A 55,758-nucleotide genomic window follows, 5' to 3' on the forward strand; every position below is an offset into this window, starting at 1 on the left:
GACCTGTGGCCGCTCGGAAGGCTCCAGGGCAGCTCACCTTGTTGGAGAGGAGAGAAGGCCATATCTTCATTCTGCAGCACTGGACCCCCGCCCACCTGTCCACCTGCCCCACCTGGAGCCCAGCCCAGCTGCAGGCCTGGGTCATCCATGTCCCCGGGCACAGCCCGGGCGACAGGGCCTGCGAGGCCAGAGCTGGCTCCTGAGCAGGCCCGCCTCGGGCTGTGGGGCCTGGCCAGGCCTGGCTCCTCTTCTGCTCCTCGCCTGCCGTCACTCAAGGCCCCAGCCTCGGCCCTCCTGCGGCCCTTCTGCGTTTCTACACCTTTCTACTCCGACCTGATTTCTATGAGGTTTTTTTAATGAGCAATCCTTGGCTGCTTCCGTTTCTTAACTCTTTCAGTACCAAGCGCAGCCCCTCCACATGAAAACACCCAGCACTGTGATGGAGTCCAGCCTGGTTCTGGGTCCCGGGGCCCTGCCCTCTGCCCACGTGGCAGGGCTCCCTGCCTCACCTGACCCCGTGAATTCCACTGAATTTCTACTCTGGGACGGGTGGGGCACACACTTAGGTTTTTTTAACGCCAATTCCTTTTCGATGCCGAATCTAAGAGTCACAACTAGCTTTGTTAGCTTAAGGGCAGGCAGCCACGATGCCACCTCCCACCTGGTAAGGACCGTGCCATCCTGCATGCCAGGTCCGAGCCTTGACCCTCCTTCCCCAGCATTACCCAGAGCTCAGCCGTGGCTCTCGGCTCAGGGCAGCCCCTCTGCTGCTCCATCTGCTCCAAGATTGGGGATGGGGAAAGGGTGCGGGGGGGGGGACCCCTGCCGGGCCCACAGGCTCCATCTCTAAGAGGCTGCTGCCAACCTGGATACGGCCTCAGGCCCCCACGCCGGGACAGGGAGGCACACCGGTCGATGTTGACATTTTCCCGTGTGTAGATATGTACAGCCAAAGGGTTGTGTAAATGTTCTGCAAAAGTGGGTCTATACAGAGTGAAAGCTATTTATTTTGTTCAGAGAAAAAAGTCTGGAGGGATGGGACCTTCAGGGTTTATTCATATTTAAGATGTAGCTTCTTGTTGTTGTTTCAGGCGTTATGTATAAAGCAACGATTATTTTATGGACCAACTTTTAACGTAACTGTTGCAGTGAAAGTGCAATATCTGCCCCCTCGCCCCCCGGCGGGTATCGCTTGGCCTGACAATCACAGCCCGGCCGGTGGCCCTGTGGCCAGTGCCTCCTCCTCCCTCAGTCCCCCTCACCCCGCCTGCCGCCTCGGTGACCAGCCATCGGGGGGGAGCCCCTGCAGTCTCGGCCTGGCCTGCAATAAAGGCCGGGAGGCCTCCTGGCCTGAGGAGGTCTTGTGGGCAGAGGGCTCGGCCCCTCCCTACAGGCCACTTCCCCAGACTCTGTGCTCCCCTGCCCGCCCGCCTGCCCAGCGCCAGCCATGCCAAGGACAACAGCAATAGACCCCTGGGCCTCTCCCGGGGGCCCTTAGCCATAGGTGGTGAGACGGGCAGCCCACCCTCCCGTGACGTCTCTTCTATATCCAGGTCTGCTTTCTGCCCCCCTAAGATTCCTTTTGGCACATTCTCCTCTTGAGGAAGCACCAATTTTACAGAAACTAAGAGAGGGAGGGCAGAGTCCTTTAAAAATACCAAAAATGTTTACAGCGTTGGGTGCTGAGCCGCAGGGCTCAGGCCTGACCAGTCGTAACCAAAGGGTGAGGCAGGCCTTGCCGGCTGCCACCCCACCCAGGCCTCTTAGAGTAGAGCCTTAGTCCCGCTCCCGCCCGCCCCGGCCTCAGCCCCCCACCCCACCTGTCCTCTGGTTTCTAAAGAGGGGTTCAGCTGAGACCCGCCCTTCCCAGCTCGTCTGAGCTGCCTGCCCCGTCACGTTGCAGTCTCCACGTCTCGGCCCCCTCCCCTTCTGTCTGTCTGTCTGTCTGGGCCCCCCCGTAGCAGTGTCCTGACTCCCCCCACCCCTGCTGTCCCTGCACCGTTGGGCCTGAGTGTGCTCTGTATACAGTGTCACTGTCTGATACACCGATTAAAGAAGCAGGAAGGCTTCCTTCTGGGTCTCGTTACTGCACTGGCAACCGGGTGGGGCGGGGCCTGTGCAAGGTGGGCGCCGACCCGCCCAGCGGACAAGGGCAGCCGCTCACAGTGACACCGACGCTCACAGCGGCCTTCCCCTGGGCAGGGCCCTTTTAGCCCCTTCCAAGGCGGGAGCCTGGTTCATGCGCACAGCGATGCAGCGAGGTGGGTGCCGTCGGCCTCCGCTGTACAGAGCGCTCGGCGGGCTGGGCCGGGATTCCCACCGGGGCCACTCGAACCTCTAACTGCTGTCACCCCCAGAGTCAGTGGCAAGAGCATCTCCCTTGGAGCCCGAGGGGATCAGTTTAAGAGCCAAGTCCCTGGGTTTGAGACTCATCTGGGGGTGAGGATGGGGTCCAGGCAACCGATGTGAAGGTAAGCGCAGAAGGGTGCTCAGGACCACCAGGGCACACCCCAGCTTCCTCCAAAGCTCCTGGAACGCTCCCCCCCCCCCCCCCCCCGACAGAGTCAACTCGTACTCCTCCCTCCTGGGCACAAAAAGCAACAGAACAGAAGTCTCCAACCAGGGGCCGTTTAATATCCGGGAAGACACACTCTCTGGAGCTCGGTGAGCTCTTCGGGCCAGTGACCCAGCCCTCCGCCTGCGCTATCTGACAGGAGCCTGGGCCGCAGGCCACTGAGCGGGAGGGAGGGCAAACAGCACCCGCCGGACCTCCCCGCCCGCCACGAGGCCTGCCTGCAGCCGCGCCTCCGACACTTCCGCAGGCCTAGGGCAGCAGCCCGGCCCGCATCTGGAAAGCCAGGCCATCTCCTCGGGTGGCTTGCTGGGGGTGAGAGCACACGGGAGGGGGGGTCAGAAACAGAGCTGCGGGGGGCTGCGGGCAGAGGGGCAACACCAACCTTGTTGATCTCCCTGTGCCGCTCTTTGGTGACGATTTCCTCAAGGACCTCGCCATCGCCCTTAATGAGCCTGGGGGAGGAAGGGGAGGCTGAGCCTCGGATGCCTGAGCAACAGAATCAGAGCCACCTGGCAGAGGGGTACCCGGCTCCGGCCCCCATCATCTAGAGCAGGCGGAGGCCCGGGTGCTTGCGCCCCCAGACACAGCTCGGGAGCTGGGTGTCCGCCATCAGACCAGCCAGCAGTGGCTCTGAAGATTCTCGGGGCCTTTTAGTCCCTACTGTTGCTCACTCCGCCCTCCTTGGCCTTGTCAGAGCAGCGGAGAAGCATCTCCCCGGGCGTGCCTGGGCCGAGCGCTGCCCACCTGGTGCGCCCGGTCTCCGGGTCCACCACCTTGCGGATGACGCTCTGTCGGGCATCCCACTCCTGCTTGGTCATGGGCTTCATGGCCTGGATGCGGGACTTCTGCTCGTCCGTCAGCACTGGAGGGCGAGATGGCAGCGGGGTGGCAGGTGGGCCTGGGGGAGGGCACCCGCCCCGTCCTGCACCCTCAGCAGCAGTACCTGGGCCCTCCTCTTCCTCCCCCGCTGATCTGTGCCACTGGTCCAGAGAAGGTCCTGGCAGAGCCTCCGTCTGCAGCAGCTTTGCCTTCTCCTTGCCTTTCTTCTTCAGCTTCTTCTTCCTCTTCTTTTTCTTCTTTCTCTTCTTGTCCTTGTGCTTCCCCCGCTTCTTCCGGCCATCGCTGGAGGAAGAGGAGGAGGAAGGGGAGGAGGACGAGGAGCTGGAAGAACTGGAAGAAGAGGAGGAGGAGCTGGACCGTGGTCTCCTCCGGGCCTTGTGCTTGCTTCTCTCTGTGATGCAGGGAGAAGGTGAGGCTGGAAGGCCAGGAGGGGAAGAAGTAGACCTTCGTTCCCTTGCTCTGGCTTGCGGCAGGCTCGGGCCCACGACAGAGGGATGCGGCCCTGCCGGCAGGGTTTCCAGAGCAGGACTCGACTCTCCAGTCTCCGCGAAGCCACTGCCCGGGAACCCCATCCGCCCAGCTGCGTAAAGTGCACGGTTAAGGGCTCCCTCGGGTCCGCACTCAAGGAGCCAGCCCAGCCCCCGGCGCCTGCGGATCTGCCACCCCGGACCTCCAGGTCCCACCCGCCGCCCCTCTGACTGCTGCTCCCTGCGGCGTCCCCTCGCCGCCCCGGAGGCCGGCCCCGCCCGCGGCTGCGCCCACGAGGTTCCCGCGGCCCTGCCCACGCCCCCGGCCCTCACCCTCCGCCCCACAGGGGGTGGCGCTGGCCTTGCGGCTGCGGGCTCGGGACGCCGAGCGGCTCCTCACGGGGTCCTTACTGCGCTTCTTCCTCCTCCGTCCCGACCCTCGCCCGCGGGACCGGCTGCGGCTCCTCGAGCGCTTGCGAGCGCCGACGTGCGCCATGGCGCCGCGGCCTGGGCACCGGAGACGCGGAGTCACCGGGAGGCACGCTGCCGGCCCGCAGACCGGCTCCTCGGGGGCCCGGGACCCATCGCCCCCCCGCGGCGGAGGATGAGGGGGTCGGGGGCAGCCGGGCGCCCCTCGCCACCCCCACCCCGGGGCCCCGCTCTCCGCCGACTCCCGGGGGCTCCGCAGCGGCCCCTTTAAGGCCCCGCCCCGCCCCGCCCCGCCGCTCCACGCCTGCGCGCGCCACCTGGCGTCCCCGGCCCGGCCGCGACGCGCGGCCCACAGGTGCGCGGGGCGCCCTTCCCGGCGCGCCTGCCCGCCGCGGCCTCGTCGCCTGAGGCCGGCCCCCGAGCGGCTCCGAGCTCCGCCACTGCCCAGCGGGCCGCCCCGCCCGCCCCGCGCGCCCCGCGCCTTCCCGCGAGGAAGCGGCGCGAGGGGACTTCCGGTCCGGGCGGTGCTCGGGGCGGCCGTCCGGCTGGGAGCGGGGCGCCGCCGCCTTTAGTTCCGACCTCCGGCGCCAGAGAAACGGAGTCCGCCGCGCCCATCTCCCGCGGAGGCGAGCGGGGGCGCCAGGTGCGGCCTCCAGACCCGGGCGAGGCCGCAGCCCCGGCCCCGAGAGGTGCTCGCGCGCCCGGCCCTCCCGTCTCCGGGGGACGCTGCCTCCCCCCGGGCCGCCCGGCAGGCGCGCCCGCAGCCCCCAGGCCCCGGGGTGGGCACCCGGTCGCGCGTCCCTCTCGCTCCTGGCTGCCTCCCCACCGCGCGGGGCGCTCCGGGCCGCGACGCCCGCGCTTCCCCGCCGTGAACGCGGCAGCACCGCCGCGGACGCCCGCGCGGGCCGCCGAGGTCCTGGCCACGAGCGCGCGGGGCCCGGCCGGGGCGTGGGCCGCGGGCCGGTCCGCGTTGGCGGCCGAGACTGCCCCGGCCAGGCCGCCAGGAGGGATGGGGCTGGGGCCTCCAGACCCTCTTCCCAGGGAGGCCGGAGCTCAGGGTTTCAGTGCGGGAATCCCTGCTTTGCAGACGCGCAGCCCAGACCAAGCACAGCTGCTGCCCTCACAGACTTCTCGGCCACGACAACGCGGCAAACAGAGCCCCTGGGGAGCACGTCTCTCACAGTGACTCCCCTGACTCGCCCAACAGGTCTGGGAGTGCGGGAGACTGAGGCAAGACGCTCAAGGGGCCACCCAGTCTCTGCTCTTGACCCCTGGACGGCGCTCCTGGTGGCCCATCAGGTCCCTTTCCACAGGTGCGCCCTCCCCGCGGCGGGGCCCAGGGCGGCAGCTCCCGCGCACGCTGCTGGGAAGCTTCCCTTGGAACCAGGGCCCTGGTGTCTGGGAAGTTGATACCGACCCCCCCACACACTCACACACACACACACACACACACACACACACACACACACAGCTGGGGGTGGGGGCGGGGACAAGCACCTCTCCTGCCCCTCCCCTGAGGGTGTTCCCTCCCTGAACCACTCACGGAATCCTCCTCTCAGGCTCCACTTCAACCTGCGGAATCTAAGCCCGCCCGTCTGCTGAAAGAATGACCCAGAGCCCGTGTGTCCTTTTGAGCCAACAAGTGCCAAGGGCTGCAGGTAGTTTTATTTCTGCCCCGCGAGACCCAAGGGGGCAGAGTCCTCGCCCACGGCGCCACCCCCGCTGGCCCCCACCAGACTCAAGTCAGCGCACACACATCCACCGTGGCGGGCTCCTCCCTGGTGAAGCCGTCGCCGGAACCCTCGTCGTCGTCCACCAGCTCAGGCTTCCGGCAGCACATGGGGCAGAGGTGGTTGCGCACGGCAGAGGCCCGGAGCCAGACCACGAGGTTCCAGCGCTCACCGGTACCCAGGGGCCGGGCCCCGTGCAGCTGGCCGCCTCGGTGCAGGACACCCTGGCCCACCACATGCTCCACCTCCAGGGGCTTGGCCAGGGCTGAAGGCGCCTGCAGAGAGCAGGGCTGAAGCTGGGCTCTCACGGCTGCCCCAGGCCCTGCCACAGGGTCCCACACACTCACCTGGAAGTAGCCCCCGAAGTAGAGGGCGCCCCCCGTGAAGGCCTTGCCCAGGGCCACATTGAGGGTGAGCTCGGCGTTATCGTAGTGACAGCCCAGCTCACGGTCCTGGTCTGGCGCGTATTTGACCACGAAGGCACGGTGGCTGTCCAGCCGGCCCCCGCCACCGTCCGGGTAGAGCAGGGCCATCAGTGGCTGCAGGAAGCGCTCCCGCAGCGGCGTCACCAGCGGCTCATCCAGGCCCAGCTCATGCAGCAGCACCTGGGAGGGGAACCCTGGGTCACGGGAACCGGTGGGGCCTCACTCTGGGTGCTTTGCCAGTGTGAAACTTAGCGTCACGATAATGCTGCCAGGATCTCATTTTACAGGCGGGACCGAGACACGGAGGGAGCACAGCTTATCTGCAGCCCTGCAGGTACATATCCGCCGCCCGCCACACCCGGGCCTCACCCACCCCATAGTTGTTCATGGTGTTAGGTCGCCCCTTGGGCATGTCCGACTGCTCGAAGTGCTCCAGCTCCTCCAGCAGGGCCTGGCAGAAGGACGCCGTGAACACAGGCAGCCGGTAGATGCGCTTCTCTGCTGCAGAGGGGGGGAAGGTGTGAGGCCAGGGGCCTTGAAGAGGGGCCGGGTCCAGCAGCGGGGGTTCAGTCTCCTCATGAGCGGTGTGAGCCTGCAAGTCTTTTTCCCTCTCCCCAGCCTCAGTTTCTTCATCTGTGCTCACTGCTCGGGTGTTTGTGACAATTGTCACAGAGTGTATAGAGCAAGGCAACCTATTCTCGTCCACCCTGCCCATCCCTGGAGCCTCTGGTTCAAACTGCGGTGCCCAGGTCTGCTCTCTACACTCAGATATTATCCCAAGGACCCCAGGCCAAGGGGCCAAGCTGGGACTCTGTTAATAGCCACTGAAAGCTGCACCCCAACCTGAGAGCTGCTTACAGCCTATTTCCCACGGGCATGGCTGAGAGGGGCTACTTTTTCCTGCCAGGCCCTGGTAGAGGGAGACCAGCTGGGAATGGATATGTGGGCATTTCTTGGCAGATGCACCCATCATGTGCCCCCACACACTGGTCAAGTCACAGCCCAGCCCAGCCCTACCCAGACAGCCTCAATTGCTGGCGAATGGGTGGCAATGATAAGGCCCCACTGAGGCTGGGAGGGGTGTTCATTCTACATGCCCCTACCACCTCCACTCAGCACAGGCTCCAGGAGACTAGCAAACACCTTTGGGTCCCCTGCGCCCCAGACCTGTATACACATGGCCTTAGCTCTTCCTTACAGCATCTTTGCACACAGGCATCATTATTGTCTCATTTCAGATGAGGAAACCAAGGCAAAGGTTAAGGAACTGGCAATAGCTGCCTGGCCTGGGACTTCCCGGGGGTTGTAGCCCATTGGAGACCCCAGCAGAAGACCAAGGGCTGCAGGAGTATGGCCCCCAGCTCCAGGGCTTCACAGCATCAAGAAATATCACCATTGCCCACTTCTCCAGGTCTAGGCATGGGGACTGCTTCCCCCATTGCAGACCCCTGTGTGGGGGGGTGGTCCTTCCCCATCCCGTGCCAAACCCTGAACCCAGCCCACACCTGTCTCTGCATCAAGGCCGGTGGGCTCAGGCCTAACTGAAGGCCCCGAGTAACTATCTGCGGTAAGTGTGTACACGGGGCCCATTCCTGGCAGGGTGGTCCTCCCGGCCCTTCTAGCTCCTGCTGGTTTGGTTTGGGGAGGCAGACATGGTGGGTAGAGACCCCAGTCTCCCGAGTCCTGCCAGCTCATGGGACAAAGACCTCACCTGACACAGTCTCCAGCCGTTGAAGAAGGCCCTGGAGGTTTGCACCTGGTGATGTGCTATACTCAGTCGCAGCCAGAAACTCGGGGGCCAAGGCCCCATCCTGGGGGCAGAACACACCATTTGTGGAGCAGGCAGCCCCAGGCCCGAATGCCCCTTCTACCTCCAGCCACCCGCCTCTGCCCCACACACGCTTGCTGGTACCTGCAGCGAGTGGTAGATGTCAGGCCTCGCCGGGCGGTAGGAGCTGGCGATGAGGGCTTTCCTGGCAGCTGATTCCTGCCCCAGCCGCTGCCGCCGCTGAACCTCCTGTTGCAGCTGGGGTGGCACAGGGCCTGGTTACCAGGATGGGGCCTCCCACTCCCAAGTCATGGTACAGATGAGGAAACAGACTCAGGAAGTCAGAGCAGGGCCCAGGCTGGAAGCAGATCTCCCTACACTCCTGATGCCACCAGGGCTCACTGCAGGTGCCAGGTTGGGAGCTGAAGAGGGCTCCTTCTTGAAGGGGGCCCAGTCCCCTCTGGGTTGCACCAACGTGAGCCTGGCTTGGATCAGCGCCCATCTGTGCCCATGGGGGCTGGAGGGAAATAGAGCACTGGCCAAGTGCTGTGCTCCAGAGGCTGTAGAAGTCTCCCCTGGGATGCTCCCACTGCTAACCCCTGGGTGAGAGAGGTGGGAGGGGGCTGCAGCAGCCCTGGCAGTCCCGGGTGGGCTCTCCACCTCCTGACCTGCTGTGAAACCCCAGAGCAGATGACAACCCTCCTTGAGCCCAAGTTGTTCATCTCAATATGGGGTGATGGCTGCACCTATCCGTCTCCCAGAGCAGTTCAGAGGACAAGCTCAGCAACTCGGCATTTTCCTCTTGGTCTGGGGCCAGACCCCTGGGCGCTGTGCATATGGGGGACGGGTGGGCAGATCAAGGAGCCCTTCAGGTGCCTGAGACTGCCATAGGCCTGAAGGGCTGGGAGACGCGCTCAAATGCCTGATCCAGATCTAAAGAGGCAGGGCCAGGCAGGATGTGGTGGGGGCGCGGGCGGGCGAAGTTACCTCTTCCAACAGCTGCTGGAAGTCCAGGGGGCTGACACAGCCTCTGCTGCGCAGCACCTGAGGGCAGAAAGGCCAGTGAGCACGGCTGTGTGACCCTGAGCAAGTCGCTTAAAGTCTGCGGGCCTCGGCTTCGCCCCTTCTGGTGGGGGCGAGAGCCCCGACCTCAGCATGGTGCGCGGATGAGCTGCGGGGGACGCGCGCCGGGCGCCCACGTGCGGTCAGTAACCACGCGGTCAAAACCAGACCCCCCAAGCGCTTTATTTCTCGCTACGGAGACGCGACCCCGTTTACGGGGCGAAAACAGGGGCGCCGGGAAGCGGCCAGCGGCAGGGGCCACTCACCGCGCCGTAGTCGCGGCGCAGCTGCTGCTCGCCCCGGAAGCGCACGTGCAGGCCGTAGCGCGCCGAGTACAGGTTCTCGGAGCAGAAGCAGGCGCAGCGGCAGAAGCGCCGCGGGGCCCCCGCCGTCGCCATGGTGAAGGGGCGCGCGCGGCCGCCGGAGTCCGCAGCGCACTTCCGGGTACGCCCCCAGCCGGGCGGGGGGGGGGGCAAGGGGCCGCTCTAAGTTCCCAGGCGCGGAAAAGAACGAAGACTCCCCGCCGCGGGAGGCGGGCTGCGCCTCGGCTGAGAGCGGGCGGCCCCCTTCCCCAGGCGGGGTCTCGTCGCCCCACTTTGCAGCTGGCGAGCCGCGTCGCGCCTCCGCAGGACGAGGGGCGGCAAGGACTCGGGACCCCAAGGCCGCTGACTCAAGCGCCGGCTCCCTGCGCGGCCCGCGCTTCCGACGAGCCTGCGACCCCGCGGGCGCCCAGGGGCCCGGTCGGCTCCTCGCCCTCCGAGCACCACGAACCGTCCGGTCCGTGCGTCTGGGCTTGAGTTCAGCATTTACCCCCAGCCCCTGCCTCCGGGGCTACGCCGGGGCCTGGGGACTCGCCGCGGGGCGTTCCAGGGGGCGTCTCCCGGAAGGGGCCCCGGTGACGTACTTCCGGCGACGCCGCGCCCCGCCCCCAGGGCCGCGTGTGGGCGGGGCCGGGGCGCGGTCTGTCGGCGGCCACGCCCCGCGCGGCCGGTTCAGGTGCTGAAGCGCCGCGGCAAGAGCGGCGTCCCCCGGCTCCCACCTGGGGTGCACCTGTCAGAGCACGCGGTGTCCGGGGCGCGGTCCTCGTCCGCCGTGCACCCCGCGTCCAGGTCTGCACAGCGGGGGAGGAAGCCGCGGTGGCAGCCCTGTTGCGGAGGGGAAGTAGGGCGCCCAGCGGGGCGAGGGGGCCTGGGCCCTGGAGCGCGCCCGGCCCTGCCCGAGAGCCGCCTCCTGGGCTGCGCGGGCGCGCGGGTGGGCAGGGGCGGACGCGGGCTCCGAGGCGCCAGCTCTTGCCCGGGCTGAGCCGCGGCTTCCAGGACCTGCTCTGCGGTTTGCCACCCCCCTGACCCCCGTCACGCCGCGGACAGCTACTCTGAGCTGGGTACAGAGGGGAAACTGAGGCTCAGAGAGCTCGGTGACCTGCGCCGGGTCACTCAGCAGTAAGGGACAGTGTGCCGCCTGCCCTCCCACGTCCCTGCGCCTCTCCTTGGGGTTCTTGAGGACCCGGTTGAGGAGGGCTTTTGAGTTTCTGTTTGTGCTTGTTGGCACTTTCTTGGCGACCACGGCCCTCTTCCTCACCGGCTTCACACTGTACACCCGCACACGCGGGTTCACACTCACGGCATGCATGGTCACTCTGACACAGTGGCATGACTCACTGGTGCAGACCGTGGACTCAGCACACCCCTACATACTCACGTCCTAACACACTCAATCACACGTGCTCACACACTCTCACCACACAGCACTCAGCCACACACCCGATATCCCATGCTCACACTCATGCACACCTCACGTGTGCTCACCCACACCCACTCACCCGTGTCACACATGCCCACACAGGCTGCAAGGCCCTGCCTTCCTGTCTTCTCCATGGGCAGAGGTGGGCCCACCTGCTGCTCCTAAGGATGCCCCAGGGCGCCCGGAGACAGATGGTAGTCCTGTGACACAGTGCTGAGCCTCCTCCCTAGCATCTCCATCCATGCAGTCGGAGGGCCCAGACTCTGGCCAACAAAGTCTCTCTGCCCCTTGCCAGCACCTTGGGAGAGGCCCCCTGCTCTCTGGGAAAAACCTACACCAGCAGTCTCATGGCTTTTCACACTGGTTGGACGGGCAAGACTCTCCTGAGTGGGCTAATGGGTTTGTCTTAGTGTATATGTCTGTGTCTGAGTGCACATCTGAATGTCTGTGTGAGCATGTGAGTACATGCCTGAACACGTCTGAGCATGTAAGTACGCATTTCTGTTTAAGTGTGTGTGTCCATAAGATTTGCATGTGAGCCTGAGTTCTGAGTGATAGATGAGGTCCCTGCCTTCTGAAGTTTGTCAAGGGGGGTGGGTGGGAGTAAGCAAGGAAATAAATATACAATCAAGTTATTTTCATTCAATTGCAGGTGTGAGGAAGACAAACTGGGTGATGGGATGGTGAGTGCCTGGAGATGGCCTCTTTAAATGGGGTGGCCAGGGAAGGCCTCCTTTAGAGTGACATTTCAACTAAGCTCTAAACACTGTAGCCAGACATGGCAGGAGAAGGATCTAGACAGGGAACTGGATGTGCCAAGGCCCTGTGGTGGCTGAACTTAATGAGCACCAGGAACACACAGCAATCAAGGTGAGTCCCAGGGAAGGCCAGGGTGGTGAAGGGGGCCAAATCATTCAAATCATAGGAGGCCACAGTTAACATTTTAATTTTACTCTACATGCAGTAAGGAAGATGTTTAATCCTCACAAGAAACCCTAGAGGTAGGAACAAACCCCATTTTACAGTTGTGGAAAATGAGGATCATAGAGGTCAAATGACATACCCAGGGTAACACAACTCATATGAAGTGGAGTCTGGACTAGCACCACATGTGACATGCAATAGGTCCCCACCAGCTTGCTGTGTGCTCCTCAGGCATGAAGCCTGAGAATGACAGCAGGGGACCAGCTTCCCCCCAAGCACCCCAGGTCTCTCACCAGCAAGAGACAATATGATTTTGTTCTCCTTCATTATAGTGTTGCGATTTGAGCTCTTTATGTTTATGTGCCTTCCCACATAAACCTTAGAATCAATTTGTTCATATTCATAAGATAACTCACTGGGATTTTGATTGGGATCACATTGAGTTGGGAAAAATTGACATCCTGAAAATATCAAGTCTCCCATGATAGGGGCATGGAATTTCTATTTATTTTGTTTTTTGATTTCTTTCATCAGAGGTTTGTAGTTTGCCCCATATAGATCTTCCACATATTTTGTTACATTTATACCTACATATTTCAGGTTTAGGAGTGCTATTGTAAATGCTATTGTGTTTTATTTTTTAAAAAATGTTTATTTGGGGCCTCCCTGGTGGCGCAGTGGTTGAGCGCTGGGTTGCGAAGCTGCCCTGGGTTGCGAAGCTGCCCGCAGCCTCTGCAGCGCCGGTTAGCTCCCCGGTTACCTCAGGGTCCCACCTGGCGCAGACCTCTCCTGCCGCCCGCTGCTCCCCCCAGCAGTGTACTTAGTCAGTCTGCCTGCTCTGCTCTCCGCTCTGACTCTGGTGAATTCTCTCACCCTCCCGCGCTTCTGACTGTACCCAGTACTTGTATAAATAAATTAATTAAAAAAAAAGAATAAGGAGGAAAAAATAGCTAAATTAAAAAAAATATTTTTTATTTATTCATGCACACAAAGACGGGGGTATGCCATTGGTGTTGGGGGGTGGTGGTGGTGAGAGGATTCACCAGAGACAGAATAGGGAGCAGAACAGGCGGATTTACTGAAATACACTGTTGAGGGGAGCAGTGGGTGAGACAGGCGAGGTCTGCTGCACTATGTGGTTCAGCTCCCTGGCTGGGGATAGAGTTTATGCTGCAGTGGCTGGCGATGGCTTAATAGACTTTAACCCCTGTGCCACCAGGGAGGCCCCTGTGTCTTTTACTTTAAATTCCATGCATTCATTGCTGGTCTGTTTCTTCTTCTTGCTGTATTTACTGCTCTGTCTCCATTTCATTCCAAGCCTGGATCCCTATTGTGTGGCTGCTTGTCTTTGGGGGCTACTTGTCTTCCATCCATGTCTGGGGAAAGTAGTCTATATCCCAGAACTGCCAGAAAAAGTTCTGAGCACTCTCAGATCAATAACTGTAGTTGAAGAGACGGACCTGATGCTTCCTTTCTTTAAAAACAAAAAAACCAGCTGTATGGAGATATATTGAGATCCATCCATTAAAAGTAAAATTTGACAGTCTTGAATACATCCACAGAGTTAGGTATCAGTCATCAGTTAATTTTCAGAACATTTTCATCATCCAAAAAGAAATTGTACCATTAAGAGTCATCCGCACAATGGTTCAGGCTTAACTGAGCCAGGGTCTATGACTTAGCTGGGTGTGGGGACACCCCACTTGACTCATGTGGCTGCTACGCTCTGGGGGGATGAGCGGAAAGGATGCTGGGAAGGCAGCCCCAGGATGTGCCCCTCTACACTTGACGGTCCCCTGACATATGTCTCATGTCACCACTTGCCTCCCTGTCTATCCAAGCAACACGAGGTACCATGCAGAAGAGGCACAGTAGCCAGGATTTGGGTGGCCCATCCTTGTAGGAGAGGACAGCTATGCAGAGGCATAGAGGTCAAGAGAGAGAAGCTGGAGAACTTGTGAACTTAACTGAAGTCAAGGTGCATGTGGAGATAAGGCACGTGGTAAGCTCACATTTGCAAAGTGTGTGTGTGTGTGTGTGTGTGTGTGTCTGCCCCACTATTAGGTGCATAAAGATTCAGCGTCATCCCGTCTTTCCTAAAAAGAATCCATGCACTGAAAGTTTACCATATGCTCTCTTTTATTTATTTATTTGTTTATTTTATAGAGGCATGTTTTATTTATTTGTTTGTTTGTTTGTTTTGTTTATACATGCATTGGGTACAGTCAGAAGCACGGGAGGGTGAGAGAATTCACCAGAGCGGGGAGCAGAGCAGGCAGAAGGACCGAAGTGGATGAGGGGAGCAGCGGGCGGCAGGAGAGGTCTGCGCGCCATGTGGGACCCTCCTCCGGTGGCCGGGGAGCAGCAGGGGATCGAACCGGCGCCGCAGAGGCCACGGGCAGCTTCGCAGAGGCCACGGGCAGCTTCGCAACCCAGCGCTCAAACGCTGCACCACCAGGGAGGCCCAAGTTTACCATATGCTCTCACCTTCACAGCACCAGGATGTAACAGGTAGATACCTGTTCTTATTACTCCCAATTCTCTGATGAGGAAATAGGCTCAGAGAGGCAAAGTCACCTTCCCAAGGTTGCCCAGCTTGGTTTTGGACCCAGCTGAGGATACCCACCCAAGGCAACTGGAAATACAGGCACATGTTTGCTTCTGCGTTTGCACGGGTAGTAGGTGTACTTCAGCTTTATTCTGCCCCTGATGCTTACTCAACACACTTAGGAGGTCACTCTACACCTTTATATAACATTCATGTCTGCAGAATAGATTCTTTTTTCCCTGCTACAGGATATTCTGTTGAATGATGCTCTGTAGTTATTCGGCCAGTTCCCTATGGAAAGGTATTTAGGTTATTTCCAGACTTTTTGCTACTATATTAGCTGTCTGCAAACTGGTATCTTTGCTCCCTCTACAAATCTATCCATAGAAGAAATTCCTACTGGGCCATCAGACAAAAGTGTGCTATAAATTCTCAACGTTTTCAAGTTCCCCTGGAAGCAGGCTGCTCTCCCACTCAAGAAGCAGAAGCTGTTTTGGATTCGGAGCAGGCAGGCTCTGATGGCTAGAGGGAGACCTCGCCCCACCCCGTGCCTCTCGGGGCCTGGAGCCAGCTCTCCCAGATTGGCCCGGGCTCAGCCGTCCTGGATCCCTTCTGCTCTTCAGATGGCCACGAGCCAGCCCGACCCGGGCCTTTCCTCTTGTGCTTCCCATTGCCCGGGTGCGAGGCCCGAGACATCACCAGGGCTTCCTCCTCGGCTCTCCCTGCAGAGCAGCCCCCCACCCCACTCTGATTTCACGCGGCATTAGTTCCTTCTCAGCCATTAACACTCCCAGAAACTCTCTTTTCTTGTCCTTACTCCTTGATCTCTGGTCTCCCCCGCTGCACAAAAGCCAGTTTTGGGTCTTCTCCCGCACACAGCAGGCAGCGCCCCCACTCACCCCTCGGTCCACCCGGCGGCTGCCCGCCCCCGCCCCTGCTCCGTTTACCTCCATGCGGTGCCGTCCCCCCCAGCAGCCCCCCTGGATTGTGGATTTACTTGTTGGGTGTCTGGCCGCCTCCTCACTAGCAGGCGGCTCCTGCGGGCACGTGCAGCTCCCCGCGGCCGCCCCCGCGAGGCCGCCCCGGGGCCGGCAGCCCGGGAGGAAGGGGGGGGAGCGCGCCCCGGGGCCGGCAGGTGGCCCTGCCGGGGAGAGAGGGGCGCTCGGGGAAGGTGAGGTCATTTCCGTGCCCTCGGGAGGGAGCTGGGGTACGCAGGCCCCGGGGGTGCACGGGGCGGGGCTCGCCGGGTGGGCGGGGCTGCGGCGCGGGCCCCGCCCCGGCCCCGCCCCGCCCCGCCCCGCCCCCGTCAGCTGGCCCCGGAGCCCGCCGCGCCGGCTCCGACCTTGCAGCGGCGCAGCCGGGGCGGGAGGCGGGAGGGGCGGCGGGAGGGCTGGAGCGAGCGCGGCGCCGGGCGCGGTCTCCAATGAGCAGCGCGGAACCTGCGCCCCAGACGACCCGAGCCCGCTGCGCCCCCTCCCCGCGGCTCACCTGGTGCCAGGTAAGGTAACAGGTAAAAACGCGGCGCTCGGAACCTTCCACCCGGCTTCTTCCCAGGCCGGGTGCCAAGCTGGGCACAGGCTGGGGCCGCCAGGGGATGAGTAGGCATCTCAGTGGGGGGTGGGAGCCTTCCCGTCTCCGCCCCTGCACCCCAGCGCCCCCAGACGCAGGTCCCAGCCCCCCTTCTCTGCCGCATCCTCTCCACACCGACTGAGCCAGTGTTGCATTTTTTTTTAACACCTCAGGTGCCGCCACCTCCTGGGAAATGGTGGGGGTGCCTTTGGGGGGATCCTGGGAAGGCTGTCTCCCCCGCAGTATCATAGAGGCGCGTCTTCTGAGGGCGCCCCACCCCATAGCGGGCCTTCCCACGGGTCTGGAGCGCCCTGGCTGTGGCAGAAGCCTGGGAGCCGGGCTGGGCCTGCCGACCTTGGCAGAGCAGTCCCCTCTGTCTCCCTGGCTGGCCAGTGGGCAGTTCCGACCCAAACATCCACCCTGGCGGCTAGGCCTGTGGGCTCCCACTGGCCCCTCCTTATTCCTGGGCCTCTGATAAAATAGGGTGCTCCCACCCCAGACCTGATGTAAAGAGTGCTGTAGCTGGTCTGACAGGATTTCTTGCCCCCTGGAGACACTCTGGTACCAGGTGACAAGACCTGACCTGTCCGGAGCCGGGGCAGCTCCCCAGTTTGCCTTGCCTAGAGCCACGAGTTACCTGAAACAACTTTCACAAGTTCCGGAGAGATGGCTGGTCCCAGCGTGGGACATGGTGGGTTCAGCCACGGGGGAAGACAGGGCGGACCCATGTGGACCTGGCCTGGTCTGGCCCTTCACCCGGGGACACCCCCACAGAACTGGCCGGGGTCAACCGTGTTTGCTAAGCAGTGAGCGAGCCTTCCCACCACGCGGCCGGGACTGCTCTGGTGCGAGTTCCCCAAGTTAGGGGTGATCTGAGCTGCCACCTGTGCTTCAGGACCTCTGTCTTGCGTTCCCTAAGCCGCCCCAGAGCAAAGTGTCGAGTTTGGGTGTCAGTCCTGCCTTGTGTCCTGTGTTGTCACTCCCCAGCCTGTTTCCCACCTGTCACAGGGGCATGGTCACCGCCTGGCGCTCCCACCCCCGTGGGAGGGGCCACTCAGCACCTTGTCTAGCACTCAGTGCCGCCCTGTCAGCGTGGCTGCGGTGACCGTAGTAACCGTGATGGATTCTGTCCTGGCTGTTCCAGACCCCCCTTTCGTGCAGCAACGGCTGCCTCTACCTCTGCTTCTAGGAAGGAAAGCCTTTCACAGCCCCCCTGAGCCCCAGGGACGAGAGGTCACTTGCTAATCCTGGGCTTATCCTTAGTCTTTGGGGTCAAGGCCAGTGCCCCTGTCTTCCTGGGCTGTGTCAGGCCCTGGGCAGTGCCTGCTCTGGCCTCTGGCCACCACCTTGTCCTTGTCCCTTGGGCCACACGCGTCACCCACGTGCCCACGATTTGCCCTCCAGCTCCACCTGGCTGAGCCTGGCCGCATCCTCTAGATCTGGCTTGTGGAGACCGAGACGTGCTCTCTGGTCCCCATCCTCCCCTGCTCGCTGTCTTGGCTGGTGGTCTTGTTCCCTCTCCACCCTGCTGCTCAGTCACTTGAAATAAAACGGAGTAGCCTGTCCCCAGCGAGGACTGTAACCCGACCCGAGGTGGACTCTGCTCCATCAGAGCCTCAAGTAAAAGGACTCAGCGCTTGGGAGCTGGGACTTAGGTGCTGTCACTGCCCCAGCTTACTGGGCGACCCTAGGCGGGGCACTCTCCCATCTATAAAATGTGGTTCAGATGGTTTGCACAGCTGGGGTGCGAGACTGTTTACTCCGGTGAAGCTGGGGATCCCAGGTGGGTAGCTGGCAAATGAGGTTGACGTTACCCGAAGCAAAGCAGAGGGGTGTCAGGAAGGAACTCCACCAGTGAATGGGAGTGGGGGCAGGGAGAACCAGCCAAGCCCCTAGCTGTAGTCCAGTCTCCTGTCCCATTCTGAACCCCAGTTCCTTTCTGGAGGCCAAGGGAGCCGTGTGCCGCCCCACAGAGGTGAGAAAAGCCAAGGAGGCTGGCAGGGCCTGGGCAGCAGAAAGTGGCTTGGCCAGGAGGCCAGCGTGGGTCAGGCCAAGAGCATCCCTCCCTGGGCTGCTCTGCCTCTCGCTCACCCACTTGCTGGCTCCCTGCAGCCTCTGCATTGCAGCAGCAGGAGGCTGCATGGCAGCCCTACCTGCTGGGCCAGAGCAAGGGCCTGGGCAGGGGGTGTGTGACTGCCTGTGCCCACCCTCCCTCCTCTGCCCTTAAACCTATGAGCCCTGCTTCCCTTTAGGGGCCAGCTGTTATGGGGGTGACTGTCTCTCTGGGGCTGACTTGAGGCAGGGCTAGAGTGGAGGCGACCCCAGGCTTGGGGATCATGGAGTCCCTGGGTCCTCTCTGCATCTCAGCTCCCTCCCTCCCTCCCTCTTCAGCCCCATTCAGCGTCTTGCCTGCCCCTGGAGAAGCTGTTTTAAAGGCTTAGGGCTTTGCAGCCAAGAGCACAGACTTTGGACCTCAGTGGCCTGGATTCACATCCCAGCTCTGTGACTGCCTGTGTGACCTGGGGCAGGTCACTTAACCTTTTTGTGCTTCTTCAGTTTCTCAACTGTAAAATGGGGACAATGATAGACCGACCTCGCGGGAGTCTTGTGAGGATGGACTCGTGTTGCCACCTGGAGCGGCACCCGCAGCTTCTTCCGCCAGCTGCTGCTACTCCCCCCTCCCGGTTGGCGTGATAGTGTTGTCGTCATCTCTGCTGCTTGGCTGAGCCCTCTCTGACATAAACTTTGTTTTGCTTAAGCGAACCTTCCCGTGGGCACTGCCCAACTCCCTGTTGGCACTTGCTATACTGGCAAGGACTTTAGCTTAACAGTGTGGAGCCCAGATTCTGGAACCAGACCGTCCTGGATTCAGGTCCCAGCCCTGCTTCTCAGCAGCTGTGTGATTTTGGGCAAGTTATTAGCTCCTCTGGGCCTCAGTTTTCCATCCGCTAAATGGGGGTGACACTAAGCCAGCATATGGTGTGTATAAAGGGCAGGGCTTTTAGGAAGGACTGTGCTAAATAACTATTTATTGGGCGCTTGCTGTGTGCCAGGTATGAAGTGAAGAGGTTGGAAGTCAGGTGCTAGGATCCAAGTCCGGCTTGGGCCTTTGTGAATGGAGTGATACGGCGGTGCTTTTTGCCTCTCTGTGCCTCATTTTCCTGAACTGTAAGTGGGACTGGAAACATCAGTCTCATGGGGTCCCGTGGGGCTCCTATCACTTCAGAACGTAGGTCATTTACCCAGAATTATGGGGGAGAATTTTGGGTCGCTTAGGTTGGCTCCCCCTTGCCAGCCCTGACTCTGTCAAGCCTCCTGGTGCCGCACACATCTTCCCTCCACTAGGGGGCGCCAGAGGTTTGCCCATTTTGTAGTCAGGAGGGTGAAGCCACCAGAGTCGGCCGCACCTGATGTGGGTCCAGGGGTCAGGCTGCCAGGCACACCCCAGCCCGGACCCAGCTGCTCCCTGCTCCCAGCCTCAGCCACCTTCTCCACTGGCCCACGGAGAGAAGAACCCAGCTCTCCCTCACTGTGTGTTTCTGCTTCTGCCCACATAGGTGCTTTGCCCTGTCACCGCAGCGCTTTCTCCCAGAGGGGTGGCAGGTTTGCCCCAGCCCAGCAGTTCCCCCCTATCAGCAGGGTACCCGGAGTTAGACTCAGTTCTTACACTGCTTACCCGAGATAGCATCGACCCCACAGATGAGGGCTTAGGCCAGGAGACGGCCCCCCATTTCAGACTCTAGCTGCAAGTTGTGGGTCTTCAGGTTACCCACAACTTCTGTCCAACTTGGCAGCTTCCCACCACACCCTGCTCACATTCCGGTAATTTGCTAGCAGGACTCACAGAACTCCCGGCCACACATACGGACATGACAGTTTATTTCAGGATGTGTGTGGCAAAGGATCCAGGTGAAGAGACACACAGGTATGGTCTGGGAGGGGGAGCGGCACCCTCATGGTGTGGGTGTGCTCCCCAGCCCAGACAATCTCCAAACCCTGTACTATTGGGATTTTCTGGAGGCTTCTTCGTGTGGGTGTGATTGATCATTAACTCCATCTCTGCCAGAGTCACCTCATTAGAACAAAGACACTCCTGTTACCCAGAAACTGCATGGGTACTACGAGCCCTGTGTTGGAACCAGAGTCAGAGACCAAATATTAGAAAATAAAAGACACACCAGTGCTCTCATCATGTAGGAAAGTGAAAGGTTCTAGGCGTTCTGTCAGGACCGGGCGCAGAGGCCTATGTGTATGTAATTTATTGTAAATCCCCATATCACAGTGCTTTGCACAGAATAGACATCAAGCTCCAGAAAATCAGAAGGGTCTTGGGCTGGGGGTGAGCGCCAACCTGGACTGGAGGAGGAGATTCTGAAGAGTTCTAAGAAGATGTGAAAGTCCTTGAGTTGCTGTAGGGCCTGCAGCCACCCCCACACCCTTCAAATCCTCCCTTGGTCTGAGAGGGTAAAGGTTTATTTGGGAAGACCAAAAGCCTGATTTGAGGTGGGAGGTGACTAAATATTTATTAATCTCTCACTGTTTTTAGTGATAACGATTAGCAACAATAATTACATGCCCAGAACTGACGTGCGGGCGTGGAGCCTCACGCTAACACTTTCCAAAGGAGGAGGCTGGTCCAGAGGAATTAGTAGTGGCCATGGGGTGGTAAAGACAGAGACCCCGATGGCCCTCTCCACTCACCTCAGCCTCATCTGCAGCATCCTCCAGACCCCCACTCCCTCACCTCTGGCCTGGTGGGGCCTCCTGGCCTCCCTCCTGCCTCAGGGTTCTGGCATTTCCCCAGAGAGCCACATGGAGGAGTCTTCCACCCCTTTCAAGTCTTGCTCAAGTATTAACCTTCCCAGTGAGGTGTTTCCTGGTACCCCTGTTTGAAATCGCCTCCTCTCCCACATCCCTCCCCCATCCATGTTACACCGTTTACTGACTAGGAGGCTCTCCATAGTCTTTAATCAGTGGAAGCCTCACAACACCCCGTGCAATCCGCGCTCTCGTTACTGCCATTTTACAGATGAGGAAACAGGTCTGGAGAGGGCAAGTGACTCACTCAGGGTCACACAGCCGGCAAGGAGCAAACCTGAACCCCTCACCCTGATGCTTACTGTTGCCCCTGCAGGTCTGGCCTCGCCCGGCAGACAATGGCCTTGCCCCCGTGAGCTAGAGCCTGCCCCTCGGCACCTGCCCACCTCCAGCCTGCAGGATGCGGCTGTGGAAGGCCGTGGTGGTGACGCTGGCCTTCATGAGTGTGGACATCGGTGTGACCACAGCCATCTACGTCCTTAGCCACCGGGACCGCAGCCTGCTGGAGGACATCCGCCACTTCAACGTCTTTGACTCGGTGCTGGACCTCTGGGCCGCCTGCCTGTACCGCAGCTGCCTGCTGCTGGGCGCCACCATCGGCGTGGCCAAGAACAGTGCCCTGGGGCCCCGGCGGCTGCGGGCCTCGTGGACAGTCATTGCCCTCGTGTGCCTCTTCGTGGGCATCTACGCCATGGTCAAGCTGCTGCTCTTCTCCGAGGTGCGCAAGCCAGTCCGGGACCCGTGGTTCTGGGCCCTCTTCGTGTGGACCTACATCTCGCTCACCGCCTCCTTCCTGCTCTGGTGGCTGCTGTCCACCGTGCGGCCGGGCGCCAAGGCCCTTGAGCGGGGCGCAGGTGCCGAGGCTGAGGCTTTCCCTGCCGAGGGCCAGCACCCACCCGAGCAGGCCTCGGGGGCCACACTGCAGAAGCTGCTGTCCTACACCAAGCCCGACGGGGCCTTCCTCGTGGCTGCCTCCTTCTTCCTCATCGTGGCGGCTCTGGGTGAGTGAGGACCTCGGGGTCCAGCGGGACCCAGGAAGGGGTATATCCACCTCTTTCCTCCTGTGTTTTTAACATTTTACTCACATGGCCCAAACCTCAAGTGACTACAAATGCATAAATATTGGGAGTTACACTCCTAATTCTGCCCCTGACTTTCCTCATCCCTCAGGGTTAACTTCAGGAAAGTGTTCTAGAAACTTCCAAGTGGGCCCAGAATCACCTTTACTGACTTTTTTGTGTATTCTTCCAGTGTTTCCTTACCCAGCTAGAGCAGATAAGAACACATTGCTCCCCTTATCTCTAATGTTCTATCTTGTGCCTCACTTTTTTCACTTAACAATTAATCTGCAGTTTTCCTAACCAACACATCGTGTTATTTGGCTGCATAGTATTCCACCACAGACTGTCTAGTCTGTGTCCTGCTGGACTCATGGGCCCTTCTGATTCTTTTTCTTTTACAACAAGTAACCTCAGTCACATACAATTCCTGCAAATGTGGGTCAATTCCTGGGGGTGGGATCACTAGGTCAAAGCATTCTTTATCATGAAACAGAATAGACTACACACCCCCAGTGTATGTGGTCTGGTTAGGTCACGTATCGTTCATGGAGTTTTTACATTTGCTATGTGTGCCTGTGCACGCTTGTCCTGGTTTATGATACAGAATGTACGTGTGGCTGATCCCAGCAGTGTGAAAGCACCAGTCCACAAGTCAGCAGCTTGAAAGCATAAATCCCAGCCTGGGCGCCTCAGCTGACTGTGTGACTGTGAGCTGGTTCCTGAACCTTTCTGAGTCTCCCTTCCCTCTTCTTTGAAAGGGAAGCATTAGTGTTGTGATTTCGTGGTGCTGAATAGAAGCAGAAGCACAGGCACAGAACTTGATTCATCACGTAAGGCTGCAGGAATATTGGCTAGTGTGAGATGTTACATCTTGAAGTCATGGGGACAGAGTCCGGGAGTGGCCACCAAGCCAGAGAATTCTCCACGAGGACAGGCAGACCCCAAGCCGCCCTGATTTTGGGGGCCCTTTCCTCCTCCTGCCCACCCTCCGCCCCCTCGGTCCAGCCCCTCTCTGAGTCTCAGTCTCCTCAGCTGTACATGGGCATAATGACCTTTCCCTTCACACTGGGCTCCGGAGGGTCGGTGGGTTCATCTGAGGAAGACACCTCAGGCAGCTCCTGGTGCTCAGAAAGGAGCTCCTGGTAAATATTGATGGCTGTGTGGATTGCTGTTTCTCCTACTTCTGCGTAAGGCCCAGATGTCCCCTCCTTAGAGAAGCCATCTCAGGTTCTACTGATCTGACCCTCAACTTGTGCCCTCAATGCTAGCCTTGATGACATTAAATCTTTAGGTCAACTCTCCTGCCTCCCCTGCCAGACTGAGCCTTTTGGAGACAGGAGCTGGGTCAGACTCATCTTGATACAGAGGTGGGCTGGCTGGCTGGCTGGCTGGGTGGGTAGGTGGATGGGTGGGTGGGTAAATGAATGAATGGATGGATGGATGGGTTCATGAACGAATGGATGAATGGATGAATGGAGAGATGGATGAATGAACAAGCAATCTTATTGCCTGTGTGAGCAGATATCACCCCACCACCCTGTGTCCCCCTCTTGCTTGTCCTGCTGTCGCTGGTATGTGCACAGGAAATGTGGCTGCCTATAATCCAGCTGAGCAGCTTGTTCCAGCCTGCAGGATTGTGTCAGGTTCAAGCTTCAGACCCCCGACTTCACTGAGAATTCAGTGACTTTACTGAACCTGAGCCGGCTCTCCATCTTGAAATGGGGACTCCATTGGGCCACCAAGAAAATTAAATGAGATAAAGCAGTGTCTGGCACCAGTAAACACCATAAAAATTAGGTTCTGTGATTATTGATAATAGTTTTCCATCAATAAGCATTCAGTAGGACTCAGCTTTTTCTGAATCCTCATAGTCTGAAAGAAAATGGCCATTGGGGAGAAAGATTAGTTTCAGTGTTCAATATCTTCTATTAAATGGGATTTTTAAACCTGGATTTCATAGTAGCCCAACTATATGAATTTGGGAAAGTGCTTAATGTCTCTGAACCTCAAGTTTCCTCATCTGTAAAATGTGAACAATAGTAATGCCACACTTAGAGAATTGTTGGGGGGCATTCGAGACCCAAAAGAGATGAGGGAACAGATATCCAGGATAATAGCACTCTAGGTAGAAGAAACAGCCTGTGCAAAGGCCCTGAGGCAGGAAGATGCCGGGTTGGTAAAGAAATTGCCAAGAGGCCAGTGAGACTGGAGTGGATGAGTGGGGGGTGGGGGAAGTAGAAAAGCAGGCAGGTCAGATGAGGCCACGCAGGCTGCCATCAGCTACTGTACAGACTTTAACTCTGGGTGGGATGGGAGCCAGGGACTGTTCTGAGCTGGAGGGTGCCCAGGTCTGACTTTAGCTTCCTGGGCCCTGCAGTCTGCCACTGGGAGAAGGGGGCCAGCGAGGAGGGCCAGGAGTTGACTGCTCAGATCATCCAGGCAAGATTGGCGACCTGGACCTGGGTGGGGGCAGAAGCAAAAGTGGTCAGATTCTGGAAATGCTGGCGTCTCAGGACTGGCTGGCTGTTGGTGTCCCACGTGGTTCTTGTGCAGCTTCAATGGGGTTTGCAAATGTGGAGACGGTGCTGGCATGCCAGGCTCGGCACACCTCTGCTACTGTGTGCTGCCATCAAATGCTGGTGTTGCTCACCAAGGCCCTTATCATCCTTGTGGGTAAACTGAGGTACAACTTCAGCTAGGGTGGGGGTCCTAAGCCTTAGCTGCAGATCCAAGGTAGTGGAAGCTGGGGACCAAGTCCCCTGCACTGACCCCCGGTGCTCCTGGTGCCTAGGCCAGCAGAGGGCGCCAGAACCCTACCCGGCTGAACCACCCGTGAAGGGCTGACCTGGCTGGTTTCAGTTACTGACTTACTGAGCGCCCACTATATGCTGAACACTGAGCCAGGTGGTGGAAAGAGCTACAGTGAAAACCAGGGACATGGCCTGGTCTGCCAAATTCCATTTCATGTTCATTTCCATAAAATGAGAGTCGGCATCCCAGATTATTGGACAAGACGGGGCAGGGTTTGAGTCCTGGCCCTCCCTCTCACCTGCTGTGTCACCTCAGACAAATTACGCAGCCTCTCTGAGTCTCCCCTACCATCTCTGTGAAATGGGGGTGACATCCCCTCTCCCCGCCCCTACCTGGGATTGTAGTAGAGAGACTGTAGTGAAGAGAGGGAAATAATCTGGCAAACTGTAAAGTGCCCCACCAAGAGGGGCGGGGCAACTCCCAGCACTGTTTGGAAACAGAATATCAGTATCTTCTAAGGTTCAAGAATTTGGACTCTGAACCTTCCATCAAGGAGAACTACATGAACTTTGGAGTTTGTCTGTCAGCCACTGGTTGGCTGTGTGTCCTGGGCAAATGTCACCTTGTTACGGTGCAGGGAGAGGAGCACCCCAGAGCCCCCAAACCTGCCTGCTCTAAATAGGTTCTGCCATCTACCACGTCAACACAAAACACATGAGACTTTAATGCAAAGGAACTTTAATACAATTAGTAAACAAAACAGGAAAGATAAAGAATATAGTTTCTAAATCAAGCACCCAAAGTTACCTATCCCCTTGGGTAGAAAGTCCACCCAAGCAGGATTGGCCCAGAACAAGGCCCCAAAGCTGCCATAAGTCTAAATCACCCTCCAGTGGGGACCCACTGAAAAGGATCAGAAACAACCAGACAAGTCTGGGAGGGAAAGAGCAAAATCAAAATGAAGGTAAAAGCTGCACGGTAAAGCTAACTTCTCCACGGTGTCTCGCCCATGTCGGTGTCACCCAGCCAGGACCAAAAGCAGTTTCTTCACGTGTCTCTCTGCTCCGCGCATCTCCTCCAGGTCTTCTGGCTCCATCTTGCTTCCTCCCTTCCTCAGTCTCCTCTCCAGCTTCTTCTCCCCCAGCTCAGCTCCACCCTTCCTTGGGTGGGACAGGGAACCTGGAACTTCCCCTTTTTCTGGGGGCCACCTGTTATAATCTGTCTTCTCAGTCTCATGTCCCTCATCTGTAAGATGGGATAATAGCAGGGCCACCCCAGGAGTCTGCAGGCAAAGGGCCGTGTCCTCGGCTCTGTGCCCCGTGTCAGCAGCCATTATCAACAGGAATGAAGGTTGTACAGGAAGGCCCAAGGCTTCCTGTGCCCTGACCTCTGGGAAGAGGAGGGCATTGAACATTACAGGCACCCCCACACTGCCTCCTGCCTCAGGAGAAGCTGGAGTTTGACAAGTGAGAGAACCCTGTCAGTGGGGGAGCAAAGTGGGTACAGTGTGGGCTTCCGGAGGCTGGGGAGGAAGGGAACACGCCCCTCAGCTGCAGACCCTGACCCAGCCGTCTCCTGGCAGGGGAGACCTTCCTGCCATACTACACCGGCCGGGCCATCGACGGCATCGTCATCCAGAAGAGCATGGAGCAGTTCAGCACGGCCGTCATCGTCATGTGTCTGCTGGCCATCGGCAGGTAGCCAGCCCTGCCCCCTGCCCCGCCCCAGCCCCGCCCAGGCCTGCAGCTGGGAGGTCGGAGGTCAGGGGCCCGCTCCCAAGAGGAAAATTCTAAGAAAGGCCCCTGGTGGACCTGTCCCTGCTGCCACGGCGAATGGCGCGCAGGCAGACAGGCTTAGAACCCGTGTCCATCTGGCGGGGCCTGTCCTGAAGCCACACCCTCGAGTCCCTGAAAGTGGCTCAGTCCTCCTGGTTCCCCTTTCTCCCTCCCTGGCTGTTTGCCAAGTGGGAGACAAGAACCAGGCTTGTCTGCTTTTCTACATGGGATAAAGTGCAGCAAGTGGGGTCCCTCACCCCCACTAACACAGCCCCTCTTTGCCCTCACCCCGGGGTCTCCAGCTAGGGAACGAGGGAGACCTAACAGCTCCCCGGGGGGCTGCAGGCCAGGGGCGTGGCGGGCTAAGGTGCTGGCTGTGGAAGGACGTCGTGCCACGTATAACATCTCTTATCTGCAATCAGCTCGTTTGCCGCAGGTATTCGGGGCGGCATTTTTACCCTCATATTTGCCAGACTGAACATTCGCCTTCGAAACCGCCTCTTCCGCTCACTGGTGTCTCAGGAGACGAGCTTCTTTGACGAGAATCGCACAGGTTGGTCCCCCTGGGCCGGGGTGTCTGGGGCCGGGCCAGTGGGCGGGCCGCCTGCGGAGAGGATCAGCACGGGCTGCTTTTGTCATCTCAGCCCGCTGCTTTTCCAGTGTCCAGCTCAGGGTGGAAACGCCCCTGAAGCTTGCTTGGGCTTTGGGCTCTGCCCAAGCCTGGGGAGCTGGCCTGCTCACTGAGGTTTCGGTGGGAGCTGTGGCCACGATCGGAGCCTGGCCAGGCCACCCGAGGTCCCGAGGCAGCCGAGGCCTGGCCTCCCACTGTTCTCTGGGCACTACAAGGGTCAGGATGGCCCAAGACTGTGGCCTGGGACCCGAGCCTCTGAGGGCGTGAACGGGGTGGGGTGCAGGGCAGAGCAGAGAAGGCAGCCACATGGGGCCAAGGTCCCAGGCTCCAGGCAGACCGGCCTGGCTCCAGCCCTGGGGTGGCTCACTTGATCCCCCTGAGCCTCAGTTTTCCCCTCTGCAGTTGGTAAGAGGGCGAAGCCCTTTTCTTTACCACCCCCACTCCCCAGCCCAGACCTTTCTCTGTGAGGGAAGGGACTTAGTCGCCGTGTCCGTGACGGGGCGTAGATGTGGCTTTGGTGCTGGCTCTGTCATGGACAAGCCATGTGGTGCTGAGCTGGGGTGCGTGAAGCTCGGCGAGGTGCGGGTGATCCGGGGGTGGGAGTCGGGGGCTCAGAGCAGGCCTCTTCTTCCTGCCCAGAAGGTGGGGTCGGAAGCCCCACAATGTCCCCCATGCCCCACCCCCCGCAGCACCCCGTTGCCGCAGCGGGAGCTGAGCTGCCTATGTTCCAGGGGACCTCATCTCCCGCCTCACCTCGGACACCACCATGGTCAGCGACCTGGTGTCCCAGAACATCAACATCTTCCTGCGGAACACCGTCAAGGTCACAGGCGTGGTGGTCTTCATGTTCAGCCTCTCGTGGCAGCTCTCCCTGGTCACCTTCATGGGCTTCCCCATCATCATGATGGTGTCCGACATCTACGGCAAGTACTACAAGGTAGGCCCGGCCCTGCGGGGCTCTGGAGCGCTGGCCGCCCTGAGGGGCCCCTTCGAGGGGCGCAGGGTCACTGGGCGCTAGGATGGAGCGTCCTGAGGCTGGGTTTGCAGTCATTCACCGCTGTGGTGAGCATCTGCTGTGTGCCAGCCCCCGACTCGGTAAACCTGACAAGGCCTCTGCCTCAGGGGCTGACACTCTAGAGGGTGAGAAAGCAAGAGGAGCAAGAACACATCTCACAGTCGAAGACGGTGGGCGCCAGGGAGAAAGGGCAGATGGGGCGTGTCGGGGCTCATTGCAGCTTTAAATTGCAAAATTTTAAGGAAGTTCCTGAGGAGGCGGTGCTTGACTGGAGATCTGAAGGTGGACGCCTCAGAGAAGCATGTTCCAAGTACAGGGCACCGTCAGTGCGAAGGCCCTGAGGCGGGAGCCCCACAGAGGCCAGGAGGCTGGAGTGAGGAGTGAGGGCGGGGGCAGGTCTGGTGTGCCAAGATGGGGCGGGCAGTGGGGGGCGGGGGCCTTGGCAAAGACTGTTTTCCGTGTGCAGTTCTTGCTCCCTGCAGTGTGCCCATGTACCGCTCAGGCTCTGAGAGTGAGGCGCTAGGCTGTGGCCACCCTTGGCCCTGCCTCTGTGTGGGAGGCCAGCCGGTGGGCGAGGCCCTTGGCTCCCTTCCTGCTTTGCGTGCTTTTGGGGACCCCAGCCCTAAGACACCAAGTTTGGCTGGAGCGATCCCCAGGGATCCCAGCCTAGGGGGGCCGGGGGTACTTGTGATGGCCTCAGGTGTCCTGGCCCCAAACCCGCCCCACATGAGCCCAGTGCCCACCACCCAGGGGGTCCCCTCCCAGGCAATTCTGGCCCTCAGACCTCCCTGTTTTCCTCACGGGTAGAAAAATAAACACGGAAGTTGCAGTCAAACTTTTCCCTTCAGCCGTGCCCCGCCCTGCTCTTCCTGCCTTCCTGCCAGCCCTTGGGCCAGGGCCAGGGAAGCCCTAGAGCTGCCTCCCACAGCGGCCCCACCTCTGGACACACCTTGGGGCCTGCCCGAGCTCAGGAAGAGGCACTGAAGGAGGCTCTGTGCAGGTTTTCTAACCGGTGCCCAAGTGTGTTGACTAGAGCCTCTGGTTCACCCACAAGCTACACACCCTGCCCACAGCCAGACATGAGTCAGGCGCGGCAGGCCCTCCCCGGAGGCTGGGGCGCACCGCCTGCCTCCAGCGGCCTGGGCATGACTCGCAGGTCATGGGACATCCCGGGCTGGCCTCCGGGACAGCCTTCCTGGCTGGCTTGAGAATCTGAGTGTGGTGACTATTGCACAGCCTGGCCAGTGCTGCTGGAGACTGATTCCAGAACTCTGCCGGGCAGCAGCCTGTTGCTCATAGATTGGAGACCACTTCTCGCCACGTATCCAGTTATATGCATGATGTGGGCAGATTTCTTAGCCTCTGCCACCATCCAAACTTGGCTGGGAGTTCTGGAACCTCTGTGCAGACCGTCATGCTCTCACATCGTTTCATGTGTGTTAACGATGAAGTGGGGCCCTCCAACAGCTGGTGGCTCGTACGGTGAACACCTGAACAACGGTCCGGACGTCCCTCCCCCGTGTCCATGGGGTCCTTTTCTGGGCGGACTGCCACAGGCCATGGGCGCGGATAACCCTCAGGTGCCAGAGCTCACTTAATGATCAGCCGAGGGAGCTGACCCCAGGTCCCTGCCAGCGCCTGTTCTCTGAGTGTCACATCAAGCTAGGATGGGCATGGAGAGCTCGGCTTTGTCCTAGTGTCCCCGGAACTCTCCAGATAGAGCCAGAGCCAACCAAAGGTAGAGGGACCCAAAGACCAGGGGACTCCGGTAGCTGGTGAGACTAGCTGTTCTGGGGTCTCCTCTCTGTCTCCCCTCCTGCCCATAGAGGCTCTCCAAAGAGGTGCAGAACGCCCTGGCCAGGGCCAGCAACACGGCCGAGGAGACCATCAGCGCCATGAAGACTGTCCGGAGCTTCGCCAACGAGGAGGAGGAGGCGGAGGTGTACTCGCGGAAGCTGCAGCAAGTGTACAAGCTGAACAGAAAGGAGGCGGCGGCCTACACCTACTACGTCTGGGGCAGTGGGGTACGCACCCCAGCCCGAGCGGGTCTCACGGGGGGGTGGAGGGCCAGGCACTTGACCAGGACGTGAGCCCCTGTGTTGGTGTCAGGCTGACGTGCTTTCTGCTGTCCGCGGAGTCTTTCTGGGAGAGGGCAGTCTCCCCGGGGAGGCCTCCAGGACACTGTGCCTTCCCCGGGGCGGGCGGGGGTAGGAGAGGAGTCCCCCCAGGCCGGAGTGACCCAGCCCAGGCCGCTGTCTGCAGGTCCTGAGCCCCAGCCACACGCACCCCGCTAGAGTGTCTGCTCTCTTCCGGGGTGAGTCTCAGCCCTTCCCTGGAGAGCGGGGAGCCCTTGGGTCCCATCACCTCTGCACCGGGGATAGCTGGGGTCAGCATGAGGAGGACTTGGCGGTTAGGAGCAAGAGGGAGCTGATGTGGGGATGTGTTGTCTGGGTCTCCCAGGGCAGGCCACCCCTCAAAAGTACACAGCCAGGAAGGAGACGATCCGGAAATCGGGCTAAGCTCGCTGAGCCTCTTGGCAGTCTGCCCCCAGCTCTCAGAGGCGCGGTGGTCTGCATTCCCTGTGCCTGACCCGGGTCCATCAGGAGGCTTGGTCGTCAGGACTGGCAAAGAGGGGCGCTGAATGGCTCGGCTTCCAGTCTGGTCCTGGGTGTTGCCCCACGCCCCGGAGCGGGGAGGGAAGCAGGAGTGCCCTGGACACAGCCCTCCATCATGGGACCTGGTCCGGCTCGGGAACACAGACCTCATTGTCCTCGAGGCCCGGCTCGCTGTGTGACCTCAGCCAGGGCATGCAACCTCTCTGAGCCATGCTTGTCCCAGTGAGGAGGATAAGGAGCTCCCGTCGGCCTTGTCCCAGCTGAGGTGCTTGGGCCTCGCGTGTGCATGCCAGGGCCTTACAAAGAGAGCCTTGTTCTGGTGCCAGCCCCTGGCCCGCTGCAGCGGGGGCCTGGGTAGGGAAAGGCGCCAAGGCCGGGAGGGGTGTGTGAGCGACAACGGCCACCCACCAGGGGACGACATCCCCACACCAGCTGGAGTGCCCGTCATGGCTGGATGTGCGTAGCCCACAGCTCCCCCTCCCCCTGCAGCCTGGGGGGTTGGGAATGGTGCCCGGCGGCCCCAACCCTCCTTTCCTTCTGCCCCCAGCTCACACTGCTGGTGGTCCAGGTCAGCATCCTCTACTATGGGGGCCACCTCGTCATCTCAGGGCAGATGACCAGCGGCAACCTCATCTCCTTCATCATCTATGAGTTTGTCCTGGGAGACTGCATGGAGGTGAGGGGCTGGCTTGGGGGCGGGTGCTGGGGGATGGGGGTGGGGAAGAAGCTGATGTGGGTACAGGGGGTCTGGGGTGTGGTATTGATGATTTCAGAAAACGCTCCCAAGAGTGTAGGGAGGGCTCAGTGCTGTTCAGGGGAATCAACTGGGGCTCAGAGAGGTGAAGCCCCTCGCCCGCCCAGCTAGTGGGGCGCCAGAGCCTGACTAGACTCTCGCTTCTGTGGAGCACTCGGGTGAGAAAGCTCGGGTGGGGGGAGGGGTCACCCGTCCTGAGCTCAGCGCCCTCCCCTGGGACCCGGCCTCTGGGGACACCCTCACGCAGAGCCGAGCCGTGTGTCCCGGGATGCGTGAGGTCTGCCCGTGGCCCAGGGTCCTCTGGAGAAGGGGCGCCTGTAGCCCACAGTCGTCTGCACGCGAGCTGCCAGGGGGCCCCTCCAGACTGAGGCAGGTCTGTGCGCCTGGCCTCGGAGAGCCGTGACACCATGGCCCTGGGCAGCGGCGCTGCCGCGGCCCCTTCCTGCGCGCTCTCGCATCAAAATCATTTAATCACACGCGTGCCCGGGTTTGTGACCGCACCGCGAAGGGGCTGGAAAGGTACAGCAGGTAACTGTGGCTCCCTCCGGGGAGGGGCAGGAAGGACAACTTCTCCCCGACCCTGGTGACCTGACGCTAGTCACGGTGTCTGGATGTGACCACACAGCACGGGCTGGCACGGGCTTCCCGAGCGCCGGGCGCTCCTCACAAGCCACGGCCGAAGTGCTGCTCTTCCCCTGCTGACCACCCAGGATGGTCCCCTTCGCTTAAGTCCTGGCTCTGCCACTCCCCAGCAGTGTGACCCAGGGGACGCTAAACGCCCTGTGCCTCTGCTTCTTCCCCGCCAGAGGAGCTCGTGAAGGAAGCGGCCTCGTAACGCGCCGCGTGAGATGGGAGATGGGGGTCACCACTGCACTCAGGCTGCGTGTGCTTCGCCGGGGGGGATGTAGTCATGCAGGGCATAAGTTAAGGCCCATTTTTAAAGTTGAAGTTTTGAGTTCTGTGGCAGCTGAAAGAGGAAGGTTCCATTTTTATTCTGCCACGCTCTGGCTGGTTCTGTGAGAACCTCTGGAGGTGCTGACGGTGCTGGGATCAGCTGGGATGGCTGGAGGTCATCTGAGAAACGGCGTGGGTGGTGGTTATTGCTCTCCTCATTTTTCATGATTGTCGTTATCTGCTGAGCCAGCAGGTGGACCCACCCCCTAAACCCCCAGAAACCCCACTGTGTCCTTGCTCTCCGTATCCCCTCATCTCTCTAGCGACACAGGGGACCCCAGCAGTGAGATGCCTATAGGACAGGAGGCTGTCTCTCCCCCCTGCAGTCCGTGGGCTCTGTCTACAGCGGCCTGATGCAAGGAGTGGGGGCTGCCGAGAAGGTGTTCGAGTTCATTGACCGGCAGCCAACCATGGTGCATGATGGGAACTTGGCTCCCGACAACCTGGAGGGCCGGGTGGACTTTGAGAATGTGACCTTCACCTACCGCACTCGGCCCCACACCCAAGTCCTGCAGGTAAGAGGGGGCTGGACTCATCTTCTTCCTCGCCCCATCTTGTGCCTCTTTTATAGGCCAGCCCTGGGCAGTGCAGCCAGAAAATGTAAGGCAGAGTCCCTGCCCTGGTGGAGTTTGGGTTCTGGCGGGGAAAGCCACATCATTAACAGAAGGATTCCAGATAACAAGTAGAAGGTTGTCTGTAAATCAGGGTAGTCTATCAGGATGGTGTTAACAGTTAGGAGGGCTTCTTGGAGGAGGTGACATTTGAACAGAGACCTCAACAAGGAGCAGGAGCCAACCAGGTGGTTCTTGCAAAAAGGGCATTCCAGGCAGAGGAAGTGGATACAAAGATGTGCCAAATCCTGGAAAGGAGAGCATTCCAGGGACCCTGCAACACCCCACCATGGCAGAGGAGCAAGGCATAAGCTGGGGAAAGTGCCCACCTGTTCTGAGACCAGAGCTGAGCCAGCGGCCCCACACATGTCTTCCTGTCCCTTGCAGAATGTCTCCTTCAGCCTGTCCCCAGGAAAGGTGACTGCACTCGTGGGGCCCTCAGGCAGTGGCAAGAGCTCTTGCGTCAACATCCTGGAGAACTTCTACCCCCTGGAGGGGGGCCGCGTGCTGCTGGACGGGAAGCCCATTAGCGCCTATGACCACAAGTACTTGCACCGCGTGGTATGTGAGCCGGCCTTGCCCCTCCCCTTCTGGGTCTAACTTTCTCACAAGCTGTAACACAGATGCAGAGAAGAGGGCTAAAGGGAAATGTAGGGTTTAAAGATTCATGGCTGAAAAAAAAAAAAAATTCACGGCTGGTGTAACACCGGCCAGGTTGGGAAACAGAACATTCCCGCCCTCCAGACGCTCCCCTGTCACATGTCCCCTCACCCCCACCCCAGATGCAGCATCTCACCTGGCTTTTATCCCTGTCGTCTCCTGGCTTCTCTCTAGTCTTACCATCTCTCTGTGCCTCCCTGGCCCGCACAGCTGCTCCCAGCTGGCTTTGAGCTTCCCCTGTGTGGACGCACACAGGGTGTACGCGTGTGTGTCCTGCTCCTTCACTGAGCGTTACTTGTGAGTCAGCCAGGTGGGCGCTGTGGCTGCAGTTGGCTGGTTTTTGGGACCTTGCGCAAGCAGGTCAGCCTCGTTAGGCATCCCTGCCGTGTGGACGCTTGAGGGCTACCGACTATTGCCCATGCTGTGCTGGGCAGTTTTGTCTGCGGGTTGGTACAGAGACTCCTGAACTGCCTGCCAAGATCTAGATGGTGGTGGAGGCCACGGAGGGTGAAATCTTCCCCTGTGTGGGTATAACCAGGGGTAGAGGCTGAGAGGTGAGCCCAGGAATGGGAATACCAGGCTAAATATTCCGATAGTCAATATTGTCAGTCCTAAATTTTTTGCCAATGGGTGAGTATGCCGAGGGCGATCATCACGGGCTTCTGCAGTTCCCTGTTGACCAGGAGATCACATCCCTCCTCATGCACCTATGGGCCATATGGATTTCCTCTTATCAATACCCCCTTTTTATTTTTTTTAAAGATTTATTTATTTATGCATACAAGAACTGGGGTACAGGCCAGAGGTACGGGGCCGGGGGTGAGAGGATTCACCAGAGACAGAGTGGGGAGCAGAACAGGCAGATCCACTGAAATACACTGCTGTGGGGAGCAGCGGGGAGACAGGAGAGGTCTGCTGCGCCCTGTGGGTCAGTTCCCTGGCCTGGGATCGAACTCGTGCTGCAGTGGCTGTGGATTGCTTCATAGTGCTGAGACTGAACCCCTTGCGCCACCAGGGAGGCCCAATGTACCCCCTTTTTAAATTTAAAATTTTAATTTCTAGGGCCTCCCCGGTGGTGCAGCGGTTGAGCGCTGGGTTGCGAAGCTGCCCGCAGCCTCTACAGCCGGTTCGATCCCCGGCTGCTCCCCGGCCACCGGAGGAGGGTCCCACATGGCGTGCAGACCTCTCCTGCCGCCCGCTGCTCCCCTCAGCAGTGTACTTCGGTCCTTCTGCCTGCTCTGCTCCCCGCTCTGGCTCTGGTGAATTCTCTCACCCTCCCACGCTTCTGACTGTACCCAGTGCATGTATAAACCAAACAAACAAACAAATAATAAATAAATAAATAAGACATGCCTCTAGAAAATTAAAAAAAAAAATTTTTTAATTTCTATATGATGTTATCAACCAATGTCACCTCAAAGATGAATTTTCAAAACCATGGACAGTAAAACACAGCCGTGAAACCCATTTCCCACAACTCAGAATACTGTGTGAGACACGGAGTTCCCCTGCACCTCTCCTTTTGAATTCCACCCCAGGGGGGTGACCAGTGTTAGGGGTTTAGTAGATCCCTTTCCCCACTTCTCCCTCTGTTTGTATGTGTGTGCATGTTGCAATTTGATTTTTCTGGATGTAGCGTGATTCACCAACCCCCAGTTTATGGACTACGGAGCAGGTGTCTTTCTTCCTCCCGCCCTCTCTCATTCCTTTCTTTCCTTCTGTTTGCGGTTGCATTGATATCCTCCATGCTATGATTTTTCTAGACCAGATTTCTAAGCCTGGCCATAAATGATAGTGATAAAGCGCGCTGTCCCAGAGGTCAGGGAAGTTAGCCCACACAATGAGGTTAGGCACCCCCCTTTGCTGGTTTCGGGGAAGCTGAGGGCGTGTGGGGAAAGTAGACTCCACCTTCAGTAAAGAGGCCACTGAATGCAGCAGCTGGGCGCAGGCCCAGGTCAGATTTCAGACCTGAGACCCCTGGCGTCAGCCAAACCTGGGGCTGGCAGGGCTGCTGGTGGCAGCTAGCTTCCCATGCCCCGCTCTCCCTCCTCTCAGATCTCCCTGGTGAGCCAGGAGCCGGTGCTGTTTGCCCGCTCCATTACAGACAACATTTCCTACGGCCTGCCTACTGTGCCCTTTGAGATGGTGGTGGAGGCTGCACAGAAGGCCAACGCCCATGGCTTCATCATGGAGCTCCAGGACGGCTACAATACAGGTACGCATTACCGGGAGCATCACCTCCACCGAGCCTGAATATACACCCTCAGGGATGTGACCCTCTGAGTGACACATTGCCTTCTGTTAGCCTTTTTTTATTATTTCAGGTGAAAATCTTGTAACATAAACATAATCAGTTAGTACTTAGTAGCACTTAGTACCTGGCACAACCACCACCTCTGCTGAGTTCCAAAGCATTACTTTTTTTTTTTTTTATTTTTTAAGATTTATTTATGCATACAAGAACTGGGGTACAGGCCAGAGGTGTCCAACCTGTTTCCTCCTGCCCTCAACAAAGCTTCATTCTTTAGTTTCTCCCATGTCCTTTTGGAGTTTCCTTATGCAAATAGGAATGTATATTTTTATTCCCTCTGCCTTTTTACAATGAGAAACAGCAACTTACAATCTGCATCCAACTTTTAAAAAAATTTAACACAGTATCTTAGTGACTCTGAAAGAACTTTTTTTTTTAAAGATTTATTTATTTATGCATACAAGAGCTGGGGTACAGGCCAGAGCTGTGAGGGGGTGAGAGGATTCACTAGACAGAGTGGGCAACAGAACAGGCAGATTGACTGAAGTACACTGCTGAGGGAGCAGCGGGCGAGACAGGAGAGGTCTGCTGCGCCACGTGGGTTGCTCCCTGGCTGGCCGGGGATTGAACTTGTGCTGCAGAGGCTGCGGATTGCTTCATAGGTTGTGTCTTATCCCTTTGTGCCACCAGGGAGGCCCTGAAGGAACTTCTTTACTCAGTTTCTGATTGATGGACATTTCAGTTGGTCTTTGTTGTTTTTTTTTTTGCAATAGCGGCACTGAGAGTCACACAGCAAGTGCCGGTGTCACTGGGCTGAAGGGTGGATCTGTAGGAGATTCAGAACAGTGGGCTTGCCAGCACAGCGTGTGCACGTGCAAGTTGAGGGATTGTACCCCTGCACTGTCCCGGGGAGAGGGGAGAGGGCAACCCTCACCACGCCAGGCTGGATCTTTGCCAAACTAATGGGTGGAGATTGGCATCTTGGCACCAAGTACCTGTAGTTGTGATTTGCATGCCCCATGTGCACAGGGCGGGAGAACTTCCTTTCTGGAGTTTTCCACTCTTAGCCCCAGCCAGCCTGGGCCCTCTAACCACAGCTGTTCCTCTGGAGCACAGCTCTCAAACACTGGGGGGCAAGGCAGAAGAAGGGGGTGTCAGGCCCTTCTCTGGGATTGCCCCGGCCTCCCCTCCATCACGTCCCCTGCACATCCACCTTGCAGAGACGGGGGAGAAGGGCGCTCAGCTGTCGGGCGGCCAGAAGCAGCGGGTGGCCATGGCGCGGGCTCTGGTGCGGAACCCACCTGTCCTCATCCTGGATGAAGCCACCAGCGCGCTGGATGCAGAGAGTGAATACCTGGTGAGTGGCAGGGCTGGGGTGAAGCTGCAGGTGGCCAGCACCCCCCTCCACCCAGCAGGCTGGAGCTGGGGAGGGCTGGAGCCCAGGGGGTTTCCCGGGCAGCAGCCTCCTGGACACAGAGGTCCTGGCCTCTCGGCAGAGCTGGAATGCTGTGGGGTGGGAGGCCTGGGTCAGAAGCTCCGCTCCGCAGATCAAGGCTTGAGCAAATCTGTTCCCTTCTGAGTCTGCTTTTCACTGTGAAATGGGCCCTGCATGTGTGTGGCTGAGTGCTGCTCTGTCTCCCTGGATCCAGCCTTTTGTCACCCAGGAATGTACTGAGCTCTCCTGGGCTCCAGGCTGCTTCCCAGGCGAGGGGAGGGATGCAGTGAGGGCTGGCAGACAGCCAAGACCCCTCCTCCCAGCGGTTCCTTTCCAGAGGGGAAGACAGCTCCTCAACAAGGAGACCAGTGTGAGTTCTGCCTGTGGCCTGCTTCAGACGCGGGTACAGAGAGACCGAGACGGGGGCCACCATTGTCAGGGAAACACAGCTAGGCATTGGATAAAGCTGGGAAAACAGATTCTGCTCCATCACTACTTACGGGGAAGGCCGCCCTGTGTGCTGGTTTGGGGTTTGTGTAGAGGTACCCAGCATTTTCCAGGCAGAACCAGGGGCCCAAGGAGGTGATCTTCTGCTGGGTTGGCGGATATGAGTGCAGCTAGTCCAGCTGTGTCTGCTGGCAAGAACTGAAGTGGGGTGTCTAGCCCCCCCAGAGAGACAGGGCAGAGGCCTTGTGCTTCCTGGCGGTCATGTTTCTAGGGAACGGCTTTCCAGTCCTTGAGAAAGACCCCCCTGAGCTGTGGGCAAGCCACGTGCAGATCTCACAAGGCGAGGGCTATGGAGGTCAGTCCTTCTCAGCGACAGCTCCGAGAGAGGGAGTCCGGGCCCCTGTCAGGTGTGGGGGCACGGCCCATTCTCCTGACAGTGCTATGCATGTTAGGGTGCCCGGTCATTCTCAGGACGAGGCCTGATGCTTCTGGAAACCCCGAGTGCAGGGTTGGGACAGTCACAGCTGCCCGACTACTGCAGCGCTCGCCACTGAAACAGGGCCTTCAGCTGCTATGTGAGCTGAGGCCCACAAGGACGCGCCAGCTGCGGGACGTTCTGGGGTGAGGGTGTCCGAGGAAGAGGGTGCAGTGGGTACAGAGGTTCTGAGCAAGTCTGCAGCCAAGTCCAAGGCCAGAGTGGCTGGCGGGTGGAAGTTGATGCAGCCGGAGGAAGACAGACTCCTCAGGCCCTAGGATTGTTTTTCTTCATAGGTTTTATTTTTTTTAGAGCAACTTTAGGTTTAAAGAAAATTGAGCAGCAAGCACAGCGTCCCCTCCACGCGCTTCCCCCAGCCCCCACCATCAGCACCTTGAGTAGCACGCGTCATAGCTGATGGACCAGCCCCTGTTTCACGTGAGGGGTCAGCGACTGTCCACTCTCCCTGTTGTGTACTCTGTGGACTTTGGCAGAAGTTGAGCCTCCTGTGCCTGCAGCTGCAGATAGGATCACTCCTCAGCCCTAAAATGCCCCCGGGGTTTGCATTTGACCCCAGGTAGGATGAGGTGCCTGGAGGTACAGAGGGCTTAGCAAGGACTGATGCACCATTTTAAAAACAGATGGGGGGGTCAGGGAAGCGGCAGGAGAGCTGCTGGCCGTTGGGTGAGAAGTAATGGTGGTCGTCATCGAGGGGAAAGACAGGAACAGAGAGAGCAAAGTGGGGAGACAGGACCCACAGGAGTTGCTGATGGATTGGATTCGAATCAAAAGGGAAAGATGAGGACTTGAGAGCGACGCCTGGCTTTGCTGATGAGCCCCCTCCTCCAGGCGGGGGCCAGAGGGGCGAGCAGGAAGTCCAGAAGACCACCAGGTCAGGGCCCACCTGCCCCCTTGAGCGCACTTCCCTAGTGCCCCAGCACAACCCACGAGCAGGTCCCGTGCCTGCCAAGGTCTGGCCTTGCAAGCGCGGCTCTGAGTCTCGCCAGGTTAAGCATCGCCAGGCGGGCTGCCGGCGGCCCAGGCGTCGTGACCGGCCCCTCTCTCCCCAGATCCAGCAGGCCATCCACGGCAACCTGCAGCGGCACACGGTGCTCATCATCGCGCACCGCCTGAGCACGGTGGAGCGGGCGCACCTCATCGTGGTGCTGGACAAGGGCCGCGTGGTGCAGCAGGGCACCCACCAGCAACTGCTCGCCCAGGGCGGCCTCTACGCCAAGCTGGTGCAGCGGCAGATGCTGGGGCTCGAGCCCACCTCGGACTACACAGCCTGCCACAAGGAGCCCTCCAGCAACGACGGTCACAGGGCCTGACCCTGACCCTGCTCCCCCGGGGCGGAGCCCCCACCGGACAGAGGTGTCCCTGGGGACCGCCCTCCCCACCCCCGCTGCCCTCCGGCCCAGGCCAGGGCGCTGGAGGGCAACCTGCCATGTCCCCCACGTCACTGCTTCCTGCATCTTGCCCTGGTTCCTGCCCTGCTCCCCGGTCCCCACCCTGGGCTACCCCCTCCAGTCAGGGCAGCCGGGGCACGGGGTCCCTCCGGTCTCCGAGGCTTTTAAGCAAAGGTACCTTTTTAAACCAAGACCTTACCGAGTTTTTAACTGCTTGGTTTGATGGGCCCCAGTGTGCTCCTAGATTTCAAAAACATTTTTCTAATTGGGAGTAATGGTGGGCAAGGTCACGGAGACGTTCTAGACGCTTCCATACCAGGAATGAATGCCCCTTCCTAAAGGCCTGGGGGATGTTGGGGGAGAGCTAACCGCCTCTGTGCTTTGCTCACCCCCAAAGAAGGGACTCTCCCTGTCCCAGAGGAGGCACAGGCTGGGGGTTTCCTGTCTCCCTGGTCCCAGCAACGTGAGTCATCCCAGGGGCTGCGGGGACAGTGGAAGGCGTCTGTCTGCCCATCGTCTGCTGCCCTGCAAATCTAAGCTAGTCTCACTGTGAACCACTACGGACCTTAACTGGGAGTGTGGGGGACTGGCCAGGCCTGGCAAAGCCTCGGGGTGCCACTCATCCAATGCCCAGCTCTAGGCCCCTGGTCCTGCCTCATCCCCGCTCCCTTCCCCTGGCTGGCACCCTGACCCTGTACCCACCCCTGCTGCTCTGCTGTCCCACATCTGGGAGACGCATTCTCTTCCCTGTCAGGTGGATGGGATGGAGGCAAATCCCCTGGTCTGACTTCGCGGGGAGTATGAGATGTTGGCAGAACCCCATCAATAAAGTGTACTACCTCTGACCCCTGACCTCTGACCTCTTCCTGGACTGGCCACCCCGTGGCCTGATTAGGCTTTTCTAGCAAGCTCCGCTCTCCCCCGGCCCTGTCTGGTGTCACTGTGCAGAGACTTTGGGTGGTCTAGGGCATCCCCCTGGTGTCTGGGAGCCCCCCAGTTGTGTTCTTCATGTCCCCAGGATCACCAGGCCTTCCTGTCTGTCTCCAGGAGGCTTGAACAGGGAAATAGAGACCGGTCTCCTTGAAATCCCTGGGGCTTCTGCTCCTCCAGGAAAGCTGAGACCCAGCAAATGCCACCTGTTCTTGTCCATCAGGGGCCTGCCACCCCAGGCCCCCCAGCCTGCAGGGCTAGAAATAATACCCCGCGGAGCAGCTCGAGCAGAGGACAGGCGGAGCACTGGCCTTGGGAGGGCCTCAGGAGTGGTTTTTCTTACTTGCTGGACTGTGTGGAAGTCTAAAGTCCCCCTAGGGGGGCTGGGGCCCTGGCTACTTACAAATGCAGGGAAGTATTTTCATATTCCACCTTCGGCTCAGTCATGCTGCGTATTCTAGCTCAATGTCAGCCACAAGCCATTTTCCTTCTACCAAGACCCAAGACCCAGACTCTGGTCAGCTGCCTTCCCCGCTGGCCCTGCCGTGAGTGTCTTATGTCTCCAGGACCTCCTGTCCTGGATATGAGCCTTCGAGCAGGTTCCCATGGCAAGATTGTGCCCAGGCTGGGGGGGGTGGAAGCTCTGAGGCACCAGCACTCTGTGCCTCTCCGCGGAATCCTCACGACGACCGCTCCTCCCAGACTGGAGCTGACGGAGCCAAATCTCTGAGAGGCGAACTGGCTGACCATGTGTCCCGCAGCCAAGACCCCACAAGCTGAACCCACAAAAGACAGGAACTAAAGATGGTGGGGCACAATGTTACCTGAACTTTTGCGGTGCTTGCACCAGCCGTAGCATAAACTCAACAATTTTCAATGCTGCGAAACACGCCCAAAACACATAGGTGAGCTAAATCCAGCCAGGGGAGAGTTGGGGTGCTCTACGTGACCTGCCCCTTCATCTACCCCGCTCTGGGCCTGATGTTCTCACCGGTGAGGGGAGGTGCTGCAAGGACTTGGGGCGCTCTGGGATCTGCCTGCAGAGGTGGGCCTCGGCGGGAGGGAGGGTGAGTTTCCTGGGGCCGCCCTAACGAACGGCTGCAAACTAGGTCACTTAAAACAACAGAAACTTATTCTCTCCCAGCTCAGCAGGCCAGAAACCCGACTTCAGGAGACGGCAGGGCATTCTTCCGAAGGCGCCAGGGGAGGATCCTTCCCGCCTCTTCTAGCTGCTGGTGGCTGCAGGTGCTCCTTGGCCTACGGCCGCACCCCCCATTTCTGCCTGTGCTTCCTCTGCGAGTCTCCGTCTCCCTCTGTCTTCCGCTTTCAAGGACACTGTCGTTGGACGTAGGGCCCGTTGTCGATAGCGCAGGGGCCACGTCCTGGGAGCCCGAGTCACACCTGCCAAGACCTCTCTCCCAGTGAAGGCACATCCCCGCTTCCGGAGGGCCGCTGGGGGCTGGGGTGGGGGAGAACCCACGGCCTTGGTCCACATGACACTGGCTGTCTTGCTCCCTCCTCCTTGTGGCCCACGGCCTTGGCTCAGAGCCACGTCAAGACTCCCCATTTGGTTTGGGGGTAGACTAAATACTCAGCGGGCCAGGAGGACCGGGCTTGGGTTGGGCCGGTGGTGAAGAGGATTGTGGAACTGAAAGCAAACTTGGGCCAGACTCTCTGGCTGCAGCTTCATCTGTCCCTTTGTCAGTCAGGTTTTCTGTCCATTGGCTGCTGGAAACCCTCAGTCTCAATACATCAAATGCAGCACCCCATGGCTGCAGGGCCCCCGCCGACCCTTGGCCCTCCAGCCTGACCCTCAGTGCCTCTCTGCTCAGCCACGCCGGCCTCTCCTCCGGGCCCTTAAGCACACCAAGCTCATTCTTGCCTCTGAATTTTTATACCAGTTGTTCCTTCAGCCTGAATCACTGTTCCTTCCACTGCGTGCCCGGCGGGTTCCTTCTCATCCCACTCTCAGCTCACATGTCCTCTCCGCCTCCTGCAGGTCAGATCCCCCCGCGGCCCCGGTCTGTTGTCACAACACTTGTCACCCCCTGAAATTTTCTCTGCCTTGTTTATTCTCTGCCTCTTCCTGGAGCTGTCGCCTAGGAGAGCAGGGAGCTTGTGGGACTGATTCACTGACTGAACAGCACGGCCCAGGGTGGGTGCTCGCTCTGTAAGCCCACGGGAGGCCGGGGCTCCTGGCCTGTGAGGTCCGACCAGCGTCATCAGCTCAGGCCCTTTCCATGTTCCCCAGGATTTCTGCAGGTGCTGGAACTTGCCTGGAAGGCTTCCCACTTTTGCCCTGGAGCTTCTACTCTGTTGTGTCTGTTGCACATCACTCAGGACATGAGTCTAGGCCCCTCCTCAGCTCCCAGGAGGAAGCGCCCTCCTTCCATAGCAGCTGAGGCTTACCCAGCGCTTTCTATGGCCCCACCTCAGTGCTCTGCATGTGCAAATGCTGGGAACAACCCTCAAGGTAGGTACCATGCCCTCATTTACAGATGGGGAAACTGAGGCACAGAGCGGTTAAATGCTTTGCCCAAGACCACCCAGCTTATAAGTGTCCCACGCTTGGTTTTTGCTCTGTGGCTGCTGTTTTGCAACTCCCCAAGATTCTTGAGCAAGAGGCTCCACATTTTCATTTTGCACCTGGCCTCGCGATGACCTCGCTGCCCTGGGGGCTGTGGCAACTGCAGCAGGAGACCTGAAAGGCCTCTTGTCAGAGGGGGGGGCTCAGAGAAGTCTCCAAGCAGCTCGGCACCCCCTCACCCCCAGCATTGTTGCAAGTAACCTCCCACCCCCTTCCAAGCTGGTCCCTGAAGCTTGATTTGTGCATCAGGCACAGATGGGTCTTCCCACGCGCTGGTCTTGGCAGGCTTGGGAGAGCGTGCGAGGGGGAGGCGGCTGCTGGTGTGACTGGGGGTCATGGTCAGAGGGGCCGCCCCAAAGATACCGCCAGGTGCTCGTCAGCGGCAGGACTGGAAAAGGCGCTGAGGGTGGGGCTCTCGAACCGGTGTCCTTGCGTGGGTGGCAGGAACGGGCCCCAGGGCAGGATCCCCATCCATTGTGTGGGGGCGCCAGGGCTTTGTCCCCACATTCCTCCTCTCAAGCTCCCATCTGGCTAAGACCTCCCCCACCTTAGGCAGCACCTCAGCTAGTAGCTGGGAAACCATCTGTGCCTCCTCTTCAGCAGGGCCGCCCGGCACAGCTTTGCAGGTTTCGGCCTGCACGAGGGCGCTCAGCTGCAAGCTTGAGCCCCCATCTGTTCATCCCAGGGGTGGGTGCACCACGGGTGTAAGGAGGGGAAATGGCAGCAGGTAAATGGCAGCAGCTGTGAGACATCAGGGACTGGCGGGGCCTGCAGTGACCGCGGACCTCACTGAAGGGGGCATGTAGTGCCAGCAAGGCACAGGGCAGGATCTCGATGCCCGGGCAGATGGGTAGAGAGTCCTGGGGTCCTCGGTGGCTTTTTCAGGCTCTTATTGAGTTTTTACCAGGTACACAGCAGACAGGGGTGCCGGGGGGCTGGGAGGCCGGCGAATCTTCACGCTTTCTGGGCTCTCTGGTGTTCTCTCCTGGTCTCTGTTCTCTACTGGTTCTTATTCTCTTGCTTGTTCTGCTGGCATCCCCGTGATGACGCCCTTATAAACCCAGGCTCAGCCCAGGTGCACCCACCTATGCGTGCCCACACCCCGCTCCAGGTGCCCGCCATCAGGCGTGCGTGTAGGACCGCAGGGATCTGTCATTAATGCCAATGGCGGGAGGGCAGAAAAGCCTGATAATTTTTCACTTACCCTGCAGGGCCCCTGCTGTGCCAGTCGGTCAGATGTCACAGGACACGTGGGTAATGGCCCGGACCTTCCGGTTTCTCAAGGGAAGTGGCACGCTGTGTTTTATGAGCTCCCAGTTTTAACTTCTGATTCCAACTTTTAAAAATACAAACAAATCAAACAAAATTGGTCCTGGGGCCTCTCACCCAGAGGTTGTGACCCCTAGAGTTTCACTCTGAATTACCTACTTGATGATTTTGCACTGGGGTGCTGAGTGTTCGTGGGCGGTGGGGAAACGGGTGTTCTCATCCACACCCTGAGAGCACAGTCGGGGCAGCCTCTTTGGAGAGCAGTGTGCCACGTTTCATAAAAAGTTGAGATGAACAAAAAGCTGCCACCCCCAAATCTGCTCTTAGGCTTCTATCTAGCAGAGCAACTTAGGGTAATATGAATAAGACATAAAATTCACCATCTAAATAATTTTAAAGTATGGAATTTAGTGATATTTAGCATCACAATGCTGTGAAGCTATCCTCACTGTCTAGTTCCAGAACATTCTCATCATCCCAAAAGGAAGTCTGTACCTGTAGGGTAAGGAAAAAGTATCAGGCTTTTCTGCCCTCCCGTCATTAGGATAGATGAGGGAACCCTGTGGTCCCGAATGCATGCCTGTTGGCGGCACCTGAAGTGGGTCTACCTGGGCTGAGAGACTGAGTTTATTAGGGCGGCGTCACGGGGACGCCCGCAGAAGCCAAGAAGGAATGGAAGCCGGGAGAAGGCCGGAGAGCCCAGATAGAGTGAAGACTTGCTGGGGGCGTGGAGGCCTGCCAGCCTCCTGGCCCCCCGGCACCCCTGCCTGCCATATGCCTGGTAAATCTAAATAAAAGACCCGCAAAAGCCACTGAGGACCCTGACTCCTCCTTTACCCGTCTGCTGGATCAGAAAACCTGCTCCGTGTCCTTCCTGCCTCTACAGTACCCATTAAGCCATCGCGCCCCCGCCCGCCTCCCCCAGCCCCTAGCAACCAGTAATCTGCTTTCTGTCTCCAGGGCTTTGCGTGCTCTGGGCATCCATATAAATAGACTCCCACAGCGTGGGCCTCTGGGGCTGCCTCTCCCACATGGAGTCACGTCAAGTCAAGGCCCATTCACACTGGAGCGGTACTAGGACTTTGTTCTTTACTATGGTAGAATAGTTCTGCAGTGGATGGATGGGCCACAGTTGGTTTCCCCTCCATCTGTGGGGGACGTTACGGTGGTTTCCACGTAGTGTTTGTGTGGATGTGTTTTCAATTCTCTGGGGTAAAATTGCTGAAAGAGGAATATTTTTTAAACCTTGTTTTCACTGCAATCCTTAGTAAAAGAAATATTTTCACCTCCCTACCTCACACATACCCCGAAAGCTTTGCAAAAGAATATTAAAGTATTCCTGCAACTTACTCTGTCTTACGGCTTTCAAGAAAGAATGCTCTCAAGACCCATTAATCCTTAGGCAGTTTTAAAACACTTTTCCCAAGCAATTAGTGCTCTGGGGCTGTTTATAACAACCTGGTTTGCATTTACAAGCGCTAGAAACAACTTCTCTGTTTTTAATTTGGTTTTTTGAAAGTATGGTATGGGGTGTGTGGAATATTATGTGGGAAGGAAAAGCAGACATTGGATCAATACATGATAATTTGGGTAAAACTCAAAAACAAAAACAGGCAAAAGGCTGCAGCATATACATGCAAAACACTATCAGGTGGATTTCTTGGGGACACAAATATGTTGCAAAGGTTAAAAATAGGCTGGGAGGCTACGTGCCCAGTTCATGTTGGAGTTTGTCTCCAGTGACTGGAGCCAGAGCGGCAACACTCTTTGGTTAAGAATAAAAGCACATTCAAAGCAAATAGAAGGACAGGTTAAGGACATCCAGTTCTGCTGTGGGGGGGGGTGTGTGGTGTGTGCGCGTGTGTGCGTGTGTGTGCATGCGTGCATGTGTGTGTGTGTGTGTTATTCCATGTACATTTCTGACCATTGAAATTTTCCCCAGAGGACTGGAGGAACTAAATTGAAACCCATCCTCCCAGAAGAAGTGCTGATAGTACCCCGAAAGATTTCCTGGAAGAAGATTGAAATCAGCTGCTCTGCCTTGTTTACCGAAAATAGAAGTTGTTGAAAACCCCAACAAGGAACCAGCACAGCCAGCAGAGCGCTCCCCTAAACCTGGGCACCACAGGACACCTCCATCTTCTTTCTTCCTAAGAACTTCCACCCTGGAATCTGCCCTTTTCTGAGGCCTGAACTTCTAGAAAATTCCACAGAGTTGTGACTCCGGAATCCAGCACCCAAACAGCCATTACTGCTGAGGTAAGTTCTTTCTGGTCGCAGGTAGGAAAGTTATTAAAATTTCAAGTAGTAATACAGAAAAGTTCTTTTTTTTTGGGGGGAGTGCAGAGGCCTCAGAAAGAGGCTAATTGTTCAAAGGTTGCTTTCTTTTTATTGTAAAAACACACAACATGAAGTTGGCCATTTTAACCATTTTATGTTGTGCCATAGAGGCAGTAAGCGCACTCATAATTTCTGTCACTTTTTTAAAGCACATTTATTATCTCCTTTTATCTGAGTGCCCAGCCTGCAGATGTCTGCCCCCACTGTGGGCAGATGCCAGCAGTGAACGCTATTCTGGAATATAAGTATTTTCAAGGCACCACGTGCCAGTCTAACACTTTTATGCAATATCACCCTTTAAGTGTCACAATGTGCCTATGAGGCAACAATTAAAATGAAACCTATTTTTTCCACAAAGAGTTGTTTGTGGGGAAGAGAAGCAAAACGTTGCACAGCTCAATGACCAAGCTGCGGCGGGCACCAGGCAGAATGCCTCAAGCCAAGCCCAGGCCCTTGACCTTTGCCCTGGGCCTCTGCAAACCTCCACCCAAACTCTTCTCCTCCCAAACTCATCTTCACCCTTGTCTCTTTTCCCCTTTGCAGTCAAGTCTCTAAGGATTACCTCTTCTAGCCCCAAGCATTAGGGGGTGCTGGAGAGATGCCTAAGCTGAGTCACTAGCAGGTAGGAATTGAGAGAGAAAATAACCCTCCCCTGGATTTTCTCTCCTCCACTGGTCTTTATTCTTCAGGGCAGCAGGAAATGCTGTAAACGCTGAGTCACCTCCAGATACCCCAGTCCTCACCTGGGATGACAGCCACCAGGCCTCACCTTGTTGCAGCTCATACCTTTGACAACCTGAGATTAAGCCACTTGGCAGGGAGTGCCTACTGTGTGCCAGGCACTGTACTAGGCTGTAGTCACCACGGAGAAGAGGTCCTGGTTGGTCTAAGTTCTGATGGATCATGAACCCCAAATGATGAAAAGAGTATAACACTGTGACTACACCGGTAATACCAATGCTGTTTCAACTGGGGTGATCTGACATCAGAGCAAAAAGGAGGTGCCAGACATGGGAATGGGGGTGGGGGTAGAGAATGAGCTAAAGTTGGGTGGTTCTTCAAAAGTTGAACATGGAGTTGCCATAGGAACTAGCAATTCCACTGCTTCATTGAGGCCTCAAAGAAAGGAAAACAGATGTGAGCACAGAAACTTGCCTGTGAGTGTTTACAACAGCTCTGGTCACAATAACCCAGTGTCTATCGACTAAGAGGCATCGGCCGAGTGTGGTCCCCACGACGGAGTACGACTCGGCCATACAGAGGAGTAAAGATCTGACACCCACTACACCATAAAAGAACCTAAAAGACATGGCAACAAAAGAAGCTACAGATTCAGAGATTCCTCTTATAGGATATATCAAGGACAGACAAATCTGCAGCCAGAAGGCAGGTTACAGTCCGCAGGACGTGGGTGTGATGCGAGGTGTTTTGGGGTGGCTGATGAGAGAGTTTTGAAACGCACGAGACCTGGTGGTTGCCTAACACTGGATTCACCAGTAATAGCCTCGCAGCCTCTAAAAGGGTTGATTGCATGTGCGGGCATTTCACTGCATTTGAAAAATAAGAGAGAGGAAGCGGATAAGGATGGCTGGGGCAAGGAGCGGCAAATCTACAGGCCACAAGGCAGAACGACGGGTGGTCATTGGAAAAGCAGGAAATGGACATCAGGACGGAAGCATGAGGGTGGCAGGGGGAGGGGTGAGCGGTGGGCATCTGGAGGCTGTCAGCCTACAAAGACTGGAGAGTGTGGGGGTGTTGATCAGGGCGGGGCAGGTCCAGCCTCCCACTCTGGGCACAAAGCAGCTGGACTGGACTGGAAGGGCTCTGAGAGTGGCAGCAGTACCCCAACTCCCATCGAGGCAGCCAGGCCTCTAGCACTCGGGACCCCCAGAGGGGAGGATGGTGATTTCCACCTTTTGGGTGCCCAGGACCCTCCCTCAGGATGCTCTGCTGCTCTTGGTAACCGGAGGAGCCAGGTCCGTGGAGAAACACCCCGAGACCCGCAGCCAGTCAGCCGGGTCCGTGGGCGGCAGCAGGAGCCTCAGAGACACACACAAGGGCTGCCCTTCACCTTCCCTGGCTCCGGATCGATCTGCAATTACAGACTTCCTGGCCCGAAGAACTGACTCACCCCAGTTATGTAAGCCCTGCTGGAGGCCCAGTTGAAAGGCCTGGTCAGCTGCCAGCTCTGAGGTCCTTGATCTCTGACCCACTCTTATCTGGTTTTTCTGGATATCGGTCAAGAAAAAGGGGAAGGTTTTTTCCAAGTACGAGTTGGGCTGGAAGACGGGACTGACATGCCCCAGCTCAGCCAAGGGCAGGCTTTTCCAAACAGGAAGAGGGCTCACACGCAGACCTCCCGCCATCCTCTGGGCCCCACCAACTCCACGCAGTTTCCCCTGATTTTTCACTCTCCCTCCTCATCTCCCTCATTTATTTGACCTGTCAAGGATACTAGAAACTTCTTAAAGCAGAACCTGTGCTTTTTCATGTCTACGCCCTCTACATAGTAGGTGTGCTCTGTGCCCCTAGTAGGCACTGCGCCCCTAACCTCTAGCGGTGTCCATACAGCTCCCTGCCCTCTCTGGATCTCCTCTCCCCGAGCCCCGAAGGCATCGCAAACCTGTGGGGACGGAAATGGAGCTCGGGCAAAATTTCCTCCCAAACCTGTTTTTCTCACATCCAAGTCCTCGTGAGTTGATGCCGCCTGTTGCCCAAGCCCAGATACCCGGCGTCACCCTGTCCCTCTGTTGGGTGAGGTAAAAAGGGTCAGGCTTTCCTGCCCTCCCGCCATTAGGACGGATGAGGGAACCCTGTGGTCCCGAATGCATGCCTGGGGCCGGCGCCTGGAGTGGGTCCACCTGGGCTGAGAGACTGAGTTTATTAGGGCGGCGTCACGGGGACGCCAGTGGAAGCCAAGAACAAGCAGAAGCAGAGAGTGAGAGAGAGCGGGAGCGAGCGCGAGCGCACCACGAGAGAGCAGAGAACAGGGCACCAGAAAAGGCCGGAGAGCCCAGGCAGAGTGAAGACTTGCTGGGGGCCGGGAGGCCTGTCAGCCTCTTGGCCCCCAGCACCCCTGCCTGCCGCGTGCCTGGTAAATCCCAAGAAAAGCCTGCAAAGCCACTGGGGGCTCCTCCTTCACCCGGTCTTCCGGATCAGCAAACCTGCCCGGTGTCCATTCCCGCCCCTACACCCTCCCTGTCGCCGCGGCCTGCCGTCCGCCCCTCAGCGAGCCCGGTCTGACTGTCGATGGACCTGCCGAGTTGGACTCCGTCTCTCCCTCTCCTTCACCCCGCCGATCCCCCACTCCTGAGCCCCCACATGGCACCCGCGGCTGCGGCAGCGAGCTTCGTGCGCTGTCCCCCGTTCCTGGGCGGCCGCAACCTCACAGCCCATTCTCCAGGCGGCAGCCAGCCAGGCGTTTTCAAAACTGTGTTTTTTCGAACGGCTTCAGAGTTGCAGCAGAATTTGCAGGGACAGTCCAGGGAGTTCCCATAACTCTCCCTCCCCGCCCCAGTTTCCTGGTTATTGGCGCCTGCGGCAGCGGGTGCCTTCACTGCAGCGCATGAGCCCGCGCTGTGCCTCAGCACCAGCTGAAGTCCATACGTGGCGCCCATCTCCAGTTTTCACCCGAGGACCCGTCAGCGGGCGTGGGGCTCGATCACTCGTGGAGACGGTGATTGTCTGTTTCTTCTCTGCAAAGTCACTCTGCCCCGTCCCCCCTGTGCTCTTTGGAAAGAAGCCTCCAAGGAGCAGGCGGTCTTCGAGCTCTTGGAAGCCGTGAATCACGCTTCTGCCTCGACCTCAGTCACCTCCCCAGCCTCATCCCTGCCACCTGCTGTCACTCGCCTCTGTCATTTCCTTAAACACGCCAACTTAGTTCCCACCTGTGGGCCTAGACAACCTCTCCCCGCTGCCTTCACCGCCCCCCCCCGCCCCCCCTTGGTCAGCTCTCCATTCAGGTCTCAGCTCAAAAACCACCCACCCTGGGGGATCCAGAACAAATCCTGGGGGAAACCTGTGCCCCCCAAATGTTCAACCTACGTGTGCCTTGGAGAGAGGGCAGCCAGGCCAAACCTGAACAAGTGGGTGATGGCTGGAGGGCCGGGATGGACTCATGGGGGTTGCTTCGGCTCCTGTCTTCCACCCCTGTCATCCTGCCTCACGCTGGCCGCTTGCGCTCGAGGCCAACCTGCCAGGAGCGTTTCTGTAACAGGGTGGTCCCCAGGAAAGGGGGAGGTTCCCTGCCCCACCCAAGGGAGGGTGGAGCTGAGCAGGAAGAGGAGAAGCTGGAGAAGAGACTGAGGAAGGAAGCAGGATGGAGCCAGGAGACCTGGAGGAGGCGCATGGAGCCTAGAGACACGTGAAGAAGCTGCGCTTGTCTTTTGGTCGTGGACGGGGTGACACAGATGTGGGTGAGACCCGTGGGGAGGTGACCATGGCAGCTTTTATCTTGATGTTGATTTTGCTCTTTTCCTTCCAGGCTTGTCCGGTTGTTTGTGACCCTTTTCTGTGGGTCCCCACTGGAAGATGCTTTGGACTTGTGGCAGGCTTTGGGGCCTTGTTCTGGGCCGATCCCATATGGATGGACTTTTACCCACGAGGGGACGGGTCACTTTGGGTGCTTCATTTAGAAACTAGACTCTTTGCCTTACCTGTATTGTTTCCTAGTTTTATTAAAGTTCCTTCCCATTAAAGTCTCCTATGTTTTGTGTTGATGCGGCGGATGGCAGAACCCATTTAGAATAGGCAGGTTTGCGGGGTTTGGGCTGCCCCTCTCCCTGTCCTATAACATTTCCACCGCGGAAAGTGGTGGGAGCTGCGAGTCAGGCCCTTCTCCCCAGCCAGACTGCTAAGCCTTTGAGCAACACTTCTCTACCCAGGAGGGCTCATCCACACCAGGCCTCTGGGAATCTCTGCAAGTTGTTGTCCAAGGACAACACCTGCAGGCAGTTGAAGCCACCCTGGCCAGGGAGTGGACCCGCAGAAGCCAGCGGCAGTTGTAACCTCAGGCATCGCCTCTGCCCACGTGGGTTCTAAGCTTATCCTGCTCAGAGAAATCACCCCCACGCTTAGATATGTTTACAAGAGACCGAAGGCTGCAGAAAACAAGAGCTGATTGGATAAGGCGCAAAACAGAACTTCTGAAAATTTTTTTTAAAAATGGTAATAAATTCACTTGTCACAGTTGGCAGATGATCGGACACAGCAGAAGGATCGGGGAGCTGTCAGAAGAAAGGATCCAGAATGCAGCACGGAGAGCCCCAAAAGACAGAAAGCACCTCGGGAGAAGCTGAGAATCAGAAGGGCTCCTGGGAAGCTCTGTTAGACGCGCATTTGAGGCCAGAGAGAATGGAGTGGAAGAACCACTTTGAGGTAATGCTGGGAACCATCCAGGACTGATGAAAAGATATCAACCTGCACATCTAAAGAGGCCAAATATTTGTTGATGGAGGTGTCCCCCTGCAGGGTCGGAGGGGGTGGGAGAGCCCCTCAGCCTTGCCCAGGCTTGGCACCGGTGGGGGCCCATCACGGTGAATCTCGGCCAGCCTGCTGCACCCCCGTGCCAGGCGGGCTTGGCGGCCTTGGCTGCTGCTCAGCCTTTGTTGTCTAGCGCTGCCTCTCTGGTTATCAGTGTGGTCTAAAACAGAGGAGAGGAATGCGGCCCAGCTGCTGAGCTGCCTGGGCTCAGCTCAGCTCCAGAACTTTCCCCTGGGGCAGAGGAAGAGCTAAACCTGCTTCGCAGTCCTCACCTGGAACAAAGGGAAACGTTGCAAACCCAGAAAAGCAACCTGCGTGACTTTCCTGGCTGAAGAGGAGGAGAGAGGTCTAGAGAGGCTGGCGTTTCCCTGACAAGTGATGGGGAACTTTTCTCACGGAGCGTGGGGCCATCTGAATGTCTGCTTTCCAGAAGTTCTGTTTAGGGCTTTTATCACCTCATCCCTGCCAGAGTGGCCTGTATTAGAAGACTGGAAACCAAAGTCAGAGAGGGTGTGGAGGATAAGAAAAAGTCCCCCCCCGCTTGGGGAGAATGTGATGATGCAATGCGTGGAAACAGTGTGGCGGCTCCTCAACAAAAAAAGGTAAATGCCACGTGACCCAGCGATCGCCCCGCGAGAGTCACCGGAAGAAGATGAGGCACCGACCGAAGCGAGGACACACGCCTGTTTCCCAGCAGCACTCCCAACAGCCTCAGCGCGGTGAGACAGGGTGCGGGAGCTGTGAGTCCAGGCGGGGGTGGGGTGGGGGTCGGGGGGGACACCCGCTGTTGAGAAGACATGGAATGAGGCCTCTTGGGATGAAATGGCTGGATCTGGAGGTGATGGTGCTCGTGCAATAAACCAGAAAGTGATAGACAGAGGGTGGTTTCCACTTCTTTGTGGAATTAAAATTACCAGAGAAAACACACTGGCAAACTGGCAAACCAGAGGGGTGGGGGTGGGCACTGGCCGCGGAGCTCAGTGGAGGGTGAGTGAGGCACAGGCGCATCTGAAGGGGTGAAGTTGCGCTCCCCAAATTACAGAGTCAGGTAAATGAATGCAAGTCGATCAAATGTGGAAAAACAAAATAGGATTTGCCTCATTTTCGCCGGCTCTGTTGAGCCGCCACCAGAGAGCAGGGCCCCCTGGGGCCAGGCTGCCATCTGCGCCCATCTGGAAATGATTATACATTTGTGGGGAAGGGGCCGAGACAGGAATGCTCCCATTTTCCAGAGGAGAAAACTGAGGTGCAGGAAGCAAAGGAACTCGCTCAGCTCCCCATGGCCAGGTCCCAGGCTCTCTGGTGACCCGCCCCCCGCCCCCAGGCTGCTTCTCCCTGGTCCTGCACGCATCAGGCAGCCAGCGCCACGCATCAGGTCCCCGCCCTGCTTGGGGAGGCCCACCGTGCACCCAGGAGGGCGCCCCCGGCTGGCAGGGCAGAGCAGACCCAATGGAGAAGGCTTTGGGTGGCTGTAAGGGCCCGAATGGACACAGCGCGGGTTTTCTGATCCCATGCAGACCGGGTAAAGGAGGAGTCAGAGTCCTCAGTGGCTGTAGCAGGTCTTTTATTGGGGTTACCAGGTACACGGCAGGCAGGGGTGCTGGGGAGCCGGGAGGCTGGCAGGCCTCCCAGCCCCCAGCAGGTCTTCACTCTGGGCTCTCAGGCCTTCTCCCGGCTGCTTCTTCTCTTGCTTCTCTTTCGGCTTCTCATGGCTTCTACTGGTGTCCCTGTGACGTCGCCCTTAAAAAGCAGTCTTAGCGCAGGTGTAGCCACTTCGGGTGCCCGCCATCAGGCATGCATTCAGGATCACAGGGTTCCCTCATCTATCCTGATGGCGGGAGGGCAGAAAAGCCTGACATTTTTCTTTACCCTACAGTGGCTTATGAGAGAGGGTGCACACGGCTTGCGGGGAGGAGAGGGGGGCAGACCTGGGCTGCCGGGGCAGTGCTGGGCCACGCTGCCACGTGGGCGAAGCTGGACAAAATCGCACTGAGTGAAGAAGTCAGACCCGGAAGCAGGAACAGTGTGATCCCACGTCACAAACCATGGAGAACAGGCAGGCTCAGAGGCAGAACCAGGATGGAGATTGCCAGGGGCTGGGGTGGGGGTTGGGGCTTCAGTTCATGATGATGAAAATGTTCTGGAGATGCCGGGGGTGAAGGCTTGGCGCCACGGTACCGGAGATTTAAAAACGGTTAACACGGTCAATTTCGTGTTGTGAGGATTTTACCACGTACGGCCCACGCTCTCGTGCCCTCTGCCTTCCGAGCGGGGAGCTCCGAGGAGCCTGTTACATAATGAAATGCCACTTGGTTTTTAACCAAAAAAAAAAAACAAAAAAACAAACAAACAAAGCATAACACCACCCTAATTAAATGTGCTGTGTATTCATATGCGCATGTGTTAAGGAACAAAAATGATCTGGAAAAACACCCCCCAGGGAAGTGCAGTGTCTCTCCTGGGACAAAGGATGAGAACAGCCTTGGGCCGCCAAAGAAGCTCTTAGTTTCTTTGTTCTGACTGAGTGTTTGGAAAGGCGGATGGGCTGCAGGCTGAAGGTAATCCCCAAGTGTGGCTGCCTTCTGGCGCTCAGTGCCTGTCCACTCTGTTTCAGGTGGCAAAAGATGGTCTGCAGAGGCAATGAAGGAGGGGAGAGCCAGGTGGCCAAGGTCATTGCCAGGGTCCCGGCAAGAGCAAGGCAGGTGCTTCCAGGACGGAGAGGGCCTGGGATAACAGGAGCCAGCCCCCAGGTGGATCGGGCGCCGGGGAACCGAAGGCCATCAGCCCAGGAGTTCGGTGGCCCCTGGAAGCTGCGAGAAAGGCTGGCTGTGGGGCTCTCCCGGCCCAGGCTCCAGAGGGAACCAGTTCAGCCAACACCTTTACCTTAGGACTTTGACTTCAGACTCCTGCTGCCGCCCCAGTGAGAGAATACACATGTGTTGTTTGAGCTGGTAAGGAATGAGCTCGGATGGACCCACGTGTTGCCTGTGCAGGCAAACATTACAGGAATTACAGAAATACACTGAGTGACTTGGAGGGGGGAGGAGATTTGGGGTGGATCAGATAAGGTAGCCCTCTGGAAGGAAGGGGGTGAACCCGGTGGTCTTAGGGAGACGGTAGCTAGGCACGTGAGGTTGGCAGGGGGAGACTGAGGTGGGAGATGACGTAAGGGTTAGCATGTGCAGGACCACCTCAAAACTGCAAGGTGCTGGTGAAATAAACGAATCTTCACACGTTTTCTGCCAAAGACAAGACTTGCAAAATTTCACAGTGATTAGAATGTTCCAGATTTAGTGCCTGAATCAACACCTTCTGCTGAGAAGAGTCTTTACTAAAAAAAAAAAAAAACCCAAAAAACCAACACTTCATGGAATTAAAAGGAAAAAAGAAAACCAAAAGCAAACCCCAGTGT

At 58.2% G+C, this 55,758-nt stretch overlaps 3 protein-coding genes across 5 annotated transcripts; 1 reads left to right on the forward strand and 2 right to left on the reverse strand.

The window, feature by feature from the left end:
* Nucleotides 1-2,631: 2,631 nt before the first annotated feature.
* On the reverse strand, nt 2,632-4,715 carry ARL6IP4 (ARF like GTPase 6 interacting protein 4). The gene is made up of 6 exons (XM_084254194.1): nt 4,629-4,715; nt 4,216-4,389; nt 3,519-3,806; nt 3,320-3,437; nt 2,958-3,027; nt 2,632-2,881 (listed from the first exon to the last, which is right to left on the reverse strand). Exons 2-6 carry the CDS (start codon nt 4,376-4,378, stop codon nt 2,825-2,827), a joined length of 696 nt encoding a protein of 231 aa, XP_084110320.1. The 5' UTR covers nt 4,379-4,389; nt 4,629-4,715; the 3' UTR covers nt 2,632-2,824.
* A 1,316-nt stretch (nt 4,716-6,031) lies between these two features.
* Nucleotides 6,032-9,694, reverse strand: OGFOD2 (2-oxoglutarate and iron dependent oxygenase domain containing 2; the record flags this gene model as incomplete). 3 transcript variants are annotated; one of them, XM_084254396.1, is made up of 7 exons in its annotated part: nt 6,032-6,316; nt 6,389-6,646; nt 6,840-6,967; nt 8,178-8,277; nt 8,379-8,492; nt 9,222-9,278; nt 9,563-9,694. In XM_084254396.1, the coding sequence occupies 7 exons, from the start codon at nt 9,692-9,694 to the stop codon at nt 6,050-6,052; spliced, it is 1,056 nt and encodes a 351-aa protein (XP_084110522.1). In that variant the 3' UTR covers nt 6,032-6,049. The 3 variants fall into 3 exon arrangements, with proteins under 3 accessions (XP_084110522.1, XP_084110523.1, XP_084110524.1); XM_084254397.1 differs by lacking the exon at nt 6,840-6,967 and having other exon boundaries at nt 6,389-6,562; nt 8,185-8,277; XM_084254398.1 differs by lacking the exons at nt 8,178-8,277; nt 8,379-8,492; nt 9,222-9,278; nt 9,563-9,694 and having other exon boundaries at nt 6,389-6,660; nt 6,836-6,893.
* Nucleotides 9,695-21,295: 11,601 nt separating this feature from the next.
* On the forward strand, nt 21,296-39,661 carry ABCB9 (ATP binding cassette subfamily B member 9; the record flags this gene model as incomplete). The annotated part of the gene is made up of 11 exons (XM_084254128.1): nt 21,296-21,896; nt 26,290-26,404; nt 26,905-27,035; nt 27,845-28,050; nt 29,955-30,152; nt 31,291-31,419; nt 32,778-32,966; nt 33,450-33,623; nt 35,778-35,937; nt 37,194-37,330; nt 39,401-39,661. The coding sequence occupies 11 exons, from the start codon at nt 21,296-21,298 to the stop codon at nt 39,659-39,661; spliced, it is 2,301 nt and encodes a 766-aa protein (XP_084110254.1).
* Nucleotides 39,662-55,758: the final 16,097 nt, after the last annotated feature.

This window comes from Talpa europaea (assembly GCF_964194135.1).
Source record: "Talpa europaea genome assembly, chromosome: 14".
Classification (NCBI taxonomy): Eukaryota; Metazoa; Chordata; class Mammalia; order Eulipotyphla; family Talpidae; genus Talpa; species Talpa europaea.

What these genes read in the sequence shown, in the direction of transcription:
- ARL6IP4 (XM_084254194.1), bottom strand. Translation starts at nt 4,378, where the DNA reads ATGGCGCACGTCGGCGCTCGCAAGCGCTCGAGGAGCCGCAGCCGGTCC. An exon ending in GGAGGAAGAGGAGGGCCCAG is followed by an intron (nt 3,438 to 3,518) that starts GTACTGCTGCTG and finishes CTCGCCCTCCAG; the next exon opens with TGCTGACGGACGAGCAGAAG. An exon ending in GGCACAGGGAGATCAACAAG is followed by an intron (nt 2,882 to 2,957) that starts GTTGGTGTTGCC and finishes TCTCACCCCCAG; the next exon opens with CAAGCCACCCGAGGAGATGG.